The sequence below is a fragment of the Chenopodium album genome, chromosome 2 (assembly GCF_948465745.1).
Source record: "Chenopodium album chromosome 2, dcCheAlbu1.1, whole genome shotgun sequence".
Classification (NCBI taxonomy): domain Eukaryota; kingdom Viridiplantae; phylum Streptophyta; class Magnoliopsida; order Caryophyllales; family Amaranthaceae; genus Chenopodium; species Chenopodium album.
In genome coordinates, this window is record NC_137835.1 from 48,258,013 (window position 1) to 48,330,101 (window position 72,089).

The window sequence follows — 72,089 nt, forward strand, 5'->3', positions numbered from 1 at the left end:
GAGAAAATGTTGGGTTGTTGTTGTTTGGGGGTAAAAATACCCCCTATATATGTGGACCAATGCCACCTCGACACGTGTTCGCAAGCTCAGCGCTCAATGAGCCAATTAGAGCATGACACGTGTCACTCAATGATAGAAGGGTGAAAATGGGCTCTAAGCCCACAACCCTAGAAACCGTAAAACGGTGGGAAGCCAATCTACTTAGGTTAAATAACCTAAGAGGCACATATCCCAATGCTCTATAAATACTGATCATTACATCAGCTTTAGGGGATCCAATTCTCTCTCCAAGGGCAATGCCCCTGTAGGGAATAATTTCAAGCCTTTAAAATCCCACTAGCTCGAACCCCATTGTGATCATACACTAAAGTACGGTGGCGTCCAAAAGGGAAGAAGATAGAGCAAAAGAGTTGCCAACAAGTTTTTAAGGAACTTGTAAACCGTTCATAGGATGAAGGTTACACCCCTTAACGATCCAAGAGATCGTCAACTCCATAAGGTCATGAACCAAATAAGGGTCCGGGGATGAAGGTACAAATCCAACCTAAAAGAGATTGAACCTGCCCTAATAATAGGCCTCTACTTTATTCTGATCGTATTCATGTGCGCTTTTTGATTAACATGCAATCAATAGGATTAACCCTAAACCTGTTTATCTATGTTGGTTGAATATTAATGCACAAACAAATCTATTATTGGCGATCACTTGAATTATAATCACATTAACTCTAAACAAGATTATTAATTATCTTATTAAGCGTGATTACAAGTACCAATTCCCTTTAAACATGCATGAAAGGTGTGATCAAGCAATAAAGAATAAATAATATCAAACAACATAATCAATAATCAATATCATGAATAATAATTATAATATCATCAAAATAATAATTATCATCAAAATAATAATAAATCATAATCATGTTCATGTTAATATTAAAGCATAATAAAAATAACAAGATCCTAGGCATGATACTAACAAGATTAATAACAAACCCTAGCATGTCACTAAGCAATAAAAATCAAATCTTTAACCCTAACATGATACTAACAATCATAAATATTAGGAAGAACATAGGAAGCATCGTAACAATCATATTCAATATTAAAAATACCCTAGACATGATACTAGGAATATCATAATAACAATGTAAACATGATATCTACATCATAATATCAATAAATCAATTAAAGTACTTATTTTGATGCCTCGTACCTCTTTCTAATAACAAAATACACACGTTAGTAACTTCAAGGAAAATAATAATCAAAACAATTAAATTAAATAATTGAAAGAGAGATTTGGGACCAAACCCTCAGAAATTAAACCTTTCACGTCTAGGGCGAAGGCAACTTCGAATATGGCTAGGTGTTTCTAGATCTTGCGAATGCGGAATTTTGTATTTGAAAACAAGTTTAGAAAAAGAGAGAGAATAATCAAGAAAATATTGATGAGAGTTCGTGATTGAAAAAGGGGAGATATGACCTCTATTTATAGGAAAAAAGAGGGTCGAAGATTTAAGAAAAGAATCCAAATTCGAATCGAAATAAAACTCGTAGACAGCAGTTTTTGCGGATTTTGTTTTTATCATATCTTTTGAACCAGGAATCGGAATAAGATCAATAAGATGTCGTTGGAAAGATCTTGAAGTCTACTTTCTAATTCAATTAGAATCAGATTAAAATATGTTGTAGAATAAAAGATATGAACGAAATTGTGAGACGGTGTCAGTTTTGGATAGAGTTTGATATCTTATTCATATATTTTCCGTTATAGCTCGGAATTATTATTATAATATATCATTGGAAAGATAATTTCAAGATCTATCCAACCATATAAAATTTGGATAAATATTATGAGGCACGAAAATAAAATCTGAATATATTCCACTTCGTACAAAACAAGGATTCTTAAAAGGAGTAGTTTTATTCAATTTCAAACTCTTTAAAACATAATTATCAATCCTAACTCCATTAGGATTTAAAAGAACCTTCTAGAGTATTCTACAAGACTATAATCAATCCTAATAGCTTTAGGAATGATAATTAATAATAGGCCCTCCTCTAGATCATTGGGCCGTACATAAAGCTCAAACCAGGCCCAGTTTAGTAAATTGGCCATAATTTCCTCAATATTCATCGGAATTGGGCTTATAATATATCGTTGGAAAGGTCTTTGCAATCCCCATCCAACTACATTACTATTGGACCCATATCATGGACCAACCAAACTGGATTGGCTGTTTTCTTAAAATAGGTTTTCAAAAATAGAGAGAAGAGAAAAGAAAATAAAAACTTTCCGCAACACTAGACCTTTCCACACTTTCGTTTTATTCGATTATGATTCGACGTGAAAGGTACCCATCACTGGGTTTGGTTTTGGGGAGACACAAATGGGTGTCTACAGCCCCCCACATTTACTCTCCCTTCTCTCTACTTTCTCTCTCTAAAATACATTATTTTGGTCACTGACTTGATCGTCGGAGGCGGACCTCCGGCCCCCCCAGGGTCCATTGTTTTGCAGGTGATCGGGCCGCTCGAGTGTTGCATTACAGATCTGTCTCCCGAGGGACGTACACACCCTCCATTCGGGTACGTACAAAAAACCCCAAAACATTTGGCGCCGTCTGTGGGGAGACACATTTGTAATGGCACAACGGTTGATCACCGACTCAAGAGAGAGAGCCTCCTTTAGGAGGCAGCAGGCGTCATGAGGCCGGATGTCAAGTACAGCAGGCGTCGTGAGGCTGAATGTCGAGAGTCAGGCGGCCAAGAAGGTCAGTCAGACTACGTCATGCATCTTTTATTTTCTCAATGGAAGGTCAACAGGCAATGCCGTTTAATCTAAGTTTTATTAGGGGTGAGACGGCTAAATTGGCCAATTCCATTATTTCAATCCGACTTATTTAATGAGTCGACCGCATGCTCAGGCCACCTAGTCGGATGCATACAGCCGGCAGCCGCATGCTATTCATATTTGATAATTTGATACTATCAACATCATATATATTAACAAATATATATATGTATATGAATGCTACTAATTGTATTATACATAATATAATACAATAAATTTTTAAGAGTAAGCTTACTCTTGTAATTAGTGGGTTACATGCGGCAAGTGAAATTCATTTCCACACTCCAAAGCTTTTGACAGCTAGCAAGTTTAATTTATTAAACTCCATATTCTATTCTTGAGTTATTACTCATGAGAATAATATAGGCAGCAAGCGGTTTATTAAAGTTATTTAATAATTTAACTGCTTGTTGCTAATGAAATGACGTGAGCCAACAATTATATTGTGAGGTCATCTAAATTATTAATTAAATACTTTGCATAATTGATAGTATCAAGCGACATCATCTTGATGTCAGATCATCATCATCTCAAAATCATTCATATATATATTGTTATATGAAAAGCCACATGCATGTAGTATTTGTGGGTGAGGTCGAGAGCCACTCATTCATGCAAAGTGGAGCTTCATCTCCATAGCCTGCCTGCTAGGAAATATTGTCAAGATGCTAACGAGAAAGCAAGCGGCATGGCAAAATTTTTGGCAAACAAGTCAGCCGGATACCATAATCAATGGTGGCAGCCGGTCACCATCATCAATGATGTCAGCCGGCAACGATTCCCGGATGACCATGTATTTAACAATATAGCTCACCTTGGGAGAGCAGCCGCACCTGCCAGTCGTAGGGGCTGTCGTCTGCCTCTGTTAAGCTCGGTTTTGGGGCTGCTTTGTGCTTCAACTAACTCCGGCTGAAGAGGCTGCTATATTCATCAATTAAGCCGGTTGTAGGGGCTGTTTCCAGCCTCAATTAACCCCTGCTGTAGGAGTTGTTTTCAGCTTTAACAAAGCCGGCTGCCATTGTTGTGTTGTTCCACCTCAAAACCAGCTGTAATAGCTGTTGTATTCATCATTTTTATGATTGTATACGGATCTTGTGCTGGCTGCCATCATGTTTTACATAAGTGCACTCAAGCGGCACACATCCATGGTCAGCATCATACAACTCTAATGCAGGCGGCAAGGGGCAGCTTTGCTCCAATGGTGTCAGCCGGTGATAGCTAGCTACGGTGGCTCCCGGTCAGAGCCATGAACGGTGCATCAATTAAGCGGCTGCCATGGCTGCATTGTGCTTCAATTTATACCAGCTGTAAGGAAAGATTTGCTCACTAATTAAGTCCGGATGTGGGGCTATTCCCTGCCTCAATTAAGTGGCTTCTATGGGTGCATTGTTCTTTAATCAAAGTCGACTGCCGTGGTTGCTTTGTCCAACCTCAAAGCCGGCTGCAATGGATACTATTATTGCTCATTATTATGATAAAAAAAATAAATAAATAAAAAAAAGTCGTCTAACTGATGTTCTACCATTTTGTATGAACATACAACTTTGGTGAAAAAAAAGGAGAGTTGCTCCATTATTTATTCTTGCCTTAACAAGTCAGACTCGACAATTATGGTTATCAAGCATGGCAGCCGGTCGCTGTTATTAATAGTGTCAGTCGGTCAGCATCATCAAACATATCAGCCGGTCAGCATTATCAATGGTGTTAGCTCGCCTGCGTTCGATTGTAATCTTGAACAAGCGGCAAGAAGTGTTTGGTGTATGCTTGGCCTAAGTAGTAATATCAAGGCAAACGGCTGTGAGTATCAATAGGGTAAGCCGGTTAAAATCATCAATGTTATTAACCCGGTTGAAGCATTGGCTCATTGAGCTTGAACTGACTCCAAACCGGCTGGGTCGTAACCAATCAATTTATAATTTTTGCACTCCAAACCGCCTGGGTTGTAGACAACAAAATCCGGCTGCAGGAGTTGCTTTATTCAAACTCAAAAACGGCTGTGATGTGAGCTAGCAAGAGAGCTCGATTGTCAAGGGTTGCTAATCACCCATAACCGTATGTAGGGGCTGTCTGTGGTCGCATTTTCATTCAAAATCGGTCTTCTTTACCGGCTGTACCACTCATGAAGCAACTTTATTGCGTGAAGTTAGTTGGGTTTCATGCAAAAATATAATCATTATTATGATTACAAATAAATAAATAAATAAATAAATAAAAAAGAAAAGAGAATGACACTCATTGCCGTTAGTAAGGGCTTTCTTGATTGATGCTATCAAGTTTGGCACGCATATCTGATTAATTTCAAAGAAGTAATGCATCCGTCCACTAGCGCCTTGCATCAACTCAAGCCTGTTTTTAACACTGAAACATGAAGCGGTTGTGGTAGTTGGTTACCCTCGGCACTTCAAGGTCGACCAAGTAACCGATCAGGTTAGCATTCAAGTTAAACGAGGGTCAGACGACATTAACGCCGAGTGTCCTCAAACGGCTTTAATGTCCGGCTGCTAAGCACCCATAGCCTAGCCGTCTTGGCTGCGTTGCTCTTCAATCAAGCCCGGCTCTAGGGGTTTCTTTGTTTATTATTAAAGTCGGCTGCGTGGTTGCCTTGTTCACCAATTCAATCCGGCTGCTTTGTTCATCATTATTATGCAAAACAACCGCCTGTGTAATCAGTGATCAAAATCATTCTTCAAGCTTAGTTGCTTGACATCCCAAAGCCGACCAACCTTCGAGAGCTTGTGTTCAAGCGTGATTAAGCTAGCACAGGCGGCAAATTAAGTTCAAGGCAAGCGGCATGAAATGACATGCCGCATGGCACTACAACAAGGAGCTTGTGATATCTCCGGCTCCGATTCTTAAGCTTTTAAAGCAAATCAAAGCCGCACCAAGCATTGAATGTTTGAGGTAACAGTTTAATAATTACTGATTTATTCTCTTATAATAATAATTATAATGAGTTTTCATTATTATTATTATTATTATTATTATTATTACTATTATTATTATTATTATTATTATTATTATTATTTTTGAATATTGATTTATTAATTCAATAAACTAAGTTTAAAAAAAAAAACTTAGTAGCTAAACTAACGTCCAAGTGACGTGAGGCCAATGGCCGGATAATAAACTAAGTTTGAAACTTAGTAGCAAATCTAACGTCCAAGTGACGTGAGGCCAATGGCCGGATAATAAACTAAGTTTGAAACTTAGTAGCAAATCCAACGTCCAAGTGACATGCGGCCAATGGCCAGATAACTAAACTAGGCACCAAACCGCTTAGTGGCTATACTGCCGGTCTTAACCAAGACCAGAGGCCAATGGCCGGATGGTTGCTTTTTTCATAAAATCGCCTGTCCCAACATGGACAATGGCTTCCGGCGACACCCCTCCGGGTGCAATCGTCGCAGAGAGCAGCCTACCTGCTTGCTCTACGTACCTATGCAGACGGTAAAGATTGAACGACCAAATTGGTCAACTCATAGCCGTCTGACCAGAATAGTCTAAAGAACGACTAAGTTTTCGGAACACCGGATGTCCTAAGACATCAGTCAGTGACCCACCGAAGTTCTTACTTAGGCTTTTCATTCCAAAATTGCACAGATTCTCCCATTGGGGCAAAAAGAGTTGTGCAATGGCTATACAACTGTCTTGAAAAAGACATGAGGCCAATGGCCGGGTGGTTATACATTTTTGTAAATTCGTCTGCTCCAATGTGAAATATGACGTCCGGCGACACCCTTCCGGGTGCAATCGTCGCAGAAAGCACTCTATCGTTTGCTTTACGTACGCATGCAGGCGGCAAAAATTGAACGACCTCATTGGTCAACTCATAGCCGCCTGACGTGGGTAATCTAAAGAACGACCAAGTCTTCGGGGATCGGATGTCCAAAAGACATCAGCCGGTGACCGACCGAAGTTCTAACCTAGATTACCTTCCAAAATTATACAAGTCCTCCCAATGGGGTAGAGGGACATTGAATGTATAATTGGATTACAAACACCCCAGGCGGCCATTTGCCTCCTGCCCTGTGAATAGTCCGGCGGCCATTTGCCTCCTGTCCTGTGAAGAGTCAGGCGGCCATTTGCCTCCTGCCCTGTGAATAGTCAGGCGGCCATTTGCCTCCTGCCCTGTGAATAGTCAGGCGGCCATTTGCCTCCTGCCTTGTGAATAGTCAGGCGGCCATTTGCCTCCCCTCCAGGCGGCCATTTGCCTCCTGCCCTGTGAAGAGTCAGGCGGCCATTAGCCTCCTGCCCTGTGAAGAGTCAGGCGGCCATTTGCCTCCTGCCCTCAGGCGGCATTTGCCTCCTTCCCTATGAAGAGTCAGGCGACCATTTGCCTCCTTCCCCCCAGGCAGCTATTCGCCTCCTGCCTTATGGGATGTCAAACGTCTCAAAAATATTCTAAGTCTCCCAAAGGTCATATGACCACCATAGTGGGGCTAAAAGAAATAAAAGTCGTCATCTGTCTAGTTTAGGCGGCAATCATTATTATGATTGATTAACTTAGAAAATATCATACCATTTAAGGTATCAGATTTTCCAAGTTAATCAAATCCCACTTTTATTGAACTAGACATATGCCGCCCATAGAGCTTTTGAACAAACGGAAAATAAAGCCTTGATTTCGAAAGGAGTAATTCCTCTTGAAAGAGAAATTACCCCTTCCGAGGGGCTAATGTTTGGGGGTAAAAATACCCCCTATATATGTGGACCAATGCCACCTCGACACGTGTCCGCAAGCTCAGCGCTCAATGAGCCAATTAGAGCATGACACGTGTCACTCAATGATAGAAGGGTGAAAATGGGCTCTAAGCCCACAACCCTAGAAACCGTAAAACGGTGGGAAGCCAATCTACTTAGGTTAAATAACCTAAGAGGCACATATCCCAATGCTCTATAAATACTGATCATTACATCAGCTTTAGGGGATCCAATTCTCTCTCCAAGGGCAATGCCCCCCACATTTACTCTCCCTTCTCTCTACTTTCTCTCTCTAAAATACATTATTTCGGTCACTGACTTGATCGTCGAAGGCGGACCTCCGCCCCCCCAGGGTCCGTTGTTTTGCAGGTGATCGGGCCGCTCGAGTGTTGCATTGCAGATCTGTCTCCCGAGGGACGTACACACCCTCCATTCGGGTACGTACAAAAAACCCCAAAACAGTTGTAATAATCGTATGTGTCACCAAAATGGGTGAAATCTCCTTATTTATAGGGTCGTTAGAAAATGTGCCCTCCACTAATAGGCTGCGCCATTTTGCGGCGTTTTTGGGAATTGGGCCCTGAAGGCCGTCATTCCATTTGTCATCTGAGGCTGACACATGTCGGCTGAGGAATGGTCCACGTTGGACCCATCCTAGAGTGACACGTGTCTCTCAGCCACATGTCTAGGGTATTTTTACCCTAAACATTTTAGATAATTTTTCTTATAATGAAAGTGATGCATTTAAAAGAAACACATGAGGGAGTAGTTTGGAATTGTACCGGATCTGAAAATACAGAGATTCAGTTAGGGGTGTTCATAAATTAGTCCGGATCGATAAAATGGACCAGACCACCTCGGACCGGTCTTCGGGTCCAAAAATTTATTTTTCCGATCCGGTCCATCACCCTATAAATACCGGTCTTGGACCGAACTGATTTTTTTATTAAAAATATGCGTGAAACCTTAAATAATGGTTAAGATAATAAGCTTAGAAACCTTTAAAATTATGAGTTTTTTTGTACTAAAGAAACAAAAAAAAAAAAAGGTTAAAGGGTAGCTTTTCCTTTACTTTTTTGAGTTATCCATTAAATTAGTATTAACAAATTAGAATTCTTTTTTTGAAAATTTTTTAAATCGGTCCAAAGCGGTCTGATTCGGTCCGGGTTTTGGACCGATTCTTTCTTCAATCTGGGTTTGATTCTAGTTTAATCGGTCCGATTTTCGATTTTTGAAATTCTAATTTTCGGTTTTCAATCCGGTCCAGTCCAGTTTTGGACCGATAGGCGATGAACCGCTATTCAATGTTAACGTAATAGGTTAGTTCGTTCAAGACTTCAACCTGTAATCCCCTCCAAAAAAAAAAATAAAAAAATAAAATAAAAGACTTCAATCGCACTGTAGTTTGCTGTTATAGTCTATTCCATCCGTCTTGATTCTTGAAGAATGCCGGTGAGAGTTTCCGAGAATTCTGTACCTTCGCAAATTCCAGGTATTCCCACATTTTCTATAATGCAATCTGCCTCAATTTCATTGTTCTTCAAATTGTTTTGAACTTGTAATTTGGGCTCAATTATATTAATATTTATGTAATTTTGGGTTAATTATATTAATTTATGTAATTTCGGCTCAATTATATTAATATTTATGTAATTTTGGGTCAATTTCTGTAGGTTCATGTTCTGGGCACACCTCTCCTCCACCTTGTACCTTACTTGGCGTTGGGCAGGTAATTTGATTGAACACTACTTTCATAATTTGCAATTAATTTTACGATTAATTATCTTGTTTTGATTGAAGTATTGAACACTACTTTCATAATTTGTTAAATTGAATTTTGTGTTCAATTATGAATTCTGGGGGTTTGGTTACATGGGCGTTGAATTTCTACAAGATATATTCTGCAATGTTATTCATATTAAGACCCTACTAGCATTACTGGACATATGGAGAACCTAAAGCTAGTGTGTATGCTTGTGTTTGAACAGAATCATGACATATTTCGTAGCGCTTATCATTGCTTTTGTCTGTTATGATATCTTTGTTGCTGTCTGACTAGGGATTTATGTTTTCGTACAATCAATATATATTCTAAATCAAGGATTTGCTTCCCTTCAACTACCCATTTTTGTACCTTGATCATATTTGCATCTTCTCTTGGTCGCCTTCTATTCACTGAAATATGACTATTTGATTTAACAAAGTGATTTCTTCCTTCAGCACGTTGAAGACTTAAGGCCTGTTCTGATGTATTGAAAGTAACTGAGCTGAATTGGTTGGGGCTGAAGTGAACTGAATTGATTGAGACTGAATTAAATATTTTATGAGAGAAAAAAATTAGGAACTGAACTGAATAGAGCTGAGAGCCTGTTCTCTTCAACTCAGTTCAATTCAGCTCCAATCAGTTCAGTTTAGTTCGGCTCAGTAAATCAAAACAGGTCGTGAGTGGAGCAAAGCTGAATTAAACTGAAATTAAGCTGAACAAAACAGGCCCTTAGTGCTCAAAAAGTTGTTCTAGCTTCTTAAAAAATGCTTTTTAGTAGCTTTGTTTCCGAAATCTTCTATAAATTGTTTGTTTCTTCAATGTTTTCCTATATGAGTAGTTAGTAACTGTAGCTATGTGATATTGGGCAAATGACAATAAGAAGAAGGAAAAGTAGAATATAAGTAGTTAATGGGCTTTAGATAAGCAATTCAACAAGATTTAACAATTAAGTAAGCTTAATATATGTGTATATGTAATCTACGATGTCATGCGAAACATCTTGTTTCATTTATGTTGTGTCCCCGCACCCGTGTCCAAATTTAGAGTTAAGGACGTGTTAGATAGTGATTATGTACTTGCAATTGACACTCCCATGTTTCAATAATGTACGTTGGTTTTATTTGCCTTGGAATACTCCTTAAGGCATTTAGCGTCTTGGTTAGGGATTAAGCGAAGTAAGTAGAAACTTGCCCCCACAACCTACATTCCTAATCCATATATTTTCTTAGCTGGCCTTCTTATAAACTTGTACTATATAATTGCTTAGTTTTAGAAACCGTGCCTAAGGCGCATCCAGGCGCAAGGCACAATGAGGCTTAAGAGTTGGCACCTTAGCTTTATAGAAAGCACACCTTTGTGCTTTTTTTTTTTCTAGGCTGCTTCTTGCGCCTTATGTTGTAAAACATCAATAACTATTGTACAAGTTAGTTTTTTTTATAAAACACTATGGAGTTTATGATGAGCAGGTTAATTCATTTTTTGAGGAGAGAGAAATCCCATTCCCCCCCCCCCCCCCCCCCAATTCAGTTTGAAGAATCCCTAGCTATTGGTCACATGTCCCTTTCACCTTTTCACATAATTCCAATTTTACAATTGTTTTGGGTAATTTAACCCATGCCATGTGGCCCAATAAGACCTTGACACGTGTCATACCCTGGTTGGTCCGAATTGGGCCAATCTCTTTCTGACACGTGTCTCTCCTAGAAATTGGGAGAAAAAGGCGACCTTTAATGGCCCAAATCCCAAGAAAGTCGTAATTCGGCGCAGCCAGAATTATTAGGTCAGCGTGACCTAATCAAGGGCATATTTCCCAATGACCCTATAAAATATGGAGATTTCCCCCATTTTTGGGACATCTACAATTATTACAGCATACCCTACATTCTCTTACATCATAGAATCACCTGATCTCGGATCCCGAGAAGATCTCACCTCTTTTTCCGCACCTTCTTCTGAATCTTCAAGTACTAACTTGATCATCGAAGGCGGAGCTCCAACCACCCGGAGTCTCCGTTGTTTTGCAGGTATAGGCAGTGTGCAACAAGATTCTGAGCTGTAACACTCTCGAGGGACAAAAACACCCAAATTATTTGGCGTCGTCTGTGCAAAGAGTACCTCAAGGATGGTTCAAGAGTCTGTACCACCTCCTGGCCGCCCGGTTAATTAGCCGGAGGTCTTTACTGACGAAGAGGATGATGATCTTCAGGTCGAAACCTACATAGCCAAAGATGGCTCTCTGATTACTAAGCGCATCCATCCTAGAGACACTCTGGAACGGGATGCAAGCCAGACGGGTACAAGTCGATCCCTGGATCCGCCCCAGTCACCCGGGACGAACTCATGAAATTCATGACTAGTTTCAAGGGTGAAATCAAGGATCTGATCACCAAGAGCAAGGCTGGCCCAAGTAAGGGTCAGTCGGCAAGAAAGACTCCTCCATGGCGACAGGCAGCCAACTCCTCATCCAAAGGACAAGGCAGCCGGGACCCTTGACTGGTCCAAGATTCTTCTACCCCAGAAGAATACAACAACCGCTCGCCGGGATGAACAACCACTGGGTAACAAAAAATCAATTTCTGACGCTCGGGAAATCAACGAAAGTCAGCCTCAACCTCGAGCTTTCCGGACAGCTTTAAGAATACATCCGCAGGGAATGCTCAATCCTTGCATGAGAGCCATACAGGCGGTAAATACCGTTCACTCTGGCCCTCAGATGACCGGGAATGCACCGTATGTACCCGCCATGGTCTACGGCCAGTATTCCTGATATGAATTTTGATGGATATAACCTTCAATCGCAGTTGAAAGGTTTGGAATCTTGAGTCTCGGTCAAGAAACGCTAAGCAACACGAGCTTAAAACCTAAACTAGGCCAAGAATACACAAGCACAAGCTTACGTAAAACTTTATAAATTTCAAATCAATCAATCATACTTTTCGTTAAACACCATCACGTATTTATAAGCTAAATAATTAGCCTAAAAATCGGTAAAACAAATTCTAATCTAACTAGGAAACTAACTCTAACTTGTAAAGATAATATTTTGCAAATATGATCTTTAAAGTTAAGCTTATCTTATACTAACCGAATTAAACTAACAAAAATATCCTAATAAATTCGGTCATCTAATAATAAACTAAAAATAACAATAAAAATAATTATAATAACAATATTGATGCCTTGGAACCGCATCAATTCCCCTCATTTCATGCAGCCGACCCTCTTTGGGGTCAGGCGGCATACAATGTCCAACCTTTGGACTCGCAGCTCCGTGTGCTCAAACTTGGTGAACAAACTTCTGCGTTCACCAAGGAGATAACCGAAGCTGCATAGCCGACCAAGGTTAAGAATGTGGTTGTGGGTGCTTATGATGGCACCACCAACTCGGAGGACCACCTCATGGCCTACTCCAATCTCATGCACATGCAGGGGTTGGAGGACGCTATGTGGTGCCGGTGCTTCCCGGCTACATTGAAGGGCATTGCCCAACAATGGTTCGGCAACCTGCCAGCCGGGTGCATCGATAGTTTCATGAACCTTGCTCTCCTGTTTGCCTCCAACTTCTCGATGAACATCCCTGCCAAAAAGGCAAGTCTCGACTTGAGCACCATCCGCACGGAGATAGAGAAGAGCTCCGCTCCTATGTCACGCGGTTCAACCTGGTGAGAATTCAACGAGGTAGGGTCTGAAGGATGAGTCGACCTTTAAGTTTGACCTTGTCCGTAAGAGGGTTTTTACCCTTCAAGAGGCGTTGATAGAGGCAAAGTGATTTATTCAAGCTACCGACCTCTGCTCCTCCAGACAAACAAAAGGAGAGTCGATCTGCTCAGCCGACTCAAAAAGCTGAAGAGAGAAAAAAGAGAAAAGATGTTTGGGCGGTTGAGGAACCTGATGAACCGTCCTAAAAGAAAAAGAAAGAATTCAAACTGTATGTTTTGCGGTATGAATTCAATAAAGACTGCTACACCATGGTATAAAAACAAGGCCGCGACGTCTTGGTTGGGCCGTTTTGTAAAGGAAATTCAATTGACCGAGCCGAGATTGTCTGCATCAACAAGGGGTATTAATAAACCTCGCGATTTTGTCCGAATCAAACATTTCAACCCGAAATCACCCCGCATTGAAAGTTACATCTATTATTTCACACAAAAGTTACTTTCTATCATTAACCTATACTAAAAGCGAACCTAAAATGACACTTGTCATAATCTCATTAATAAATTTCCCGCCCATTTTACTTTCTATTTTTACGCAGATACTTTAAGGAAATAATTTTATAATAATTTAAAATATCTTTCTTCTATTTAAAATTCTTAACAATAATTAATCTCCATATAAACCCAACTAATATATTTTTACATATAAGTAATCTTTTATTTGGTATTATTTTTGTAAAAAAAATGAGGTAAATATTATTAAACAATACTGCTATATATTATTTTAGTCTTTGATAATACTATAAACTTTTTTTTTTCTTCCAATTTTGTTACTTTTGCAATAATGTTTATTTCAATTAAAAATAAAATAATTTTGTTAAGATTTATATACACTTTATTTTCTACTCTTAAAAGTCGTACCAATACTAACGTAGCATGTACGGGTACTATCCTTAGAATTTTTTTACAAAAAATAAAAACTTCAAAAACCTAATTTTTTTTTCTTAAATCAAGTCTAAGTGTCACTAATCTTGACATTGATAGAGTTACATGTAAAATTAAAGTTATATTTATTTTTGAATTAGTATTATGAGTTAAAGTTTTTTATAAAATTTAATGCAATAACTCTTTATAAAATTTAATATTAACCGTGCATTGCACTGGACTTAAACTAGTTCAAAGATATAGTGAAATATTCCCCCATATCTACCCACTAATGGCTCAAATCTTTTATTATGACCCCATATCACCTCACTAATGGCTCTAATCCTCTACTATTTTGAAATCAAATTTGCATCGAGACAACCGTGACATGGTCCGCGATCAACGCATCATAAGCGTTCCCGCGACACCGCAACCGTTCCCGTGATCGTAACCGAAACCGAAACCGCATATTTGAACCATGTGCTACACCATCTTTACAGAGGTGAAGGACCGAGTGACCATTGAGAAACCGAATCCTATGAAGAGTTTCGTTCAGTCGCGGAACAAGAATAAATTCCTCCACTTCCATCAGGAGGTGGGCCATGACACCAACGACTGCTATAGTCTCAAGCGGACGTTGGACCGTGTGGCTGACAAGGGCTTGCTGAAGTCCTATGTCTTGAAGTCCAAAGCGGCTTCTAAGACGAATCCGGGGCAGTCGTCAAAAACTGTCCAGCCTACTAGTAGTTCGGGTACTGACAAGGATCCGGTCTACACCATAGCAGGCGGATTCGCAAGCGGTGGCCCGACAATCTGGGGCACCATGGGTCATGTGAAGAGGATGATTCATTCAGTTGATGATGGACAGTCGTCCTCAAGCAGAACATTCCCAGACGTCCTCATCACTGAGAAAGATCGGGGCACAGTTCGCCGACCGCATGACGACCCAGTCGTCATTTAATGCAAGGTCGCCAACTAGTTGGTTGGCCGGATCCTCATAGACACGGGTAGCTCTTCTGATCTCATCAGCTACAAGTGTCTGTCCTGGCTTAATTACAAGCGGGACGGTCTGCGCTACGTCTCCCACCCATTAGTTGACTTTGGTGGAGGAGTCGTGCACCCAGTGAGACAAATTGACATTCCCATCCGGCTGGGTGAGAAGGGAGAAGGACGACACATGGTCGTTTGATTCCTGGTGGTTAAGGAGTTGACCGCCTACAACATCATTTTTGGCCGACCCACTCTGAACGAGTGCAAGGCCGTTATCATCCCAGCTCTCATGCTTCTCAAGTATGAAAGGGATGATGGCTCTGTTAGCTCCCTCAACGGGGATCAGAAGACGGCAAGAGAGTGCTATCTCTCAGACGTCAAGCCGACTACTTCTGCAGCCAGTTAGCTGAAGGAGCCAATAGACCTTGACGATGTCAAGGATCCTGATTCACCCCCTCCAGCAGCCGCCAAGAAAAGAAAAACTGAAAAGCTGGTGGAGGTGAAGAAGGAAAAGAAATAGCAATCGCTCACCAGGGAACGGTAAGATGATCTCCGTCCCCTGAGCACATTGATATCCCTCTAGACAACAATCGTCCAAAGCGGACGGTTAAGGTGGGGACGGCTGCCTTTGAAAGGCTCGGTGCAGACTTGCACAAAAAAGAATTCAAAAACATCTTTGCCTTTGAAGTGGAGGAGATTCCAGGCATCAGCCCGGATCTCGCAGGCCACAAACTCGCCGTGGACCCAAAAAAGAAGCCCAAAAGAAAAGAAACCACGGTGAGGAGAGAAGTCGGGTAGCTGGACGCTGGGTTCATTCGGCTATGTAACTTCCCCGACTGGATTGCGAATGTTGTGCTTGTAAAGAAGCCGAATGGTACCTAACGTATGTGTGTTGATTACACAGACCTCAACAAGGCATGTCCAAAGGACAGTTATCCGCTTCCAAAGATCGACAGCCTGGTCGACTCTACAGCCGGTCATGCCTTAATGAGTTTTATGGATGCCTACTCCGGCTTCCATCAGATACCCCTATGGAAAAGTGATGTCGTTTGGCTTGAAGAATGCGCCGGCTACTTTCCAACGGATGATTAATACAGTCTTCATTAATCAAATTGGGAGGAATGTAGAGGCGTATATTGATGACATGATAGTCAAATCCAAGCTACAGACGGATCACTAGGTTGATCTCCGAGAAACCTTCACCACATTCAAGCGGCAAAAAGTGTGTTTTTGGTGTTAGAGTCTGGGAAGTTTCTCGGATTCCTGATTGATCAAAGGGGGATAGAGGCTAACCTCGAGAAGATACAGGCGGTGATTGACATGAAGTCACCCCGCACTGTAAGGAAGCTCAGGTGACAAGTGCCTTTACTTCTTCCAAGCAATTAGGAAGAAGACTAGATTTGAATGGGGAGATGATGAAATTGAAAGAACAATTACACTCCTTGCCCAGGCTTGTTAGCCCTCTGCCAAAGGAGACGCTCTTCATGTACCAGGCCGTCTCAGATCATGCCCTAAGTGCTGTTCTCCTTGCTGAGAGAGACGACAATCAACTCCCGGTCTATTTCATTAGCCATGTGCTCAGAAATGCTGAACTCCGGTACCCCATGGTTGAAAAATTTGGCCTTGCTATATACATGGCTGTTAAGAAGTTGAAACCATATTTCTTGGCACATCCGGTGGTGATGCTGATTAGCCCCTCAAGCGACCAATGACAACCCTGGACTAATTCGGAAGAATACTCAAATGGGCTATTGAAATGCAAAGTCTTGAAATCTCCTACGAACCAAGAAAGGCAGTGAAGGGTCAGGCGTTTGCCGACTTCATTGTCGAAAAGACAAGACTGGTTGCTCCGGACAACCTTGATCAGGTTTGGAAGGTGCATGTAGACGGGAGCTCTACTATGAACGGCTGTGGTGCAAGCATAATCTGTGAATCCCCGGAAGGGGACAAATTTGAGTATGCACTACGGTTCAAGTTCCAGGCCTCAAACAATGAGGCAGAATATGAAGCCCTACTAGCCGATATCCGCATGTGTAAGGCGGCAGAGGCAACAAAAATTGACGCCTGTTCAGACTTGGTCGTTAGCCAATACCATGGTGAGTTTGAAGCCACCCATTCGGCTATGATCAAGTATCTACAGGCGATTAAGGCTGAAGCGGGGACACTTAGAATTTCATCTGACTCAAGTGCCCCAGTCTAAGAACAATCAGGCAGACGCTCTGTCTCGCAGACGGCACGCTCCCTGATTCACCCCAGGACGCAGCCATGCTGAAAAATGTGCAACAAACTTCGAGATCGGAGAAGGAGAGCTCTTCAAGGCGGGTTTTTTGAAGCCCTTATTGAAATGTGTTACCCCGGAGAAGGGGAAAGAAGTTCTCGAGGAGCTGCATGCGGGATACTGCGCCTCCCACTCAGGCGGCAGATCCCTAGAGCCAGGCGACATTATTTCTGGCCCACTTTGGAGTCGGATGCTATGGAATTTGTTAAAAAATGTGACAAGTGCCAAAGGTTTTGCAAGCTCATCAATTGCCCGGCTATTGATCAGACGGCAATCCACACCTAGTCCCGTTTGCTAAATGGGGCATGGACATTCTAGGTCCGTATACGCCTGCACCACGCGGAAAACGCTATATTCTTGTGGTTGTCCAAGTGGGTAGAAGCGGAGGCGGTAAAAGACATCAAGACAAAAGATGTCATCTCCTTCATATGGAAGAACATTATCACCCGGTTTGGGATACCTATGTCTATGGTATTTGATAATGGACCGTAATTTGAGACGCCTCAGCTCAAAACTTGGTTGGGAGATTAAGGGATCTCACACTGTTTTGCATCAGTCGGCCGACCCTAAGCAAACGGCCAGGTTGAAGCCTTCAACAAACTCATCTAAGACGGTATTAAGAAGAAAGTTGAAAGAGCCGGTGGTTTATGGGCTGAAGAGTTAATTCACGTCCTGGGGGCCATCTGAACAACAGAAAAAGGTGCAACCGGCAAAACTCCATTCCTCATGGTTTACGGTGTTGAAGCCGTCTTCCTATTGAGCATTATGAGCCGACTCTACGAGTCATGTCATATGAAAACTGGGAGGCCATGCGGCTAGCATTGGACTCACTCCCGGAGCACAGGGGCAATGCCGCCTTGCGTCATGAGATTTACCGTCTGAGAATGACTCGTGCTTACAACAAGAGAGTGCACAAACGACCCTTGAAAGTTGGGGACTTTGTGACTTTGTCTTACGCAAAATGGGGACAACCGATAGGGCCAATGAGCAAGGAAAGCTAACTCTTAATTGGGAAGGTCCCTACCGAATTTATGAAGAAGTTAGAAACGGTACCTACCGCTTGGAAACTCCAGACGGCAGGCAGCTGCGTAGAACCTGGAATGTAGATAACTTGAAAAAGTACTAATTCTGAGGCCTGTAAATTTTTGTAAATAAAAAGCCTATCAATGAAAAGTTGCCTTTTGTTTTCATTATTGATTTAATTGCTTTGTATATATGCATGCGCAATCCAAGTTACCATCTAACATAATATGAAATTAAACTAGGCTAAAACTTAGCGGCTAACATAATGTTTATATTCGGACCTCCGTCTGGGCAATGCACAAGTGGACTTTTAAATATGAAATTAAACTAAGTCAAAAGACTTAGTGGCTAAAATTAGAATTAAAACCGAGGCCAATGGTCATATGCAACATTGTTTTTATAAATTCGTCTGCTCCTATTTGAGTATGGTGTCCGGCGAAGCCCCTCCAAGTGTTATCGTCGCAAAGGGCATTCTATCGTTTGCTCAGACGGCAAAGATTGAACGACCAAATTGGTCAACTCATAGCTGTCTGACCAAAATAGTCTAAAAGAATGATTAAGTTTAAAACCGGATGTCAAGAGACATCAACAATTCTTTGTTAGACTATTCAATGAAGTTGTACCAGTTCCAATGGGGCAGGCGATTAAGGTACAATGGATTGAAGATGTCCCTGAGATCAATCGCTTGGCTAGCAACGAAATACCAGTTGCCCCAATGGGACAGGCGATTAAAAAACAATGGATAAAAGGTACTTTAGACGGCCTTTAAGCTATGTGAAGCCCATCACATAGGCGGACAATGTCCCCTGTTCCATTGACCGCCAAACGGTAATTGCCCGTCTGGCTAGCAAAGAATCCTATGTGAATTCTCGATTTGGGTACAACGGCTGCTGATTGACGGTTGTGCACTTGGTTTGGGGCAATCACTACTGTGATTGATTGATTTTGGAACATTCCATACTCTTTAAAGTATCAAACATTCCAAAATCAATGAATCTTACAAGTACCGAAACCAATCACACAGCCGCCAGGGGCAAGAATAGCCGGTATACTGTTTGAATTTGCCGCATGCTTTAAAAGTTTGCTGCATGCTTTAAAAAAGATAGGCAAAAATTTCAAATTGCATAATACATATGCATAAAATTGAAACAAAATAAAATTTCATGAAGCCAACTTAGTCGGCATATTTTCCTTCAAAACCGACAAGAAAGCCGGATAAATATTGTTAACCGGATAACATCTTTGATAGGAGAAAGTAAATTGTTATCCGACTCCACAGTCGGTAGAAACACATTCTCGGCACGTAGGCCGGAAAGATATAAAAATCCTAAAATACATGACATACTGCGACTGAAAACATCAAGGCTGTTCTCTAGATGTTGGATCCCCTCATAGGCCTCATTAGTAGCCGCCTGGTCCTCCTTGGGGTTCTCCTCATCAGATTGGACATCGATGGCTTCCCTTTCCAGGGAGTTCCTTGGCATTCTTTGTTCATCCAGGCGGCGAAGGACTCGGGCTCCGGCTCACCCTTCTCCCTTAAATAGACTACGGTCTCGGCATATTGGAAAGCCAGAGAGACCAGGCGGTAGTCTTTATCGGCAATCTTCATCCGGGTGTCAGCATCCTCCTCATTTTACCCGCTCCTCAGCCGCCTCAAGGTTCTTCTAGACCAGCTTCGAGTTCTGCTTCAGCTTCTCATCCTCCGCCTTGAGGTTAGCATTCTCTTGGGAGACACCCTGCAAGGTCTGGAGGTCTTCCTCCGCCTTCTTGAGTTTGTGGCTTTCTCCTTTGCCTTCTCCATTGCTTGAGACCCTTAACCTCCTCCGCTTGTTTCATCAAGATGGCTTTAGATTCAAGTTCACTAATTGTACACTCATATTCAGCAACATCTTGTGAATCCCTAGCTGATTTAATGGCTCTTTTTACCTCCCTCTTCCGGGTATATGGTCGCTAGAGTCCCTCAAAAGCATGGTCTGTAAACACAAACGGTGTCAACCATGTAGGGTATCTTATGCTAAATTGCAGAAAAAGGGAATTAAGTGTACCTCAGAGAGACAGAATCCGTTCAACATTGAACACCTCTATGCCAGGGATCGCATCCTGCTCCTTAATCCGGCCGGCCATTGTGGGATTGATCTGCACCATACGTTAAAGGTGAGTGAGCTATATAGGCGGCACTAGTTTGATAACGGCTGTCTGACGAGGAAGTTTGTTGCGAGTGAGATTTCACTCGCAATGGCCAGCTCGAGGATTCGAAGGGATTGAATTTACCTTCAGGAGCTCGTGGGATTGCTCCACCCACAGGCGCAGAAAGGCCGGATGGGACCAAGTCAAAGCCCACTTCGAAGCCTCCTACAGTGGTGTTCTTCCCCTCGATCCGGAGGCGGTGCTTCCCAGGTACCCATCAGGGCCTATCTTACCCGAAGTCGACTTTGCAGACTTAGCAGGTTTGACTGGAGTGGAGACGTCCTCCGGGCCCCGTTTGAAGAGGTCTTTGGTGAAGGACTTAGGAAGTTCTCCACCTTGCAACATAAATAACAAGTTAAGCATCCGGTTGCGTCTGATAAAAATAGGGCTAAGGAAAGGGTATTTACCTCTGCCTTTAGTTTGGGGGTCTTTTCCTCGGCCACCATATTTAGAGCGTCTTCTGCAAAAAAATAGCAAAAACATTAAATAAAATTATGACTACGTAGCAGAAGTACAAGCCCGGATGCCGGTCAAACGTACGTTTTGGAATCATAGTGCTGAGACCGCAGGCGGACAAGAACGCCTTGTACTTGAACCATGCGCACATGGGAATCAAATTATTAGGGACTTAGATTACGTCCCCGGTTGAGAGAGTCTCCGGACGGAGCTCAAAAAACTTGGTTTCCATGATCGCATCATAGTCATCTCCCGGCATTTTGGGGAAGGCAGACAACAAATAAAACCGTGTCTTCCAACCGTCATACTTGGACACCTTGTCCAATGTCATCTGATACTTTGGAAGGGTGGTCAGAGTGTATCAGGCCCTCCGCCGCCTGGGTTGCGACTCAAATAATGCATGTGTAAAAGCTTGCCAGCTTGGGTTCAAGTTTTGCATCTCACAGGCGGCAACATACCCCAAAATGTTGGCCCATGAGTTTGGTGAGAGGTGCCAGACTCCTAGGCCATAAGCCCTAAGAATGACCCTCACCGCATGGTGAAGCGGGAAGCGGAGGCCCGCCAAAAACGCCGCCTCGTAGCATCCAAAGTAGGCATCGGCGTTTGGCTGGTCATTCTCCCACGCGATGGTGCCTAGCACAGGCGGCACCTAGATGGTATAACCTTTACCCAAGGGCCGCTTCTTTACAAAGCCCTCAATACCGCTTGACATGATCTCTCTGTCCTTAGCGGAAACATGAATGTTGAAAGGATCGTCTTTATCCTCCCACTTTTTTCTCTCCTCAACCTCACTATCCTCAAGCGGGGGGAGGGGAGTGTCACTATCATTCTCAGAGCTAGACCCCGAGGCGGAGTCCTCTTCGTCTCCTTGGTCACCGGCTGACCTTGAAGTGGACTCTTCCCCGTTTCGGTGTGCAGGGTCAGCTTGATCGACTTCAATTTGGGAGACGGTCCCCTCACCGCCTCTGCCCGCATACAAGATCGTATCGCTAGGGGTTCTTGGGATTCCAGATGGGGAATACTCCCCAAAACTTTCATTATCCTCAGACCCCTCAACCGGGGTTACCTTATTAGACGACACTTCCAAAGTACTATCTTTTCGACGCCGTGTGGTGGTTGTCTTTCGGTTGACGAGTATAATATTGCTCTATGCACCTAGAGCCGGCACTCCCAGTCCTAGACTCAGTCGTCCTAGGTTACCGGCCGACTACTAACCTAGGCCATTTTTTGAATGAATTAAAATAAATGAAATGAGTTGAAAGGGGTAGAGGCGGTACCTTACGTTTGTCTCCAAAAGGGGGGCAAACGGCGAGGTCCGACTGAGTCCCTGCAGAAGATGATCTTGCTTGTTTGAGGCAGAGAACTGCCTGACGCAGGCGGGAAAAATACCAAGTTTGTGTTCACACACAGAAGGCAGACTCTCTCTCTCTAGAATGTTTTAAAACGTCCAAAACTAGGGGGGTAAAGTTAGTATTTATAGAGGGGTAAATTTGAGGGTAATTTTGTAATTTCCCCGGAATGTGAAAAGTAGAGTGACATGTGTCACAGATGCCACGTGGCGCGCCACGTCACATCTGTGAGGGGCAAATGTTTTTGGTAATTTTACCCATGCCACGTGGCCCAATCAGACCTTGGCACGTGTCATACCCTTGTTGGTCTGAATTGGGCCAATCTCCTTCTGACACGTGTCTCTCCTAGAACTTGGGAGAAAAAGGCGACCTTCAATAGCCCAAATCCCAAGAAAGCCGTAACTCGGCGCAACATAGAATGATTAGGTCAGAGTGACCTAATCAAGGGCATATTTCCCAATGAGCCTATAAAATAGGGAGATTTCCCCCATTTTGGGACATATACAATTATTAAAGCATACCTTACATTCTCTGGATCTTGAGAAGATCTCACCTCTTTTTCCGCACCTTCTTCCGTTTGTCTTCAAGTACTAACTCGATCGTCGAAGGCAGAGCTCCAACCACCCGGAGTCTCCGTTGTTTTGTAGGTACAGGCTGTGCGCAACCAGCCTCTGAGCTATAACTCTCCCGAGGGACAAAAACACCCAAAACAACAATTATTTAATAGAAATTATTATTTCTTTTCTCTATGATAAAGTGTGCGCCACCTACAAAAGGTGAGCGCCTTTGCCTTGCGCTTAGGCTCCAAGGACTTTTGCGCCTTGGTACGCTTTGCGCCTTTTGAAACTAAGTAGAATCGCTAAAATTGTCGGCCTAGTAGGCTTAGAGGTAATTAGGCTTTTGAAAGCTTTTCAAGAATGTGTTTGAATCACACTCCTTTTGATTGTGTTTTAGGGGTCATTTGGTTTATTGTATTTGGAATAGATTGATATGGAATCTCATATTTTCCGGCATTAGTTTAAAGTCGTTTGGTTTATTGTTGGAATGATTTACGTATCTCATTAAACAAATGGATTGTTATTCTTAGGGGGTGAGGTGAGCATGAATTTCTAGGGGGATGGGGTAGAGTTAGAATCCTCTTGCCCTCTTGGTATGAGGTTTTATAGTTAAAAGTCTAACGAAACAAGGTAACATTCTTCTTAAAGCTCGCTTGTTTTAAAGCTTCATTTTTTACAAGATAACATCTTGTCGTTATCTCGCGTGTTCCCCTTGCCGAACTTTGCATTCACAAGCTCGATGAACCCTTACCCCTCTTGTTGCCAATCGGCAACAGCGCCTATTTCTGAAATGTGGGCTTTGCACCTGGTTTGCTCCCTTGCCACTAAGTAAGCAGGAGTGTGTCCCACAGTGTGACCATGACTATATGGCTAGGCACCGAATTATCCATTTGCATGTTTTCTAGTTGCATACATCTTTTCTCTGCTGGTTTCTTGTGTTATGTTCGTTATCTCCTTGATATAATAAGTTATCCCTTAACTCACCTAATGAATGAATCCCCTCCCACTAGCAAGTCAGATCTTCTCCACTCCTCTTCATATCATCCTTCCATTCACTCCTTTGTCTTAATGACTTCATATCTCCCCTTCATTCTCTCTCTCTCTCTCTCTCTCTCTCTCTCTCTCTCTCTCTCTCTCTCTCTCTCTCTCTCTCTCTCTCCCCACTTTTCAATCAAGCATGGTATAAATCTAATAGATTTTTGTTATGAAATATGAAGTTCAATGAGGATGACACAGTCACATTTGGTTGGCAGCAATAGCTGTTAAATAAAATTCCACTTTGGTGATCTCTATTTTGCATCCAGTTTCATAAAGTAGTAGTAGTAGTTGACTGATTGACTACCTCCCTAAATAGGGTAACATTCTTCTTAGATTACAAATTTGGATGGCTAAGATAAGTTATCTATTTGAAGATGTCTCATCATGAATTATTTCATTCAATTGTCTTTCAAAATTCCTCTTTATAAAGTATAACTAACTGTTACAAGAAAAGTTTAGTTTATGCCTTTTCCAAATTGTTGCAAATTTCCCCATCTTTAATTGTTTTGGTTATTGTGAGCAAAAAGGAGTTAAAAGAATGGAGGTCTTAAATTGAAACATCTTTTTGAATCTTAGTTACTTAAAGTATGTCCAAAATTGAGTTTGTCCAAATGTAATTTTGTTTAACTTCATGTACCAAAAATAGACTTATGTTTATATCTGAGGTCTAGTTTTTCTAGTTAATAATAACATTAACAGATTTTATAATTAAACTTTGTTCTAGTATAACAAATAAAAAAGTGCAAATTAAGAACATTGTTTTTGTTTTCTTCAAAATGCAAGTACTTTGTTTGTTGGGTCCTGAACATTTGATTGTAGAAAGAATCAAAAAGAGTAGAGAACATGGAACAAAGAAAGAGAAGGAGAGAGAGAGAGAGAAGGAAAAATTAGCTAAACTAGACAAATAAGGTAACAATATTAATGCATGACAATGAGAAATTTATGGGATGCTAAAATACTACATCCGTCCCACAATATTGTTCCTATTTTCCTATTTTGGAGACTCAAAATATTGTTCCTATATCTATTATTGGATAGTATATAAAGACTATTATACCCTATTTTTTTTTAACATTATTCATTGAACTTTCTGAATTACCCTTGATTTTTACACATGCATGTACTTTTTCCCACTTTCTCTCTCTAACTTTTGCCTCTAATTGTATTTTCATCTTTTTAATGTACTTTATCCAGTTTCTCTTCCCATTTTTTAAATACCGTGAAAAAATACAAACAGGAACTATGGTAGGAGTAGATAATAAGAGAATATGTAGGATATAATTCATTATTTAGTTTACAGCAACATTATATAAATGCATTTTGTATTTGATTTTTGTAGTATTCACATTGAGGGAATTCTAAAGAATTATGAGAATTATTTTAAGTGCATATATTGTCTTATTGTGTGATATTATTGTGAGTGTCCATCCTGCTTCTAATAAATTATGGGGACAAAAAATAATGTCGTAGTTTTTCAATATCCTAGACTCACTAAAGAAACTTATGATAAATGGCCTCTTTGCATGAAAACTATTCTAGGTGCACAAGGAGTTTGGGATATAATTGAGAATGGCTATGCACATTAGTCTAAAACTCTAAAATTGAACCAAACGGAGAAATAAGCTTTGAAATGGGCGAGAAAAAAAAGACCAAAATGCACTTAGGAATTTACGATCATCCATTATGGTTTGGATGATGATATGTTTGAGAAAGTTGCTAATGTAACTAGGTTTGAACAAGCATGGGGCACTCTTTAAAATTCAATTGAAGGAGTAATTAGATTAAAGAAGGTTTTCCTTCAAACTCTAAGAGGTGAGTTTGAAATACTTGAGATGATGTATAAACAATCCATCTTAGATTATGGGATGCTAAAATACTAAAAAACAAGATGATGTAATAATATTTATGCATGACAATAAATAAATTATGGGATGCTAAAATACTAAACAATAAGAGGAAATGTAGGATAAGAATTCATTATTTAGTCTACAATAGTACTGGGTTGAACCCCATGCAATAGATGCACGGTTGTTCAATAATATTAAGGAAAATTGAAAATAATAGTCCCACCTTTGCTCAACCTACTCAAAATGAGCCAACCTTTGCGTATTTTGGAAACGGGCCAACCTTTGCCCCCTATCTTTTCAAAACAAGTCTTGTTACCTACAACCTGCAATTTTTTTTAATTGTTTTTTCTTTAATCCCTCCCTTGTCACCTTTCCACTCTCTTCCACCAAAACCACCACAACACAACCCCTTTCCCCGGCAACCCCCACCCCTTCCAGGAAGCAATAACCAAAATCAGCAGCAAATACGTTCTTTTTTTTTTTTTTTTTTTTTTTTTTTTCCCCTTTAATCTCGCTCCACCAATGTATGAACATATGCCAATTGCGGCTGTTGTTTCCCTCATTTCGGATCCTTCGCCGGCTACTGGACCGAATGGGTGTTTCTATGATGGGTGTTACTATGATTGTTGAGGTTATTAGAAACATTTCGAAGCTCGCTGGTTTGTGGCTTCGAAAGCCCTGTGACGTAAGGAGCGAGTGACGCATCATTTGACTTCCAATGATGATTAAACGACGTCGTATCCTCATTTACAAGAGGATTCAAAAATCCATCCCCAATATGATGGTTTAATCGCTTCCTGGCCTCCTGGGAAAATGTTTGTTATTTTGATGGTTTTTGTTTTGGCTGCTAACTTGCTAGGTGCGGTAGTTGGATGTCGGTGTGGGGCTGCTGGTTGTGGTTGAGGAGTGATGGTTGTGGTCATTGTGTGGCTTATTTGATTGCTGGTGGTGGGATGGTGGCATGCTGTTGTGCCAGGAAGGAGGGTGTGTGGTGTTGGGCAGCTGCGTCCCTGCAAGGTGCAGTGGTCGATGTGGGGCTGTGTTATAGATTGGCTTTAGGAGGGGTAATTTGGGAATTCTAGTATTATTATTAGGTTTTGGTCAGTAGGTTTAGTATAAATAGAGGGAGGGTAGAAAGAAGAAGGGAGGCAGAATATTGGAGTGATTCCTTAGGAGAGTTGTGACCTCAAGTCACTATTGGAGCTTTGTCGGCTTAACTTACTACTACCATTTGTAAGAAACCATTAATTTGTTTAATCAAATTTCTGGGTTTTCTCCTTTGTTGTACGATTATTATATCGAGTAATATCAGTCCATTACAGGCTGCTGGTAGTGGTCAAAGATCAGTGGTTGTGCGGCTTTGTTGATTGCTGATGGTGGAAGTGCAGTGCTGAGAGAGGAAGGGAAGGTGCATGGTGATTGGTTGGGTGCTGGAGAAAGAGGTAGCTAATGGGGAAGGCCCGGGGTGGGGGGGTGAGTCAGGTGAGGGATCATAGAGGGAGGAAAGAGCTGGTTCCTTTTTTTTTTTAAAAAAATTATTTTTAAAAAAGACCAATTAAGGTGACACGTGGAAAGTTACCTTCTAGAATCGGTTACCAAAAACTGGTTAAAGGCTTGTTTAGAGAAATCAGGGTGCAAAGGTTGGCTCATTCCCAGAATACGCAAAGGTTGGCTCGTTTTGAGAGCGAAGGTGGGATTGTTCTTTTCAACTTTTTCTAATTCTTAGTGACAACAAATTTATAAAAACGGTTTTAAAAAATGACTCGACACACTAATTATTAAAGAGTATTAGTTGTTATTTCTATAAGTGGGTCTCACTACCTGGTTGTATTAGTTGTCTATGTAAAAGTGTTTGGTAAGTAGCCAATAGCTACTATATTATGTAAAATGACCAATAATCATACATGCCTAGTTTATCATTATGTGTATTCTTAAGCTAACTTTGTAATAGGTGATAAATTTGACCAACTTTTAATAAAAGAGTCATTTTAACTTTCATAAACCTCTCTCATCAAAAAGCTGCTAATAGTAGCTTTTTGGGCACAAAGCTCTTTCAGTTCTCTCTCATTTAAACACTTTTATAAGAGGTTTGAGTTGGTTAAACTTCTCTTTTGCCTCAAACCTCTCCCAACATAATGATGTATTAGCCATGAGTAATGATCTTTTTATTGGCAGTTATTGATTGCATTTTAATATTGTACATAATGAGAAGACTCTTATTCCTTATATACTGTAAATTTCACTTTATTCTTTTATGATTTCTTTTCTTATCTTATAAAATCATTAACTGCCATTAATACTTTGCTATTTACTTGCAAGATTGAAGTATGAGTACCGCAATATTCTAGTGTTATGTGTGATGTAATGGTGCAGTTTTAGGTATGATGTATGATTGTGATTCTTTTCTGTTTTAGGCATTTTCTGGAACTCAAAATGTTTCCAGTGTACAAAAGGACGAAGCTTGGAGAGTCAATGTACGTATACAAGGTTGTGACCTAGAGCATGGATATCTGTGTGGCACAATGGAAGCTCTTAATGTTCCAATGGCAGATACACCGGTAAGCCATTCTTCTGAATGATGATGATAATATGAATTCTTATACAAGCTCTCTATCAGAATTATTATTGCTTACTTTTGTTGATACTAGATAGGAATTGATGAAGAATTTCGGTGAATAACAATCTCATGTAATTGGAGATTTCTGCCAATTTTGAACATCGTAGAAATTTCATGTCCACCTGTTCAAAGATAAACAAGTTGTGTTTCGTTGGCTTCAGGTTAACACCACACCAGATAATGTTTATTTATGAGACTGATTCTCCCTCTGTTTTTAAATACTAGCTCCGTTTCTCCATGCGTGGAGTTTTAGGAGAAATTGGAAAAAATAATAAAATAAGGAGGTAGTGGGGTTGGTGAAATGTAAATTGGAGGAGAGAGAATCAAAAGGTAATAAAATACAATTATACTGAGTCCCACTAGTTGAGAGAAATTAATTAAATAATATAAAACTTTTTCAAATAAGGAAATAGAGCAAGTATTTAAAAACGGCGGGAAAAGGAAAATGGAGCAAGTATTTAAAAACGGAGGGAATACATGATAAAAGGTATTTTTCTAAGGAGAAATAGAGAAATGTTTGTAGAAAATTCGATGATTCCAGATTCCATCTCTAAAATTCTATTATACTTTTAACACCACCTTTCCTCTCATCTAGGCATCATTCATTAACAGACAACATCTTAATTGAATTCGTTTATTTGTCTATGACTATGGCTATGTGTAAAACCTTATGTACTATAATTGTGATAGCTACAGAGCTCTTATATCTTCCCAGATTTGCACTCTCGTGCTAACTCCTTCATATATGCCCTGAATGATGTTAATATATTTTTTTCAAAAATACCTCTAATTATTAAAAACCCACCAAAGTATCTCTGGACCTTGTCATAGGACTTTTCCAAATCGATGAAAACCATATGTTAGTCCTTATCCCAATACTTCTCCATTGGCTATCTCATGAAATAAATTACCTCCATGATTGTTCGTCCTAGCATAAAGCCAAAAGCTAAATTAGCTCTCTATATTTCATTCTTCTCATTAAACTTTGTTCAATCACTTGCTTTCAAAGTTTTATAGTATAACTGTATAATTCATTAGTTTTATCTCTCAATAATGCACAATCCTTGACATTTTTTTTTTTGGTACAAAGGGAATAGAGTACTTTTCCTCCACTTCAATGGCATCTTATTACATTTGTATATCTTGTTGAAAAATGTTGTCCACCTTCAGTTCCTTTCTCCCTTAAACATCTTTAAACCTTAATAGTTTCTTTCATTCTTTTTTATTGAATGCTATATTGACTTCTCTCCCTTTATGTTAAATCCTAATAACTGATCTCCATTGAATAAATTATTAAGTAAGACCTTTATCTCCTTCACACATTTGCCCTTCCTATAATCATCATCTATGAGCAAGTCAATGCCGTTTTCCCTTCTTTCATATCCAACCTTGCATCAGCTCTAAATTCACCTTCGATTTTGCTTCTCGTACAACTTTCTTTAATTCCCTTCTAGCTTCTTTATACTTATAAATCTTATCTTTCCCATACATTGTATATTATTCTTGTTTGCGATTTAATCACTCGTCACTTTTTAATTACACCAAGATGTGTTCTTATTTGGCAACATGCTTCCTTTTAGATTCTTGTAGGACCTTTTCCACCACTTTCTTTTTGTTATGCTTCATTTAATTTACACTAAATCCATATCCAAATCCATGTTATAAGAAAGAAAATTTTCCTTGCTAGTTTGCAACAAATTTTGATGCTTCTTCCTCTTTAAAATTCCACCACTTATGCTTAGGATCTAGGTGTGGTCTTATATATCTCTTACAACAAAAATCAACCACAACCAATCTATGTTAGGTTGTACTCTCACCAGGATTCAACTTACAATCAATATGACCCTTTCTCCTACCATTCCTTGATAAAAAGAATATACTTTGTTTTATGTTGGCATATGTGTTAATATCCTCGCATTTAATGTCCATAAGATGTGACTAAGGTTTGATGCCGGCCGCCATAGAGTTACCACAAGAGACGCGGCAGTGAATGCCATGCAGAGTTATTGATTGGAACTTGGGGAAAGAGAAGGGTAAAAGTCAATTAGTAGAAGAGAAACAAGAATGTAAAGAGAATATATATGATGGAGAATCAGCTCAAAGGATGATAGGAAGTAATTATTTAGGGAGGGGGAGACAGGCCTAATACTGACTTTAATAATTTTTAAATGTTTGCATAAATTGTTTTTTCTGCTTCCATAGTCTATGATGCATTGCTGACAAGCTTCTCTGGTAACAACATACAGGTGGTGACTTTTTGGGAAGGGGAAATTGTTGATACCAAGAATTATACCTTCTTCACTGGAAAATGGGAGGCAACGTGAGGTTTCTATCCCTTTACTTGAAAGAATATGGGAGGTTTTTACAATTAGGCTCCTTAGCTTTCATTGTGAGGATTATCTAAGCTATAAATATGAGGTCGGTTTAACATTTCCTAAATTAAATTTATCTCTTGGCTTGAAATACTGTTGTAGGCCTGAGGATGATATTAGGCACTGGACAAAATTTCAGTCCTTTGCACCCCTTTTGGTAAGTAATTCCAAAATATATTTTGTGCCTGAGCAGAATATATTATCTTTGTAGTCTGATATGATGTCTTATTAGAGTCAAGTGGAGGTTGATGGTGGGAAGTCACTGGACTTGAGTAACTATCCATTCATTTTCATGGTAAGTTGGTGTGTTTTCCTGCTATATCAGAAATGGAAGGATAACTTAGGATATTAATTATAATTTAAACCATTTTTTTGTGGATCTAATGCAGAGATGGAAGGAACAGTATTTTGTAAATGTTGGTACTGACTGCGGCTTAACAATAGCGGGCTTTTATTACGTATGCTTCTCCTGTAATGATGGCTCCATTAATGGCTTCTACTATGATCCTAATAGCAGGTATTAACATAATGCTTTTAACAGTAATACAGGTCCTCATTTTATTTTCTTGAAGATGAAAACTAGGGCAAGGTTGGGGAGAGGGGTTTTGAACGTAAACTTCGTGGTATTTGTGGATCTTGTAGTGTTGATTTTATCATGAATATGGTTTTGCAGTCCTTTTCAGAAGCTGGAGTTAAAATCTAGTAATGAAGGGAGGTCTGGCTTCAGTTTTTCAACGTATGAGTTACAATGAAGATTGTATAATCATAATAGTGAATGCTGTTGAAACTGCCCTGACTGAAGATATCCCAAATGCAAATTCAGATTTATTAGAAATCGACTTGTAAAATTAGGGGCTGCTTGGTTGTAAGATTCTCGTTTTCAGTTGTATACGTTAACATTCAATTATTCATAGAATGAGTGCCAAAATTAAGAAATGTTAATTCAACAATTTGAGTGTCCTTTGATGCTTTGTTTTGGTAGTGTGCCATGAGTAATTGACAGAAATTATTTCCATGTCTTGGTCCATCACTCAAAAACTAACCATTTTAGCTAGTTGACACACAGTATTCAAGTCTATTATATTTTTGTCATTATTCTCTTGGTTATTACCACCTATTATAGTTGACGTTTTAGTTATTACCACTAACATTTTTTTTTAATTGTTATTAGAAAAATTGTCAGGAATATTATGACCTTTTAGTGGTCCGCTTAAAATATAACGACCTATGTATTATTCCGGAATATTACAACCTTTGACCCTGATTTGCCATAAATAGGATAAAAAAAATTGTTTACTTGTTAAACAGATTAACCTAGACACGTGGCACGTTCTGATTGGTTAAGATTTTAAAAAAATTTAAGTTTAATTAAAAAACAGAAAAAACCCAGTTCTCCTTCTCGTACTTGCGGACCCCACCCCTTCCCGGTCGGCGCCAATACACTGCCCACCCCCCTAACTGCCGGTCGGCGCCGATGTAGCCCTCACCCCCCCCCTCACCGCCGGCTGTCGCCGATAATCCCCCCTCATTCATCACCATCACAACCGCTTGTGAGGCTCGAGTCCTATTAACCTACTCCCTTCGCTCACCCACCGCACCTTCCCATGACATCAAGCAACCACTCTTCCACCGCTTCCTCCTCCTCCTCCTCCTCCGTCCCTCAATGACCCCAAGGTCATGTCCTTAATTTGATCGGTGATGGGTTTTTCAGGTGTAGAACGAAGATTAGGAGGTTGCAGATGACGACGAAAGGAAAGGAGGAGGCGGCGGTTCAAGGGTAGGGATCGAGTGGCGCCGGCGTGGGGTTTTAGGGTGGTCGGGCTAACGGGAGTAGGGGTAGGGAGGGTGGCACCGGCAAAAGGGGATGGTTGTGGGTTTAGTTTTTTGTAAAAAAAAAAAAAAAAAAAAAAGGTCACCAACTAGTTACGCCCCATTTTTGGAAGATAAGGGTCAATGGTTGTAATATTCCGGGATAATCCAAAGGTCGCTATATTTTGAGCGGATCGTTGAAAGGTCATAATATTCTTGACAATTTTTCCATTTTTATTTTACCACCAACATTTTTCCAAAATCTTAAATTTTACCACCACTTTACCGAACTCCTCAATTGTGATTTGTGTCGTCATATTGGGTTTCACTAACTACCTCCTATTTCCCTCCTCTCTCTACTCTCACTCTTTGTTCTTATTCCTTTTTCAAAATCTGTCTAAGTTGGGTAAATTTTCAATAAGTTAGGAGTTAGTCAAATTAGGGTTTTCAATCGTCATTATTCTTCCATCCAAACGATAATGCAACACAGGAAAAAGGTATGAATATAACCATGTCATGACAACAGGAGAAAGGTATGTAGTTGCTCGTCGTAGGGATTTGCTTTGTTTTCCTTTTTAGGTTATTTGTTGTGTGTTTCCTTTGTCAAAAAAAAAAAAAAAGGTCGTGACAACGTGAATGTAACACCTTAATAATTTCTTAGTTTTAAATACTCTATTTGTGTTTTAATTTGTTAAACTCTGAATTATGGCTTGTATTTAGTAGTCTCATGCATAAATATGTTGTTTAAGGGAAAATAAGATTGTTTTTTTTTTGTATAAGCCAAAACACTTTTACTGCTTGCAAAATATGTAGGGCTTATAAAAAAAAAAGTGTTCAAACCTGCACAAAGGTATTTCAATGACAACAAGTTCAACGCATGTCCCGAGCTGAAAAGTAATTATTTTTGTTTGTCAAATGAAAAATAGGCAGTAGTTTTTTAGGAGTGCATATAGACGCATAATACCTATTTATTAAACATAAATATAGGAGGGTATTATGGGGTTTTTATATAATTTTTTTTTATTTGATGTTTTTCTACAGTGGTACATTTTATAAGACCCTCTACAATGGTAAGACTTAAGTGAGTATTTTTAGGGGAGAGAGAGTATTTTTTTTCAATGTATACCAATAAGTTAATATCTAAACTTAACAACTCCAAAAAAAAGTTGCTAAGTTTAATACTCAACTTTGAGTCTCATTTGATAAAAAGTGTGGACCCCTTATCAATATTCTAATATATTTTGTAATTTATTTAAGTTTTACTTTTTTTTTTTTATAATCTTACAATATTTGATAATAAAATAGAAATGGATTTGGTGAGTCATAAATTGAAAGTGACATTTGTATATTTTAGAGAGTCTCACCATTGAAAAATTAAGCTTCACATGAGTTGCTAAATTGAGAAGTGAGTATGGTATCAACATTGAAGATAAAACAACAACTCATTTTAGATTTCAATCCTCAAATTTGAGTCTCACCATTGGAAATGGTCTAATATATCATTAAAGCATAAGTTGTATTAATAATACTTTTTGTGTACTATTATGCATGAAGTGTTACTTTTTTTGTCATCCTAAGTCACCTAGTTGTACATTTTACCATCCTATATGTTTCTAAAACGGCGCTATACCGTTTTTAGCAGGTTTCGATTCATGACAAACTTTCTGACTAGCTGCAAATGCAGATACATGTCTCTTCAGGTATCATGTAATAATGAGCACCCCTAAATGTAATGTACAAGCAATCCAACCATAATCCAAATTTATGCTGCATTAGCTTATCCCCTAAATGGTTGAATTTAACAGTGTTTACAGAATTCTTGCTAGGTCCTTTGTATCTACATTCAAACAAACTTGAAACAACAAAACACTTATCACAAATGAAAACCAAAGTTGCATTATCAAACCATAATCCAAATTTATACTGCATTAGCTTCACCATTAACATTGCAAACTATATTTCATCAAGTGAACTACAACAAGAAATCCAAAATAAGACCTTGTAATAATTTTGAACCAAGAAAAGCTTCAAAGAAACGCAGCCTAGGAAGAAGCATTTGTAGGGCCCTCACTATTGTCAGCACTTCCATTGGAGCTACTTTGAATGCAAGCAGAATCCGAAAAAAAACTAGGACCTAAGAGCAAAGGAGTCTCTTTCTTTGCAGGCTCAGAAGGCTTCTCAGGTTTGTGTTTTGGTGCCCAAGCCCGAAGAGGAGGTTCAAAGTGTTTGCTGGCAACATCTGGTGGAGGTGAATCTTGGTCTTCACCAGGAAGAACAAGAAGACCCTTCTCCCGAAGGGCAGATGGCTCATTGTAGAAAGCATTCCACAGTGAGTCAATCAGCTGCCTCTCTTCCTTCACAGCCCCAAGCTCTTCCTGTGACATAGTGCTGATACTTTGAATTCGTTCTTCAAGCAGCTGCTTCAATTTATCAGCTTCAATTGATTGACCAGTGGTCTCATCAAGTTTTCCACGTGCAAGCTCCAGCAAACCCTGTAGGGCAGCTTCTCTAACAGATGTATCCTCACTAGAAGCAAGGTGAATCATGATACGGGGGAACCCTAGTTCAGTTACTACACAGCCATCAGATCGGTTTTCCCGTAGAAGATAATGAAGCAAATGCAATGCTTTCCTGCAAAAAACATACTTCCATAAGGGATCGGCAGATAGCAGAAAAGCTAGCAAAGAGCAAAATATACTCAGATATTCCCTTCCTAAATCATCATAATAACATGAAAACCTTTGAAATCTAACGTTCTCAGAGCTTAAAGCATCTTTCAATGCCGCATAACCATTTGCAAGGCGAAATGCTGCAACTCCAGGCTTGTTGTGACGGATTAAAGCTGCAACCAACACCAGGAATACACATCAATATTTCAAGGCAGCACGACAAGGGAAAGAACAATCACTCTCGTGGATGAAAGGTAAATAGGGTTAAAAAAAAAAAAAAAGGAGGGGCTGGAGACTCACATAATAAAGCACCCAGTGCCTGTGTACGCACTTTCATATCAGGATCTGAAGTGAAGTTTGTAAGAAGTGGTTCAAAGCCATTTGCTTCCATTACTAGTTGTTGACTCTTGGGATTATTCTGAACAACAGTTGTCACAACATCCGCAGCCTTTGCACGTATATTCGCATGCCGATTTTTAAGATACCCAAGCAGAGGAGACAACCCCCCAATCGAATGAAGATCTGTCAGAAGTAATCAAGCAAGAAAAATAAATAAGCCACCTCGATAATGGGAATGTCAAGAAGATATTACACATTGGGTTTAAAGGCAGTGTGGAAATCGTATGATTTCTTTATTCTCACCTTTTTGTAATGTTGCACACAGATTAGATGTAATTCCTTAAAAATTATCATTGCTCATTCTAACCATGATTTGCAGATCCATCAATTTCAAGTTTTCAGTTTAGGAACTTTTATAATATCATCTTCAACTACGCATCATACAAAATTATAAAAGGTTGAAAATAAGAAACTTCACACTGAGCTGAATCTAACAAGATACCACAAGACAAGTCATAGTAAAAACATAGACTGGTTTTGCTGCTACAAATAAGGATTCTAGCACAAAGTCACCATGCATGTTGAGGAGAAAACTTAAGGATGCTGAACATCATTCATTAAAAATATAAAAAATTGAAAAATTAATTAAAATAAAAACTTCATCCATTTTAAATAGGAGTAGAACACAATGAACTACACGCAGTAAAGCAGCGAATCTCATCTTAATATCGAGCTTTTTATCATGGAATGGCTTCTATGGATTCTTTTCTCTATATAATAGTTAAGAATCTTAAGATACAGGGTATGGGTCTTTCCCAAATTTCTTAGACAGTGACCTAGCTCCTTTAATGATCTAAGTGTATAGCTACAATATTTTCAACTCTACTTAATTAGCAATGTGTCCAAGTCTTGACACTTGACAGGCAGGTCAAAAATCAAAGACAGATTCTGTCAAAATGATAGAATAGTCAGGCCTAATGTACTGTGCACTACACTAGTAATGCCTCGTGGGGTCATAGAGCCGATAACCTTGAGTCACCTAGGTTCTTAAGTCATGTTCTATTTGTGATTGAGATTTAAACCTGGCTTATGTGTTTGAAATACACAACTCGGAACAGAGAAATCATATTATTGGATTTTGTTGTGGGCTTTCCCTTGGCTTAAGTGCCAGCAAGGACTAGTAGAATGGTCGTCTCTTAGAGTTTGTTTTTTAAGCGGAACGGGAGCTGCACATTAGCACAAGATCCTGGGCCCTATCAAAATCAGTACCGGTGTTTTGTCCCCTTGCTTGTCGGCAAACTCCACTCCATACCAACAATTGATGAGGCAATCTTAAAAGTATATAGTCTCACTAGCTATGCCAAAAGTATTGCCTGGCTTGAGGCAAGCAAGAAGCACCTACTTGAGAGGGTTCCCTCACAAACCTGGCTTATTACAGAAATGAGGCCTTTTGGCAAGGGCAGCATTTACAGCAATCATCACTATTTCTTTTTAGGACTGCCAAAAGCCCAAAAACTGTTAATTTGAGAACAAGACAGAATTTCATAAGATGTAGATTTTGGATCCCAAGAGGGACTGCAGATTGACTTTCTAAGCCAAAGCAAGCAAATATCACAGAAGAATTCTGAAGCTTTGACTCAAATCCTATTGTTAAATCCTAGGCTTATATTAATCTACTTGCTTTTTCTCCACTTAAAGGGAGCTGTGTCAAATTAAAAGTACTTTCTAGTATGCACTTTTGTTTTCAATAAGGACTTAATGGGCATCCCCCATGCTGGCAGGGAGTTTGGAAGCTGATCTGGCTCATTCTTAGATAAAGAGCCCTGAGCCCCTTATACATTTTTTCCTTGTCCTTAATCAAACAGACAAAGTTAGGTTCTTTGACTTTCCATTACGAAAGAAACGCTTCACGTGCGCTAAGCCCCTTTTAGTCGTCTTTCCTTGTCCTAAATTAAACTGACAAAGTTTTGTTCTTTGTCCATTACAAATGAAACGCTTACCCTGCTCCCTCCTCATGTCCACCAGCAGGCAAACCCAAAACCTCATCTTTTTTATTAACACCAGTTGCTAGAGGCTATGACAAGAGGTCTCAAATCAAACAACAGAATCTAACTCTAACCTTGCTCATTATCCAGCTTTCAATGCAGAAATGATAAACATAGCATGCTAATAAAGGAGCAATTCTACCAGACCAACACTTGCCAAATAAGGCATCAAAACTTTGCACGCAGCTATACAGCAATTACATCCAAGCTCAGTAACTGAAGTAAACAGAAGGTTTGACTAGTCCATTTCTACCTAACCAGCATCAAATATGCCTTGATATGGAGTCATTAACAAAATTGTCTACACTGATGCAGAAGGCACAAAAGACCAAAAAGGGTGTTAAATGTTAGTGCGGATCCCTCCAGCTATATATTTTTTTATATATAATTTTTAATAGAATCCTATACATATCACATGTAAAGAAGGATACTTTTGATCCCAAATTAACAGACCAATTCGTTAATATCCGTTCCAATGTTTCACTCCAAAGACAAGATTTCCAAGTACTACTTGCCTTAGTAACAACATCACATCTATATTTTTACCATAAAGAGTACCATCCATTGCTTAAGGAAAGAATTTTATCATTAACATCCATACATTGATGCTCTTTACATAGTTAGGAGCACAATTAACTAATTTGGTGAACATCTCTCTTTATGGGACAATTTTCATCATTATTATAGGAAAATAGGGAGCTAAGCTCATCTTTTCTCAGCATCAATGACATACAAAATCACCACCATCATACATCTAACAAGATTTGTTCAGCTCAGCAAACCAACAGAAGACTTGCCAAACATAGGCTTAAATACAGGATAAAAACTCTCCAAAACAATTCAAACAAAAAACTAGAAGCAATCCAACTTCAGTCAAGTACAACAACATAGCAACTCATGCAACTGAAGGAATGCAACACCCTAAGCTAAAAACTAAATAACAGAATATAACTAAACAATAATGATCGTATTTACTAAACTCGTGTCAGCAAAACCACAATACAACAAGTTTTTATCTAATTTAATACTGGTTACAAGAAAATCATACTTCCTCCGTTATGTTAATATTGCAACAAGGAGGAAATTACGCATCCCGAAACATATTTTATATGCTAAATATCTATAATTGTATAAGAGTAAAAATTATAAAAAGTTGATATTGTGAAAGTATAATATGAGACGAATCCAACAAGATCCCACTTGCCTATATTTTGCTTAACGTATAACTCATATTATATGGTCAAACAAGAGTGATGAATAGTGCAAAAAGTCCATTGTTGCAATATTAATAGAACGGAGGAAGTATCAATTTGTCACAAGAAAAATACACCAATGCCATAGGGGTCATTTCAACACTGCCCATTTTGGAACTCATTCCAAGCAATATAAGATTGTTATAAGCATGACATTGACAAACAAATAAACAGAAAAGAAAACAAATCTTTAAACTCACCATTTGCCATATCAATTGACTCTACATGCTCTTGCAGCTCATCCAACATATCTGTAGATTAACAGAACCAAAAATTATTAAAGTTTGCAGGCTATGAAAAGAAGATATGTATAATATCGCATATCATATTGCTAAGGCAGGGCAAACATTCGCCATTACCTTCAATATCACCAGGACTTACTCCTTGAGAATCTAAAACTTCCTCTGGAGTTTGCATAACTTGAGTTATCTCTTTCATTCGCTTGACTACATCAATGGTTTGTGACTGCATGGCTTCCATAAACCATTTTCGGTCTTCCTCGCTGGTCATCCCAGAATCAAATACATGAGGCCAGAATAAAGCATGAACATTTGTGCTGGCAAATACTGTGAGGGTTTGGTTTACCCATTGATTCAACACATGCCAGATTGGCTAAATAAATATAGAAGTAAAACTCCACAAACAGTCTTTGACCCCCACCCCCCTAACAAAAAAAATGATCACAATCAATTCAAGACAAAAAAAAAAACGTGGCAAATGATGGAATAAACTATGAATCACCCGTCATCAGAACGCAATTCAATAATCGCTTTTCCTACTGTTTCAGCATCTCTTTGTGATGGGCTTGATTAAAATACTTAATTGCACCATGTTTCAATTTTGGAAAATTTATAATAATTGCACCATTTCCTCTAATGGTATGGATTTAACTACAGTTGCCCTCTAAAATTTTTACTTCCACCCTCTTCTTTCCCTCTACAACCATCATAAACCTTGCAATTTTGCAATTGCCATGGCTGCCAAAATTCGTGATCAGCATTTGCTCCTACTCCTTTAACCTCACAACCAGACTCCATCAACACCACCACCAGGAACCAGCCTCAGCCTGACAAATACGGAAATACCTTAACCACTCCTAACCACCACCGTCCTTCATTAAGACTTCCAACACCACCAAAACCACCATCCTCTGATAATCGACCTTCACCACCAATATCTTTAAAACCAGTGCCCCACAGCCTTAATTACCGACGCAAAAAATTCCAAGAAAAAATTATGAAGCAACCATGGAGTACCTTGAGCAAAAATCAATTTAGACCTAAGCTTTTGGTGGTACACTCGTTGTCTTGTCAATCCGACCACACATCTTTTATCTTTTATTTGGCAGTGGTATGATGGCGGCAGTGATTTGCAAGTTGCGACTATGAGTGTGGTGGGTTGGTGGAATAGCAAAGGTCAGTGGCGGTGGTCGTAGCGGTGGTTGGGTTGCAAAGGAGTGAAGAATGGTAGAGTATACATTTCGACATCTGCTTTCCTTTTTCTTAAATAATGTGATATTTGGAAATTGTGCAAATATTTTGTAATGGAGGAAGTACTATTGTCCTACTCCGTATCATACTTAAAATGTGTACAAGGATACTCAGCACATCTGTTTTTCAATTCTCGAACAGTTACAAAAAGAGCACATCTAAACTGATAACCTTTCGAATACAAAGATTTCCTCAGCAATAGTTTAAAAAAGGAAAATCTTGCAACCGATTCTTCATCGGCCACATAGTTTATGCTTAATTTTAATTTTACTTTCAGCTTTTTTTTTTTTTTTTTTCTCTGTTTTTGGTTGATGGGTCAAAATGTCAAATCCTTGAAATCCTGCAACTTTAAGAAACCATCCTTTCTTAACACTTATCATTTACGAGTACTTAGTACGAAGTAATGTTGTATAAATAGTCTATCAGATAATCAGATTACTTTCGTATAAAGCAAACCTGCAATCACTTCATCATCTGCCGCATAGTAACCGCATAATATTAAATTAAGTATACGTAAGTTGATAGTTCTAATTAGTTGTAATCTTTCGTTTTCAAAATAGCTAAACAAATTCTTTATCACCATTTAATACAGAAAATCGTAAAAACACTCTATAACAAAAACAACCGATTTCAATTCAAAACCCGGAACTCAATAAACACGAAAACGCTTGCAAAACTAGCAATCAATACATAAATATAGGACACCCAAATTCCCATTCGGAACAACGATTGAATACATTAATATCAAATTCAAAGACTGGTGAAAATAAATTGAAGAAAACAAAGAGGAAAAATGAGATACCTTAATTGGCGTGGAGGTTGAGTACCGTCGGAATGAGATAGACTCCATTTTAGGAGTCCTTCCCAATTGGGGTTGTCTTTACTCATGATTTCAGAAGAGAACTTTGTGAGGTTTTGCAGAGATGGGGATTCCAGAAACCCTGAGAAGAGTGAGAAATAAGAATGTTCGAGCCAATTGTAGAAGACTGAATTTCTTATTAATTTATTTTTTTCAATAAAGTTGAGTACAAAGGAGTGCTTTCCCTTAATATTGTTGGGAAAATTTACAATTCCACAAATGTAGCTACTTTTTATAATATTCCCAATGTACTGTCCACATCAGCAACTTAATTAAATTATTTTTTTTAAAATTTTTTGTATGAAACGCTATAGTAGCGATTTTTCACCTATTAAGGGCCTGTTTGGTGGTAGCGTTTTGAGTAGCGGGTAGCGTTTTGACTAGGTCAAAACACTAGTAGGTATAATTAGTAGTGTTTGGCAACGTAGCGGTGTAAGTAGCGGGTAGAGGTAGTGGTTGGATAGATTTTCACAAAGGTTAGGATAACAAGCGTTTTATCCCACAAAAGTAGTGGTGTAGGCAAATTTCTGACTTTTTCTTATTTATCACGTCAAACAACTTTTTGAATTTATCATCCAAATTCCTCCATCATCAAAGTTCCATCTCCTATCAAATTCCTGCATCATCAAAGTTCTCTTGATCGCCAATTATCAATTTATCATTGTTCAAGTAAGAATTCTCTCCTTAAATATATCCCTTGTTTTTTTTTTGGATTTTTTTTTTTTTATTCTGTTTTTTTTTTTTTTTTTAAATTGATGATATGATTTTGTATTCTTTAATTCATCTTTTGGGTATCTAATTGTTATTCTGTGATCACTAAGTGAAATTGGTTAAGTGTTCGTTGATGGTTTTCATGCTATGCTTATGAATCAAACTGAAACCATGGTGTAAACTGATGTTTACGTTCTTTTTGAGCTTATGTGTATGTGTGTGTTTTACACAAGATGATAAATTAGAGTCTTTGGTGAAATTTTGATAGAATTTATTCCCAGTTTCGAGTGTTATAATTATTACTTCGTATTAGATTTGTGACAGGGTAAAGTCGTATCCCCTAATAAAAAATAATACCTAAATCCTCTAACTAAAGTAGATAGGGAAGTAGGGTCGATCTCCACAGGGAAACAAGTCTTTTTACTCCTAATTAATTAATATAATCTAAATTATCTAAGTAACCAATATTTATATTCGAAAAAGTAACTAAACTACCAAGATTGAGAATAGAGAGAAAATAATATATGAAAGGATCTAGGGTATAGGTTCACCAATAAATAATACTCCAGGGTAAAACATAGTAATTGTAGACACCCATTTGTGTCTCCCCAGAACCAAACCCTGTGATGAGTACCTTTCACGTCGAATCTTAATCGAATGAAACGAAAGTGTGGAAAGGTCTAGTGTTGCGGAAAGTTTTATTTCTTTTCTCTTTCTCCCTGATTTTGAAAACTTTATTTTAAGAAAACAGCCAATCCAGTATGGTTTGTCCATGATATGGGTCCAATAGTGGTGTAGTTGGATGGGGCTTGCAAAGACCTTTCCAACGATATATTATAAGCCCAATTCCGATGAATATTGAGAGGTTATGGCCAATTTACTAAACTGGGCCCGGTTTGAGCTTTATGTACGGCCCAATTATCTAGGGGAGGGCCTAATATGATTTATCATTCCTAATGCAATTAGGAATGGTTTTAGTCTTCTAGAACATTCTAGAAGGTTCTCATCATTTCTAATTCAATTAGGACTCTTCAGAGTTTTAATCAAGATCAAATAGCATTTTCGAAGGAATTATATTATTTTATCTTCCAGTACGGTAAATTAATCAGATTTTCGAAAACGCGTTGAAAATCAGTTTGGCGTCCAACCCCAGGCCTTGGCGCCTGGAACGGCTTGGCGCCAGACGCTAGCCATTGGCGCCTGGAACCAGGCTTGGCGCCAGACGCTAGCCATTGGCGCCTGGCGCTAGCCACTGGTGCTGGCGCCAACTAGCCAGGGCTGGCGCCAATGCTGTTTTGTGATCTTCAGACTCTGTTTTGTTAAATTATCTTTTTTGGCTGATTTTCTCTATAAATATCGTATCAAAAACTCCGTTTTCGATCATCAACTCTCTTTATTCTCCAATTTTAATCTACAATTCATTCATCAATTCTCTTTATTTTTACAAATCATTCACCAATTACCATTCATCTAATTCTTCGCAATTCATTCATTCATCATCTTTCTTTCATCAATTCTCAATAATATTAATTCTTTAGTATTCTTTTCTAAACTTTGCTTTTTAATACAAAATTCCGCATTCGCAAGATCTAGAAACACCTAGCCATATTCGAAGTTGCCTTCGCCCTAGACGTGAAAGGTTTTAATTTCTGAGGGTTTGGTCCCAAATCTCTTTTTCAATTATTTAATTTAATTGCTTTGATTATTATTTTCCTTGAAGTTACTAACGCGTGTATTTTGTTATTAGAAAGAGGTACGAGGCATCCAAGTAAGTACTTTAGTTGATTTATTGATATTATGATGTAGATATCATGTTTATATTGTTGTTATGATATTCCTAGCATCATGTCTAGGGTAATTTTAATATTAAATATGATTGCTATGATGCCTTTTATTCTCTTCCTAATATTTATTCATGTTAGTATCATGTTAGGGTTAAAGATTTGATTTTTATCTCTTAGTGACATGCTAGGGTTTGTTATTAATCTTGTTAGTATCATGCCTAGGATCTTGCTATTTTTATTATGCTTTAATATTAACATGAACATGATTATGATTATAATTGTTATAATTTATGAGATTGTGAATATTATCGTTATTATTATTTTGATGATGATTATTTTATTTATAATTATTATTCATGATATTGATTGTTATTTATTATGTTGCATTATATTTTATATTGTTATTGCTTGATCCCACCTTTTATTGCATATTTAAAGGGAATTGGTATTTGCAACCACGCTTAATAAAATAATTAATAATCTTGTTAGGGTTAATTGTGATTATATTTCAAGTGATCGCCAATAATAGTTTATTTGTGCATTTATATTCAACCAACATAGATTAAACAGGTTTAGGTTAATCCTATTGATTGCATGTTAGTCAGAAAGTGCACATGAATACGATCAGAATAAAGTAGAGGCCTATTATTAGGGCAGGTTCAATCTCTTTTAGGTTGGATTTGTACCTTCATCCCCGAACCCTTATTTGGTTCATGACCTGATGGAGTTGACGATCTCTTGGATCGTTAAGGGGTGTAACCTTCACCTCGTGATGGTTTACAAGTTCCTTAAAAACTTGTTGGCGACTCTTTTGCTCTATCTTCTTCCCTTTTGGACGCCACCGTACTTTAGTGTATGATCACAATGGGGTTCAAGCTAGTGGGATTTTAAGGCTTGAAACTATTCCCTACAGTAATCAATCATTAACATTGCATAAATAACACGATTAACAGGCTCTCGCAATTTATTAATCACCATAGATCTAACAGGCTTTCGCAATTTACTAGATCTAAGTTCTTATTGAAAATAGCCTTTAATATCAAATTAACATCTACTCGATTCATCAATTTAATATTGCTATACTTTTACAAGCCGCAATTGTAAAACGTTAAAACAATTCAATAAGAAATTATCATGCAATACCAATAATCAATAATAGTCAATCATCAATGCATCAATTAACCAGATTGTAAAGGGCTTTCGCTACGTATTACAATCACACAATTAATTTACCGGTATTAAATCTCATCTCTTGAATCTCGACTTAACCATTTGTTAATTAATCTGCCTATTGAAACTAGACCTAAACATTAATTCTCATCTGTCGAATCTCGAATCAATGTTGTCAAACTCATTCATAAAAGATCAGGTCTAATCTAGTCACAGAGCATTAATTCAATCAATAGGAAATTAATCTAGCATTGATAATTAACAACAATAAATTACCCCTTCATATTATTTATGGATCCCCACAAACCCTAGAAAGAAAACTACTCACACATAATTAAAACTAAACTAATCAAGACAATTAGAGGAGACATGATAAAAAAAAGAGAATAAATTACTGAAATTAAACCAAGAGTTATATAGAGAGAAAATAATACTATAAGAGTTTAAGAGGAGAGAGAAAAGAGTTAGAGAGAGAAAGTCTCCCCCAAAAATTGAGAAAGAGTAAAAAGAAGGTAAAGAAGTACTAAATTCGTTTTACGGAGAAGTATTTATACTCCTTAAGAATCCTAAACTAAAACAAACTTAAACGATGTTAATCGTCTCCTAACAATAACACGCGCCCGATCGGGCGAGGCACCGCCCGATCGGGCGCGCCTTCGGGCGCCAGCCTCTTTGGCCGGGCGCCGACCTTTGCTTCTCCCGCCCGGCGGGGCGCGCCTCCGGGCGCCATCCTTTTTGGCCGGGCGGCTCTCTTGGGCCACTATTTGGACTACGATTGGGCTCCAATTCTTCGGGCCAATCTGGGTTTCCTCTTTGGGTCTTGAATACTCGGTCCAAATGCCCCGGTATCACACATACCAAGCCCTTAATCACCGGTTCGATGGCTCTAACCGGCCATGGGCTATAAAATCTGGTCGTGCTTCTCCAATGTTCGTGATTGCTCCAAAATATCTCGGGAAAATACTCCAAAAGTATAAATCCCTGCAAAAGTCAACCAAATCTATGAAAACACTAGAAAACACCAATTAGTAATAAAAGTGGCTCTAAAGAGCCAATAACACTACTAATTATGACCAAGGGACGGGGGTAAAATACTATATAAAATAGACACATCAATTTGTTTTTGCCACTACCAATTATTCAAGATTATGCTAATTTTTTTTTTCAATATATGGTCTTTGTAATTATTGATTTTTCAGTCATAGCTCTTTAAGGTTTTAGAAGTGATTATACTAATGGTTGATTTACTCCTATGTTCTGACCTTAGCTTGTATCTTATAATTTATGGTCAAACAAAGCAAGCTTGTAATGTCTATTATTCTTATATGCTAGGCCTTACCTATAAATTGAAATCAGAGTTGAAAAAATCAGAAAGTATTAAATATTTGTTATTGAACTTAAAATATGTGGTGTATGTGCTATTTTGTTAATACTTGGTTGAATTGATGATTTTATGTGCTTGGTGGTTAGATGGCCTCATCATCGAGTAAAAAAAAAATAACAAAGGAAACACGGGGCGGTGAAACACGAGGCAGTGGCGGTAGTTTTAAGTGGATTAAGTAATTCAAATACTTGCAAGAACAAATATGACACAATGAGAAAAGATTGGCGTCTTTGGAAAAACTTATAACAATCAGAGACAGGTATAGGATGGGATCCAAAGTCGGAAAAAATTGACGCTACAAATGAATGGTGGCAAAGAAAAATCAAGGTGTGTAAAATTCACAATTTAATCTATTATATAATCTTCATTTTAACAATTATAGTATGAAATTATTTTTAATAACATTTTAATTTTTATAATAATTTAATGTAGGAAAATTCAGATTTCCAAAGGTTTCGACTAAGGGGTGTAAACTTGGAGCTTGAACAAAAGTGGGAACAATTGTTTGGAGATTCTTATGCAACAGGAGAGAATGTTTATGTGCCCTCAATAGACCCCATTGAAGATCTTACTATACAAAATGAAAATTTAGAGGAAGGGAATATTGATAATGATGGTGGTGATAACTATTTTCCAAGTGACCAATATGCTCAAGATTTACTTAATGATGAGGAGAATTTTTTTCAACATTTTATAGAGCAAGCACATAATGATGCTAACTTAGGTAGTTCGGGAATAGAGGTGATCGTTTGCGGGCTTGGACGGGAAACGGGCCGGGCCTATACTTCATTTTTTGTCCAACGGGCTAATTGTAGCTAACCCAAGCCCTTTTATGCGGGCTTGATAAATTGTCCAAGCCCGCTCTATTAATGGGCCGGGCTTGCCCGCGGGCCTAAAATATTTGTTTTACATATATCTAACACTTATTTTTTTTTTTTTTTTATATATCTTAAAAATTTCTTGATCACTAATGATACTAGAAAAAAAACATATTTAACTTGTGACATATGTTAGTGAAAAAAAGAAAAGAATGAACTTATTTAATACAAGTATAATGATTAAATATAAAATTGAAATAAATAGTTGTAGCTAATAATAGGTTAGAGTCCAATATAGTCTCTTTGTATTTATTTTCTAAAATATACTACATATTCAACTAACTAAAAAATCATTAAACTATTACTTTTTGAAATAAACGGGTCGGGCGGGCTAGCCCACAGTACATATTGTCTTGTCCGTGTCCGCCCATTTATATTAACGGGCCGGGCCTAGCCCGCCCAAATTTTCAATTTTTTTCAAAATGGTTGTCCAAGCCCGCTTATATTGCGGGCCGGGTTGGGCGGGTTTAGCGGGTTGACCCGTCCATAAACAACTCTATTCGGGAAGTAGGTCATCACAAGTGACTAGTGAAGCTGTAAACAATGACACTCGTCCTTCTAATAAGATTCAAAAGCAGCTTCCATTAAAGTCTAATAGTGGTCAAGTGAAACGTATAAGAAGATAATCAGCGGGATCTGCAATGATATCTAAGGGAATTATTGAAATGACAGAATGTGTTAAGCGAATTAGTCAAAGTAGTACATCAAATGTGTCCACAATTTCCACAGCAATGAATACCATAAGTCGTATGGTGGAAAATGAGTATTTGGAGAAACATAGTGAGTTTTGGTGCTTTGCTACTACTGTCATTGGAGATGCAACTAAAAGAGAGATTTTTTTGAGTATGGAGGATGATGATAGCAGAGCTAAGTGGTTAGCATATCTATATATTAAGGGTAATAACTAGTATTAGTTTAGAAAAAAAAAATGTTTTTTTGTTTTCTCTAGTGGTAAAATAAAAATTTAGATTTGTTCTATGTGAAATACTTGGATTATTTGTGTTATGTATGTTTTTCCTAGTGAAATTTTTCAGTACTTTTTATGATAGTTTTATTCATGACTTATTTTTATAATTGGCAGGTTTGTTATTAATATGGGTATTGATGAGGAAAGAATGCGCAAACTTTGGATTACAATTGCATTTACAATATATTTGATGTCTACATATTTTTATAAATACATATATAAAGAACCATGCATGACTTCAATTCTAACAGGAGAGATGTGGGTAAAAGAAATGTTGATTGGCAATCCTATTCGATGTGTCAATGCATTTAGAATGGAGCCACAATTATTTTTAAGATTGTGTAATGATCTATCATCGAAATATGGACTGAAATCTAGTTGTAATATGTCTATTCACGAGAAAGTTGGCATATTTTTATATGCAATTGCTCAAGGTGCGTCAAATAGAGTTCTTGGTGAGCGTTTTCAACGTTTCGGTGAAACTATAAGTAGGGCATTTCATGATGTCCTCAATTCAATTTCTTGACGAAAATTCAAGGGGCTTGCATATGATATTATAAGACCATATGATCCAACTTTTACACAAGTGCCGGCAAAAATAACAACAGATGCAAGATATATGCCTTATTTTAAGGTAATCTTTTTCCTTTTTTTTTTTGGTAGTGTTGTCATTAGATTATGTCATTAGATTATGTACAGTTTTGATATGAAAGACTAATATTGATTGTATTTCAGGATTGTATTGGATGTATTGATGGTACACATATAGAGGCATGTATACCGGAGGCTCTACAAATGCCTTATAGAGGAAGAAAAGGAATTCCTACATTTAATGTATTAGCTGCATGTGATTTTGATATGTGTTTCACGTTTGTATCAGCGGGTTGGGAAGGTTCCGTGCATGATACTCGTGTATTTCTTCATGCAATTGAATCTCCAGCTTTTAAGTTTCCTAAACCGCCTGAAGGTGTGCATAATTCTTTGAAATTATAGTATATATTATCTTCAGGTAATTATTAGGTAGTTTATGTTAATATCATTTATATTGTGAATTTGTGATAGGTAAGTACTATTTGGCCGACAAAGGGTATCCAGATCGAAAAGGTTATCTTGTACCATATCCGAAGACAAGATACCATAAGTCACAATTTGAAAACGAGCCTCCAAAAAATGAGCGTGAAACTTTTAATCGTTGGCACTCATCTCTTCGAAGTTGCATTGAGAGATGTTTCGGAGTTTTGAAGCAAAGGTGGAAGATACTAAGAAGTATGCCACAATTTAGCATTGAGACACAAATACGGATTGTGGTTGCAACATTTGCACTACATAACTACATTCGAATAAATTCTCCAGAAGATCCCCTTTTTCGAGTGTTAGAGGATTATCCTAATTTTATACCATCATGTGAGCTTCCTGATGTCCGTGTTACTCCCCAAGGTCAAAATTGCACAGAAAGTTGCACTGAAATGAAAATCATCCGTGACAAAATAGCAGCTGCTTTATGGAAGGCGAGAAATGAGAGACGTCGATTATTATAAGAAACACCAGTAGTCTCTTTTATCGAATTGCTTTGTTTATTATTATTGTTGTTGTTGTTGTTGTTGTTGTTGTTGTTGTTGTTGTTGTTGTTGTTATTATTAGTATTGTTTTTTATGATGAGGATAAATGTATTTTTTTTTATACTAGTACCTATGTAATTATTATTATTATTATTATTATTATTATTATTATTATTATTATTATTATTATTATTAGGGCCTTTATTATTTATGACTTTTATTTACCGATTTTATAATAAAGTAACTATTTAATTTGTAAATTTTATTATTTTTACATAATCCAACCGCTAAATTTACCAAACACTCATACTATCAACAACTACTTTGACAGCTAACCTTCACCCGCTACTTGTTGACAGCTACCCGCTACTCAACAGCTACCCGCTACCCTCTACCGCTACTTTTGCCAAACATGACCTAAGTAGCGGTTTTCCACCTATTATTTTTTTTTAAAAAAAATTAAAGCTTTTCATTCTGACTTCTTTTTCTTTCTCTAATTATGTCGTTATAACCAAGGAGAACCATTGCCATTATCCCCTCTCAAACAGGGGAGGATCTATTAAGGTGCACAGTGAGTCACTCACCAGCACACAAAAAAAAAAAAAAAAAAATCTAAGAGACCGCCTATTACAGATAGGCGGTCTCTTTGTTGCTTCTATTTGAGATTACCCCACTGTCAATTTTTTAAATATCAAAGAGACCGCCTATTAAAATATCAGATAGGTGGTCTCTTTGTTGCTGCTATTGCCTCCACATCATTAGAGACCTGTTATGGTCTCTTTTTGTCAGCCATTGAATTAGAATTATTTTTTTTGCTGCTTTCATATTTCATTAAAGAAACCTGTTATATTCAATAACCGGTCTCTTAAGTTATCTAACTTTTTTTTTTTTTAATAATAATTCTTGTTTTTAAGTAAAAAAATCATAAAGTTAGTTTAATGTAATAGTTTTATAGTATGTATTTTTATATCCTATTTTTGGATTGAAATCATTTGGTGAAATATAATTTTTTTTATATAATTTTTGGATTGAAACAAGTGATCAATTATTGATGGTGACTCATAAGTTCGAAAATCCTGGATCCGCCACTGCTCTCAAACTACTCTCATTCAATCTTCAAATTTTATTTTCAATTTCACATCATCTAAAATTAAATCAAGTTTGTGGGTGGAATTTTTGGGCATGGATAATTAAAGCTTCATGGGGTAAAAACATCTTATTGACAATGTGGAGGTACGAAACACTAAATTGGTGGTGGGACGAAGTTTCAGCGAGTTAGGCGGCGGGTGGAGGTGGTCTAACACCCTGGTGCGGCGAGGTTATCGGGTTTTAGCACAGAGAAGCTAAGATCTAACACCAATTGGTCGAACAACTTCTCTGCTCTCTCTCATGTTCATCCCCTTCTCTCTCTTGTTCTTCCCCTTCTCTCTCTAAAATCAGATTACTTTGTTTTTTTTTCACTAATTAAATTAAGATTTGATTTTGTTTTTCATTTTTTGTGTTTGATTTGGAGGAGTTTAAGTAATTTTGCCTCAATTTCATTTTCTTCATGTTGTTCGTTACCTTAGAATTTTTATAAAGGGAATGAATCATTGAAGATGGATTACAATATTATTCTTCTGTACTCATTTTCTAAAAACTACTCTGTAATTAATTTTTTTTTTCATATACATTGAAAACGCCACTTGAGTTGGTGGTTTTGGGTTAAACTTTTTTTTAAAAAATAATAAAATTATACTAAATAGTGACGTGGACAGTAAATTGGGAAATAGTAAAATTGTAGCTGTATTTATGGAATTGCTAATAGTTGGAACATTATTATGGGAAAACACTCAGTATAAAGTGGGGAGGATAGAATATGAAATTTTTAAAAAAAACTTCCTCCGTTTTTTATAATAGCAACACATCATTTATCACGCTTATCGATGAGGTGATTAAAATAGGTAAACGAATGAATTAAGCTATGAAATGTAAATCGTAGCAACATATCCCTTGCTTCTTATAGGTGTTAAAATTTTGTAAATTAATTCATCCGTTTACCCAGTATAATATCTTTCTTAACATACGTGCCAAAAGGTTGTGTTGCAACTAAATCAAAACGGAGGAAGTATGATATGGAGAACGCTAGTGTCATGCACGGTTTACAAAGTATTAACAAATAAAAGTAGCTTAAGGTCCGTGTCATGCACGATAAGTCTAATTTTTGTAAGAATATCCAACAAATAAAATTTGATAAGTAAACACATTAAATATAGAAATTATAATGTCATAATTTAAATTAATAGGCAAGCAAAAAAATTAAACCAAAATGGATTTTTTGGGTTGCCTAAATCCGAGAATTTTTTCAGGCGGGGCTTGTTTTGATCTAGTCTAGCTAGTGGCCAAATTAGTAAATACTTATTTATAAATAAACTTTTTAATTAATAAACATCAAAAATTAATCAAACAACATATGATATTTTACCTTTTCCTAATATTAGGCTAAAATTAATTGATATTTTACCTTTTCTTATAATTAGACATGATATAATTGTCAAGCACAACATTATTTTATTGTTGTACAATACTCTATAAGTCCTTAATTTGTAATAATATATACGTAGTAGTAAAATCTCGGAAACAAAATTATAATTAATTTGAATTTATAGTCATATTGAAATTGAAAAAAAATATTAGCTAAGGGAATTGGAAAAAAATTTAAGTTTTTTTTTTTTTTAAAAAAGTAATTTCTTAAACATCTTATATGAATCAATTTATTATTACTTTTTTGCAAAATTTAATAATACTCCATTTGAAAGACAATTAAAAATGATTGCGTATAAAGAAGTCATCAAGTTCTTCTCTCCTCCTCTTTTCTAGAGTTTATCCAAAATCTTGGTCGTTTAGGCTCTAATAGGTTTCAATAAATCTACACTAGTGTAAATATTTGCCCGTCTCCATATGGTAGAGTCGTTAGTTTTTGTTAGTTTAGTTATTTGATTGCGTTTAGGGTTTGTTTGTGTGTTAGGGTTTATCAAAAAAGTAATCATCTTTTGCCCTATTGTCAGTTCCTTGGTAAAGATTTTTTCAGGATCGCAACGTTGTCAAGTTTTCGAATGCGTTGTTTGACAATTAAAACTCTTTAAAATATAATTATTAATCCTTCTTTCATTTAGAATCAAAAATAACCTTCTATATTATTCTAGAAGATTAAAATATCCTAATAACTTTAGGAATAATAATTAATAGGCCCTTCTCTAGATCATTGAGCCACATATAAAATTCATTTTGGGATAAATTTAATTTAATCCATAACGTCCTCATTATTTATCGGAATTGGACTTATAATACATCGTTGGAAAACTCTTTTCGAGCCCAACCCAACTACACTATTATCGGACCCTTATCATGGACCAAAATAAATTGGACTGGCTATTTTCATAAATAGAGTGAAAAAAGAAATATTTTCAAAAACATAAAGAGAGATATTTGAATAAAAACAACCACATCATAGACTTTTCACACTTTCATTTTGTTCGATAATCAAATGACGTGAAGGTATTCATAACTAGGTTTGGTTTTGGGGAGACACATTTGGGTGTCTACAGAAGCCCCACTTTGACTGATTTTAGAGAAATGCAAGTTTCGAAAACAAAAGTCAAAGTAGCGATAGGGACGGAGAATGATTCAGAACGTTCTGCGATCCTAAATCATTCTTATAATGTCGATACCTGCAAACTAGCGTTAGTTAAACAAATAAAAGAGTTAAAAAACGCGTATCTTGCACCGTCGAGCACACGCCTCTAGGGAAACCAATTTTTGTTTGACGATCTTCCTCAAGCTAGGGGATATCGCCTGAAGACTGCTCCGCTTGTAGATGCCTTCAATTTCTGTTGTGATAGTCTTCCACATCTTAGGGAACACCATCGAATATAACTCCGCTTGTTGCCATCTTCTATTGTTTTTGACAACTCTCCACATTCTAGGGTGCGTTGTTGAAGGTGACTGCTTGTAGCCATCTTCAGCTTCACTGTTGTTGATGTTGTGGTCACGCTTCGCTGCTGTCGATGTTCACTCATCTCTGAACAAAAGAGCTTCTTCCTTTTTTTAGGAAGGTTCACTCGTCTCTAAACAAGAGAGCTTTGAAAGAAATGTCCACGCGTCTCTGAACAAAAGAGATTTGAGATAAATTTCCACGCGTCTCTGAACAAAGAGCTTTTTGTTTAGGAATGTTCACTCGTCACTGAACAATGGAGCTTCAATAGGATGCCCACGCGTCTCTGAGCAAAAGAGCTTGAAAGGAATGTCCACGCGTCTCTAAGTAAAAGAGCTTTATGATATGTCCACGCGTCTCTGAACAAAAGAGCTTTATAGGATGCCCACGCGTCTCTGAGCAAAAGAGCTTTATGATAAGTCCACGCATCTCTGAACAAAAGAGCTTTATAGGATGCCCACGCGTCTCTGAACAAAAGAGCATTGATATTTGAATGTTTATTGAGATCGTTCGATTGGCTACGAACAGGAGCTTTGTTGATTGTATCCTATAAAAATCAAAAGATTGCCAAAAGCCTTTGCTGGTGCTTTTCTTAGGGTTGACCTAAGGTGATTGATTGACTTCTTTGACTTGAGGTTGACTCAACTCGATGTGATGTGACATGACATGACTTAATGTGTTTTGACACATGTGTTAGACTCAATTCGAGGTGACATGACTCAACGTACATGACTCGTGTATACATTATAATGTGATTGTGCGACTCAAAAATTGCAATAAAAGCAAAAATCACTAGTAGAAAAAACAAAAAAGACACCGGTTCATACCCCATGTTACCCATCGGTTTGAACCGCTGAATATGTGGAGGGGGGGGGGTGCCAATTCCTCCCACATATGCCACCGGTTCAAAATTGGTGGGATAAATGAGTTTTGGCACCAGTTAACTGGTGCCATTAACTATTTTGGCCATCGGTTAATTGGTGCCAATAAATATTCCCGCGGCTTTTTTTTGGTGTAGGCACTTATTGGCACCGGTTAATCGGTGCCATTTTATGTAATTAATTTTTTTTCCTGTTTTCTTGCAATAATATAAATAAAACCCTGTGATTCCAGCAATAATATTAACAAAAATATTTATTATTATTATTATTATTATTATTATTATTATTATTATTATTATTATTATTATTATTACCAATAATAATATTATTATTAATAATTATAATAAGAATAATTTCAAAATTGTAATGAAAAGAACAATACATATATAGATATAAATATTCCCAAATGCAATACAATAAATAAAAAGTGTTACATATATATAGTTAAAAAGTTAACAAAACATAAATTCACAATAAAAGTGACATTTACATGTTAAAGGTGATAAAAGACGCCAACATGTCTCGAACTTCATTAAGTTCCTTGATTGTCAATAGACCATCCTTTTGTACCTTGCAAAACTTAAAATACAGAAAAATTATGTTAGAATTAATTAAATAGGCTAAACAATATATATTTTCTATTTGTTTCTCATAACATGTCTATATTACCTAGTCTTAGGTGTCTAAGGCTTGAAATTGCATCAAATTAGCATTTTACTAATTTTTAAGACGCATTTTTTTTTTTATCAAAAATGGCCTATATGACTTCTACTTTACCCATTTTCTACATTTCTTATCAAATGAACTATTTTTTTCCTTATAACATGTCAATGTTGTCTATTATTAGGTGTCTAAGGCTTGAAATCACATTAATAGAGCATTTTATTAAGTTTTAAGACGCATTTCTCAAAATGGCCCAAATATGACCTATATGACTTCTACTTTGCCAATTTCCTACATTTCTTATCAAATGGACTATTTCTTTCTCATAACATGTCAATGTTACCTAGTGTTAGGTGTCTAAGACTTAAAATTGAATCAAAAGAGCATTTTACCAAAAAATGCCCTAATATGGCCTACATGCATGACTTCTATTTCACCCATTTTCTACATCTCTTATCAAATGATCTATTTATTTCTCATAACATGTCAATATTATCTAGTTTTAAGTATATGAGGTTTGAAATCTCATTAAAAGAACATATTAACAAAAAATGGCCCAAATATGGCCTATATTGTTTTAGGTGTTTTTGTCCCTCGGGAGAGTTACAACACGAAGTCTGATCCGGCCGAGCTGTACCTGCAAAATAACGGAGACTCCGGGTGGTTGGAGCTCCGCCTCCGACGGTCAAGTTAGTAACTTGAAAAGGAATAAAGAGGACGGAAATTTAGGTTGGTATCTGCTCGGATTCCAAGCTCAGGTGTTTCTCTGATGTGAGAGAATGCAAGTGTAATAAATGGTAAAAACGTGCCCTCAAAAAGAGGGACATCTCCCTATTTATAGGGTCTTTGGGAATTGTGCCCCTGATTAGGTCACTGAACCCTAATCATTGGTGGGCTGCGCCGTTTTGCGGCTTTCTCGGGATTTGGGCCTGAAGGCCGCCTTTTTCCCCTTAATTTCTGGAGTGACACGTGTCAAGCAGGGATTGGTCCACTTTGGGCCATCCTGAGGCTGACACGTGTCATCCTCAGATTGGACCACGTGGCGGGGTAAAATTACCCTAAACATTTGCCCCTCACAGATGTGACGTGGCACGCCACGTGGCATCTGTGACACATGTCACGCTCCGGTTGGTGGTAATTTTACCATAAAGAAGTAACCGTTCACCTTCCGAGTAAATTACGAAAATGCCCCCGTATTTACCCTCTATATATAGCCGTTTTACCCTCATAATTTTGTACGTTTACAAAAATTTTCTAGAGAGAAAACTTTGAGAGAGCAGAAGTCATCCGTTTGAGTCAGGCGCAAGAAAGAAAGTTTGTTCTCCATCAACCCAGCCGGACCCGCCTATCTTCAGATATCACATCCAAAGGTACCGTCTCTGTCTCTCTCAGCTCTTTTTCTTTTTTCACCGCTTGTACATATTTCTTGCAATAAATGGATGCATCACCAACACACACGGCACAACCTAGGTTAGAGTCCAGCCGGTCACCAGGGACGGCTGAGTCTAGGACTGGGAGTGCCGTCTCGGGGTGTTGGGACCACCCTTTGCCTTGGATTCCGACCAGTTATGTGTCTGTGCAGGACACCATGGCTCGGAAAATGCAGACGGCAACTGATCCAAATTACAAAAGCGAAGGCTCAGGCGGCCAAACGCCTGAGGGAGAAACGTCTGGTCAGGGAGACCAGACGGCTCTTGAGAGATCCCCTCCGCGCGCCCCCTCAACTCCCACTGATTCCTTCTTGGAAGAATGTGACCAAGGCGGCGATGAGGCCGTCTCTGCCCCCTTGACTGAAAATGAGGAGGAGACGGAGAGCGACAGCTCCGCCTCTATCTCTGAGAGCAGTGACGATTTACCCCCGCTTCAGGATAGCGAGGAGGAGGAAAGGAAAAAATGGAACGAGAAGGACGATCCCTTCAACATCCACGTCTCTTCCAAGGACCGGATCCAAATGGAGGAAAACTTAAAGAATTTTACTCAAATGCACCCGCTAGGAGACGGGTATAGGATCCGGGTGCCGCCTGAGAATGGCACCGTCGCCTGGGAGGACGATCAAGAGAACGCCAACAACTATTTTGGCTGTTATGAGGCGGCGTTCAAGGCTGGTCTTCGCTTCCCCCTTCACCAGGCAGTGAAGGCAATTTTGAGAGGCTACGGCCTCGGAGTTTGGCAACTTACCCCCAACTCTTGGACAAACATTCTGGGGTATGTTGCCGCCTGCGAGTTCCAGGGGCTTAACCCCGGCTGGGAGGCTTTTGCTAGTATGCATTATCTTAGCAGAAGCCCAGGCGGCTGGAGGGCGTGGTATACTCTATCCACGCATCCCCAATACATGATGACCTTGGACAAGGTCTCAAAATTCTACGGCTGGAAACACAGTTTCTACCTGATGTCAGCTCCAACCAGACGGGAGAATTATGAATTCCGTCTGTACAATAAGAAGCCCGACTTGATGGGCCGGAAGTGTGCTCTTCCCCGGATACCAAAGGAAGATTTTGACAAGATCATTGAGGTAGACTTTTTCGGCCTCACAGACGCGACCTTGTTAACCGGGGAAACAATAAGAGTCCCCAAGAACTGGATCCCCAAGAGCGCCTGGTTTAGGGACGAGTGCTTCCTAGCCGCCTGCGGGCTAGGGAACATGTTTACCAAACGTATGCGTCTGAGTTTATATCCGTCTGTAGTATCTTTCTATCAGGATTGATTTATGATATTGATCAATTTCTCTTTTTGCAGAAGAAGCATTAAAAATGTTGCAGACGGAGAAGACTCCCAAACAATCCTCTGTAGTCATTCGCAAGGAGCTTGCGGAGAAAGCTGCGGCTGAGGTCAAAGCCAAGGTATTAAACGCCTAACCCTTTCGTAAATTGATATCAACAATCATTTTTCCCGAATGCTAACTTTAACTTGGTTATTTTTGCAGGGAGGAGAGGTTGGAAAGACGTTTGAGAAACAACTCAAACGGGCTAGGGAGGAGACCCCCCCCGTTCTCAACAAAATCAAAAAATCCACCTCCGCGTCAACTCCTGGCGCCTCAGCCGGGCATCAGCAGATGCGGATAGCGGGGCGAAACGAGAAGATAGGCGGCAGCGTGTGCCTTGATCTCGTCAACCCCTTCAGCAGACGCGGGGTTCACCACGCCTGCGATCGGTTCCTGCTTGGCTGGCTCTGAAGGTAAGAACCCTTTTGAATCCCCGCTTGAGCTGGGGTGGCCTTTGCGGGTGAAATCCCACTCTCAACAGACGTCATCTTCAGACGGTCGGCAACAAATAGGTGCTGCCTTAGTTTCGCACTCATCACGTATTGATTGTGGTGCAGATCAATCTCCCCGCTGGCCAGACGTCCAGAAGCATGCCAAGGCCATCCTGGAAGCCGTCCAGAAGAGGGATAAAGACAGTATCCCTAGGATAGAGACGTTCAATCTGGAACGCATTCTATCCCTTTTGGCTGAGGTAAGAAACTTGTCAAATTTATTTCTTTCCAAGTGTTTTATCCCGCTTGCAATACTTATACCGCCTGCTTTTTTGCAGGCCATGCTGCAGGTGGACGGGCTCAAACGTCCTTATTCCCGCAAACGGGAAGAGGTAAAAAGGGCCAAGAAGTCTGCCATAGACGCTGACAATATTGCTTTACACTCGACTATCGTAAATGAACTTGAAACTAAAGCAATCATTATGACACAGGCGTCTAGAATCCAGCAGCTGGAGGCGGATCTGGAGACGGCCAAACAGCGGGCGGGTGATGCTGAGACGGCCCAGAAGAAGGCAAAGGAGGGCCGGAAGAAGGCGGATGAGAGCGCCAAAAAGGCTGATGAGGCGCTCAAGAAGGCCCAGACTGACCTTGGCAAACTTCAGGGTGTTTCTGAAGAGAACACCAACCTGAAGACCAAGGTTGAGAAGCTAGAGAAGGAGGCTGCTCAGGCTCAGAAGAACTTTGCAGCAACCCTAGAGGCGGAGCAAAACCGTCTAGTTGCTGAAAGTGACGCTGACAATGATGCCCGAATGAAGATCGCCTAGACTGCCTTGTACCTAGACGCGGATTATGGCGTCTGGGCACTGGCTCACAGGTACGCCGAGGACGTGGTGTACTTGAGAGAGAAGGGTGAGCCAGAGCCCGAGTCCTTTGACGCCTGGGTTAACGCCAACAATGTGCCCCTCGTGCCTCAGCTACCTGGTCCGGGTGAAGCACAAGAGATTCCCTCAGACGGTGAGGAAGAGGACCAGGAGGAGCCGCCTACAGGCCAGAAGTGACTTTTCAGCGGCAGTATTCCAATCTCTGTTTTTTGTTTTTTCTTTTATTCAGCGGCAGTATGCCAAAACTTGTTTTTCCGGCCTGCGTGCCGAGTATCTTTGTATTTACTGGCTAAGGAGCCGGGTTAATTAACAATTTCTCCTTTCCCCCGAATGGGGTCCGGTTAACATTTAATCCACTACAACCGTTTGGTTGGGTGGAATTTTAATGAATGGACCGACTGAGTCGGTTTTGATCCTCTTGCGTTTGCGTTTGAATTTCAATTTTTGCGAATTTTAATTTTTCAATTTTTGCCTAACTTATCAAAAGCATGCGGCGATTTGTTGCCTAACTTATCAAAAGCATGCGGCGATTTGTTGCCTAACTTATCAAAAGCCTGGCTGTCCTTGCCCCTGGACGGCTGTGTGATTGGTTTCAAGTGGAGTTGGTTGATTGACTTGGTAACGTCTGATGCTGCAAAGAGCATGATGCGTTTGTAAGTCAATCAATCACAGTAGTGATTGCCCCAAACCAAGTGCACAACCGTACATCAACAGGCGTTCCAGTCACTACTCAGACGGTGTTTGTCCGTCTTGGTAGAGATTTCATAGCCATTGAACAACTCTTTTGCCCCGATTGGGATAGAGAGTGCAATTTTGGAATAAATAACCTAAGTGAGAACTTCAGCCGGTGACCGACTGATGCCCCAAGGCATCCGGTATTCGGTACTTGATCGTTCTTCACAAATCATTCTGGTCAGACGACTATGAGTTGACCGATTCAGTCATTCAATTTTTGCCGTCTGCATAGGTACGTAGAACCGACAAATAGTCTGTTCTCTGCGACGATTGCACCCAGAGGGGTGTTGCCGGACGCCTTTGTCCATGTTGGGACAGACGATTTTATAAAATGAGCAATCATCCGGCCATTTTAGCCTTTGGTCTTGTTTAGGACCGGTTGTATAGCCACTAAGCGTTTTTGTGCTTAGCTTTTAATCAGTTAATTTACACTAAGTGTCGAACTTAGTTGGTTAAACCAAAAAGCCCGTCTGGGTATTACCCAGACGGACGGGCAATCATTAAATCATACCAAGTATCAAACTTAAGTAAATAAACAAAGGATCCATGTGAGTATTACCCAGGCGGTCAAGCAAATGTAACCTTTTCTAAGTATCAAACTTAGTTAGGTAAGTGAAGAATCCGTCTGAGTATTACCCAGGCGGATAATCAAAACAATTTTGTAAACAAAATCTGAATCTTTATTAATTGACTGACTGTTTACAAAAAACTTACATTCTCAGAAGTAGTACTTTTTCAAATTGTCTACATTCCAAGTTCTAGGCAGGCGCCTGCCGTCTGGAGTTTCCAGGCGGTAGGTGCCGTCTCTCACTTCCTCATAGATCCGGTAGGGGCCTTCCCAATTTGGAGTTAGCTTTCCCAGCTCATTTGCCCTACCAGTTGCCTCCATTTTTCGTAACACTAAATCGTCAACTTTCAAAGAACGCTTGTGTACTTTCTTGTTGTAGGCTCTAGTCATTCTCAGACGGTAAATCTCATGACGCAAGGCGGCATTGCCCCTGCGTTCTGGGAGTGAATCCAATGCCAGGCGCATTGCTTCCCAGTTTGCCTCTTCATCATATAGCATGACTCTGAGAGTCGGCTCGTAATGTTCGATGGGCAAGACGGCTTCAGCACCGTAAACCATGAGAAATGGGGTTTCACCGGTTGCCCCTTTTGCTGTTGTCCGGATGGCCTATAGGACATGGATTAACTCTTCTGCCCATAAGCCACCGACTCTTTCTATTTTCTTCTTAATGCCGTCTAAGATGAGTTTGTTGAAGGCTTCAACTTGGCCGTTTTCTTGGGGCCGGCCAACAAATGCAAAATAGCTTGAGATCCCCTGATCTCCCAACCAGGTTTTTAGCTGAGGCGTCTCAAACTGAGGACCATTATCAAACACCATAGACATAGGTACCCCATACCGGGTGATAATGTTCTTCCAAATGAAGGAAATTACGTCTGAGGTCTTGATGTTTTTAACCGCCTCAGCCTCCACCCACTTGGTGAAATAATCCACAGCCACCAAGATGTAGCGCTTTCCGCCTGGAGCAGGCGTGTAAGGACCTAGAATGTCCATGCCCCATTTTGCAAACGGGATTGGGCTGTGGATGGCCGTCAGATCAGTAGCCGGACGGTGAATGAGTTTGCCAAATTTTTGGCACTTGTCACATTTCTTTACCAACTCCTTGGCGTCTGCCTCAAGAGTAGGCCAAAAATAATGTCGTCTGGCCCTGACGACTAGGGACATGCCGCCTATGTAGGAGGCGCAGAATCCCGAATGCAGGTCTTCGAGAACTTCCTTCCCCTTTTCAGGGGTGACACACTTCAACAGAGGTTTAAGAAACCCCGCCTTGAAGAGTTCTCCATTTTTCAACTCGAAGCTTGCAGCTCGCTTCTTCAGGACGGCTGCCTCCTGTGGCGAATCAGGAAGTGTGCCGTCTGAAAGATAGGCCCGGATGCCATCCATCCAGGTAGAGCTTCGGTCAAGAACTCCAATGGGATCTTCATAGATGCTTCTCTTTTCAAGAACTTCCCAAAAGATAGACCGAGGCGTATCATGGCAGGCGGAAGACGCCAATTTTGACAATGCATCCGCCTGGTTGTTTTCCGACCTAGGCACTTGATTCAGCCGGAATTCCTCAAGTGCCTCGGCCTCTTCTTTGACTGCCTGAAGATATTTGATCATAGCCGGATGAGTAGCCTCGTAGCTTCCCTCATACTGGCTAACAACCAATTGGGAATCAGAGTAGGCGTCAATTTTCATGGCCCCTGCCGCCTTACACATGCAAATGCCGGCTAGCAGGGCTTCATATTCCGCCTCATTGTTAGAGGCCTGAAACTTGAAGCGTAGTGCATACTCAAATCTGTCCCCTTCAGGAGACTCGTAGATTACGCCTGCACCACAGCCGTTCTTTGTAGAGCTCCCGTCTACATACACTTTCCAAACCTGATCAAGATTATCCGGAGCCACCGGACGGTTCATTTCAACAATGAAGTCGGCAAACGCCTGACCTTTCACTGCCTTTCTTAGTTCGTAAGTGATTTCAAGACTTTGCATTTCAATAGCCCATTTCAACATTCTCCCGGATGAGTCCAAGGTAGACATTAGCCGCTTGAGTGGCTGGTCAGTGTAAATCACCACCGGATGCGCCCAAAAGTAAGGCTTCAATTTTTTGAATGCCATATACAAAGCAAGGCCAAATTTTTCAACCATGGGGTACCGGAGTTCAACATTTTTAAGAACATGGCTAATGAAGTAAACTGGGAGCTGCACGCCGTCTTGCTCAGCAAGGAGAACGACACTGAGGGCATGATTTGAGACGGCTAAATACATGTACAACGTCTCCCTAGGCAAAGGACTGACCAACCTAGGTAGAGAATATAAATGGTCTTTCAACCTTTGGAATGCCGCCTCAGCATCACCCCCCCATTCAAACCTGGTCTTCTTCCTGATTGCTTGGAAGAAGTAGAGGCACTTGTCGCCTGACCGACTGAGGAACCTCCCCAAGGCGGCCAGACAGCCGGTGAGTCTCTGCACTTCCTTGACAGAACGGGGTGACTTCATGTCTATCACCGCCTGTATCTTCTCAGGGTTAGCCTCTATCCCCCTTTGATCAATCAGGAATCCGAGAAACTTCCCAGACTCAACACCAAAGACGCATTTCTTTGGATTTAACATGACCTTATGCCGCCTGAGGGTGGTGAAGGTTTCTCGGAGATCAGCAAGGTGATCCGTCTGTAGCTTGGATTTGACTATCATGTCATCAATGTACGCCTCCACATTCCTCCCAATCTGATTAATGAAGACCGTATTAATCATCCGTTGGAAAGTGGCAGGCGCATTTTTCAAGCCAAACGACATCACAGTATAACAGAATAACCCCTGATCAGTGATGAAGGTCGTCTTCTCTTGATCCTTTTTCCACAGGGGTATCTGATGGAAGCCGGAGTAGGCATCCATAAAGCTCATCAAGGCGTGACCGGCTGTAGAATCGACCAGACTGTCGATCTTTGGAAGCGGGTAACTGTCCTTTGGACACGCCTTATTGAGGTCTGTGTAATCAACACACATGCGCCAGGTCCCATTCGGTTTCTTAACAAGGACCACATTGGCCACCCAGTCGGGAAAGTTGCAGGGCCGAATGAACCTGGCGTCTAGCAGCTTTTTGACTTTGGCAGCTGCCGCCTGACTTCTTTCCTCACCGTGGTTTCTTTTCTTTTGCCGGATGGGCTTCTTTTTGGGGTCCACGGCGAGTTTGTGGACAGCGAGATCCGGGCTAACGCCTGGCATCTCTTCCACTTCAAAGGCAAAAATGTCTTTGAATTCCTTCAGCAAAAGGTGCAAGCTTGCACCCAAGGTAGCATGAGCAACCGTCCCCACCTTTACAGTACGTTCTGGACGGCTGTCATCCAGAACGAGATCAATGTTTTCACCAGCCGGTTGGGTGCGGAGCTCATCTGACCGTTCACCGGTCAGTGATTGCTATTTTTTCTCTTTTTTCACCTCCACCAGCAGAGGTGCCTTTCTTTTCTTCCCGGCTGCTGGTGGGACAGACGCTGGGTCGGCATCCTTACATTGTCAAGGTCTATTGGTTCCTGGCCGTCTGGGGCCACAATGTCTCTAACGGCTAAGAGATAACACTCTCGGGCCGTCTTCTGATCCCCATTCAGGGAACCAACAGTGCCGTCATCCCTCTCATACTTGATGAGCATGAGAGACGGGATGATTACTGCCTTGGCTACATTGAGGGTCGGCCGACCAAGGATAATGTTGTAGGCGGTCAACTCCTCAACGACCAAGAATCTGACGACAATATGTCGTCCTTGGCCCTTCTCTCCCAGCCAGATGGGTAAGTCAATTCTTCCGGCTGGGTAGACCATCCCACCCCCAAAACCAACCAAGGGGTGGGTGACGGGATGCATGCTGCTGACGTTGTATTTCAGCTTTTGCAAGCACCGGAGGCTGATGATGTCTGATGAGTTGCCGGTGTCAATAAGGATTCTTCCAACCAGTTGGTTGGCAACCTTACATTCAATGACAACCGGGTCATCATGCGGACGACGGACTCTGCCCCTATCCTTCTCAGTGATCAAGACGTCTGGGAAGGAGGTGCTTGCAGACGCCTGCTCATCATCATCCTTGCCCATCTTTCGAAGATGGCTCTTGGTGCCCCGGATGGTAGGGCCACCACAGGAGAACCCGCCTGCTATTGTGTAGACCGGCTCCTTGTCGGTATCCGAGCTACTAGCAGGCTGGGGGGTAGTCTTGGAGGACTGACCCTTGTTTTTCTTTTTTGCCCCGGCTGGGGACTTAGAAATGTAGGACTTCAACAGCCCTTTGTCAGCCAGACGGTCCGACGCCCGCTGAAGACTGAAGCAGTCGTTGGTATCATGGCCGACCTCCTCATGGAACTGACAGAATTTATTTTTGTTCCGTGACTGGACAGAACTCTTCATAGGATTCGGCTTCTCAATGGACAGCCGGTCCTTTACCTCCATGAGGATGGAGTTGCAGTCTTTATTAAACTCGTACTTGGGGACGTACGGTTTAAACTCTTTCTTTTTCTTCTGGGACGGCTGGTCAGAATCATTAACCGCCTAGATTTCTTTTCTTTTCTTGCTCTCTTCTTTATTTTTGGCCGGCTGAGCAGACCGGCTGTCTTTCTGTTTGTCGGACTTCTTGGAGTCCGACTGGTTACCAGGCGAGCAGAGGTCGGTAGCTTGAATGTAGCTTTCCGCCTCCCTCAGGGACGCTTGTAAGGTGAAAGCCCCTTTTCTGAATAGGTCGAACTTAAAGGTCGACCCGTCTCTCAGACCCTTGTAAAAGTCTGTAAAAGCTACCTCATCAGACAGTCCCTGAATCTGAATTATGATCAGATTGAACCGCCTGACATATGAGCGCAGCCCTTCTATCTCTCCCTGCTTAACAGTGCTCAAATCAAGGCTTGTTTTCTTAGCAGGGATGTTCATTGAGAAGTTGGAAGCAAACAGGAAGGCGAGCTTCCTGAAACTATCGATGGACCCGGCTGGCAGATTACCAAACCATTGTTGGGCAATGCCCTTGAATGTAGCCGGGAAGGAGAATTTTTGACCAATCAATGGTCCCGGCTGCCTTCTCCTTTGGATGAGAAGTGGGCTGCCGGTCTCTGACTGACTTCCCCTTCTCCAGAGGAGTCTTCTTCGCCGACTGACCTTTACTTGGGCTAGCTCGGCTTTGGGTGATCAGCTCTTTAATTTCACCCTTGAAACTTGTCATGAATCTCATGAGTTCGTCTCAGGTGACAGGGGCTGATCTTGCGGCCGTTTGGGTTTCCCCTTCCGGCTGCCCAGAGGGTCGGCTTGGACCCGCCTGGGAGGCACCCCGCTCCAGAGTGTCTCTGGGCCGGATGCGCTTGATTTTGAGTGAGCCGTCTTCGGCTGTAAAGGTTTCGACCTAAGGATCTTCATCCTCATGGTCTGTAAAGACTTCTGGGTCTTCGCCCAGACGGTTAGGGGGTGGTACAGACTCTTGAACCATCTTCGAGGTACTCTCCCCACAGACGGCGCAAATGTTTTGGGTGTTTTTGTCCCTCGGGAGAGTTACAACACGAAGTCTGATCCGGCCGAGCTGTACCTGCAAAATAACGGAGACTCCGGGTGGTTGGAGCTCCGCCTCCGACGGTCAAGTTAGTAACTTGAAAAGGAATGAAGAGGACGGAAATTTAGGTTGGTATCTGCTCGGATTCCAAGCTCAGGTGTTTCTCTGATGTGAGAGAATGCAAGTGTAATAAATGGTTAAATTGTGCCCTCAAAAAGAGGGACATCTCCCTATTTATAGGGTCTTTGGGAATTGTGCCCCTGATTAGGTCACTGAACCCTAATCTTTGGTGGGCTGCGCCGTTTTACGGCTTTCTCGGGATTTGGGCCTGAAGGCCGCCTTTTTCCCCTTAATTTCTGGAGTGACACGTGTCAAGCAGGGATTGGTCCACTTTGGGCCATCCTGAGGCTGACACGTGTCATCCTCTGATTGGACCACGTAGCGGGGTAAAATTACCCTAAACATTTGCCCCTCACAGATGTGACGTGGCACGCCACGTGGCATCTGTGACACATGTCACGCTCCGGTTGGTGGTAATTTTACCATAAAGAAGTAACCGTTCACCTTCCGAGTAAATTACGAAAATGCCCCCGTATTTACCCTCTATATATAGCCGTTTTACCCTCATAATTTTGTACGTTTACAAAAATTTTCTAAAGAGAAAACTTTGAGAGAGCAGAAGTCATCCGTTTGAGTCAGGCGCAAGAAAGAAAGTTTGTTCTCCATCAACCCAGCTGGACCCGCCTATCTTCAGATATCACATCCAAAGGTACCGTCTCTGTCTCTCTCAGCTCTTTTTCCTTTTTCACCGCTTGTACATATTTCTTGCAATAAATGGATGCATCACCAACACACACGGCACAACCTAGGTTAGAGTCCAGCCGGTCACCAGGGACGGCTGAGTCTAGGATTGGGAGTGCCATCTCGGGGTGTTGCAAGCAGGGATTGGTCCACTTTAGGCCATCCTGAGGCTGACACGTGTCATCCTCTGATTGGACCACGTGGCGGGGTAAAATTACCTAAACATATATGACTTGTAATTAGCCCATTTTCTACCTTTCTTATCAAATGAACTATTTCTTTCTTATAACATGTCAATGTTACCTAGTTTTATGTGTCTATGGCTTGAAATCATATCAATAGAGCATTTTATTAAGTTTTAAAACGCATAATACTCAAAATGGCCCAAATATGGCCTATATGACTTCTACTTTGCCCATTTTCTACATTTCTTATCAAATGAACTATTTATTTCTCATAACATGTCAATGTAACCTAGTAATAGGTGTTTAAGCCTTAAAATTGAATTAAAAGGGCATTTTACCAAAAATGGCCCCAATATGGCCTACATGCATGACTTCTATTTAGCCCATTTTCTATATTTCTTATCAAATGATCTATTTCTTTCTCATAATATATCAATATTATATAGTTTTAGGTGTATAAGGTTTGAAATCACATTAAAAGAGCATATTAACAAAAAATGGCCCAAATATGGCCTATATGACTTGTATTTAGCCCATTTTCTACCTTTCTTATCAAATGAACTATTTCTTTCTTATAACATGTCAATGTTGCCTATTATTAGGTGTCTAAGGCTTAAAATCACATCAATGGAGTAGTTTATTAAGTTTTAAGACGCATTTTACTTAAAATGGCCTAAATATGGCCTATATGACTTCTACTTTGCCCATTTCCTACATTTATTATCAAATGAACTATTTCTTTCTCATAACATGTCAATGTAACCTAGTTTTAGGTGTCTAAGGCTTAAAGTTGAATCAAAAGGGCATTTTTACCAAAAATGGCTCCAATATGGCCTACATGCATGACTTCTATTTAGCCCATTTTCTACATTTCTTATCAAATGATCTATTTATTTCTCATAACATGTCAATATTATCTAGTTTTAGGTGTATAAGGTTTGAAATCACATCAAAACAACATATTAACAAAAAATGGCCTAAATATAGCCTATATGACTTGTATTTAGCCCATTTTCTACCTTTCCTATCAAATGAACTATTTCTTTCTTATAACATGTCAATGTTGCCTATTATTAGGTGTCTAAGGCTTGAAATCACATAAATAGAGCATTTTATTAAGTTTTAAGATGCATTTTACTCAAAATGGCCTAAATATGGCCTCTATGACTTATACTTTGCCCATTTCCTACATTTATTATCAAATGAACTATTTATTTCTCATAACATGTCAATGTAACCTAGTTTTAGGTGTCTAAGGCTTAAAATTGAATCAAAAGGGCATTTATACCAAAAATGGCTCCAATGTGACCTACATGCATGACTTCTATTTAGCCCATTTTCTACATTTCTTATCAAATGATCTATTTCTTTCTCACAACATGTCAATATTATCTAGTTTTAGGTGTATAAGGTTTGAAATCACATCAAAACAACATATTAACAAAAAAAGGGCTCAAATATGGCCTATATGACTTGTATTTAGCCCATTTTCTACCTTTCCTATCAAATGAAATATTTCTTTCTCATAACATGTCAATGTTACCTAGTTTTATGTGTCTAAGGCTTAAAATTGAATTAAAAGAGCATTTTACCAAAAATGGCCCAAATATGGCCTATATGACTTTTATTTAGCCCATTTTCTACATTTCTTATCAAATGAACTACTTATTTCTCATAACATGTCAATATTATCTACTTTTAGATGTCTAAGGCTTGAAATCATATCAAAAGAGCATTTCATTAAGTTTTAGGACTTAACTCATCAAGTTGTTGATTATCCGTACAATGAGTCACTATGTCAAGCATGAATCTCATCACATACAAAGCACAATCAAGTCCATTTTCTTGTTGTGCGCACTAGCATATGACGAACAAATCTCATGAGTGAAACATGCATAGAAAATTAGCAAATATTTACTAACATAGATTTTTAATAATCACAATATCGTGTAAATTATCATCGGTGACTTCCATATTGGACCTTGAGGAGCACGACAATGTAGCTTCTTCATAACACTGAAGTAAAGTACATTCAAATTTGATTAGTCGTCCGACTACTAAATTTGTTAGCAACAATCATCACTAGGTAGCTACATATATTTACTTTTGTAATATAGCCTTCACAAGCCACTTCTCCGATGATCGAGCTGAATCAAGGTAATAGATTGTGTTATTGGAATTACAAATCACCATGAGGTCCAAATGCTCCCTACATAAGTTCACAATAGACAAACAAATTAATATTTAGGAGTCAACATAAAATGAGGCTAAACGATTGAATTTGACATGGTTAGACATACTCTTTATAACACGGGGCGTATATGAACTTGTGTCCCGCACGCACTGATTCCCTGATACTCTGTTCAACATAATACAACACGTCACGGGAGTTGCCTAAGATTCTAGGAGTTGATATCTTCTCGGGGCATAACCACCCAACTTTACAAGGAGAATTAGTTTCAGTTAAGTGCTCCTGTAGTGCTCTGCGTGCATGAACATTGAATAATTAATCAGATGAAGGATAATCACCAGTAATTTGAATAACATGAAAATAGTGTAGATTATGTGGCATTGAAGTACCTCATGAATGTTTGAATGAGGGAAATGTTAAGCTTTGCATCACGTAGAAATTCCTTCACATCTTCTTTGTTAATCCATGCAACTGGATCCTCATCATAGTGGAACATTGCCTTAAGAAGTGCAACTTCAATGGGATTGTCCAAATGACAAGCACGATTGTGAAGAAAGGTCAAATTAACATTGAGCGATTGAAGAACAATGTCTTCAACAAGTGGAGTAGGTTGCATGGGTGAACCTCTCGAAGAGTTCAACTTCGACGCTTGTTTACTCTTGGATCGTTGTTCACTCAACTTCTTGTTAGGTTGATCAATACTTTTAGGCTTCTCCACCCTCCTTCTCTTTGAAGTTTGGTTTCTATGCGAAATCTGAAACTTCAACGACCGAGTGAGTTAAGAAAAAAAAAAATAGTGCTCAAAATAATCCCAAAACAAAGTGCAGCTGCCGCCGTGGCCGGAATAGCCCAAGTAGCTGCCGCTAAGGCTGCAACAGCCCAGGCATCTTGCTACCGAGGCTACAGTAGCCCAGGCAGCTGCAGCCGACGCTGTAGCAACCCATGCAGCTGATGCCGACGCTGTTACTGCCCAGGCAGCTGCTGCCGACGATGTTGCTGCCCAGGCAGCTGCTGCCGACGTAGCTGTTGCCCAGGCAGTTGTTGTCGAGCCCGCCGTAGCCTCAACATCGAAGATGGGGGCCGGGGAGTCGTGCTATTTTGGCGGTTTTATTTTTATCATTGCTTCACCGTGTACTCTCCATCTTCACCGTGTAATCTCATTGCTTCTATCACGCACATCATTTCGATCAAGATCCCCACTGTACTCTCCATCTTCACCGTGCCAAATCTACACATGGTATTTAAGCTTAAACCCACGACATAATACATGATCTCTAATGATTTCAACACTGTTAGCCACTTTCACATTATTACAATCAACACAAGGACAATAAAGGCCTTTGTCACCCAGTTTGGGTTGATCAGATAAAGCCCTCTCGCAAAATTCTTGAACCCTATTCCAAAATTCCAATGTATCACGTCTACCATACATCCAAACCACTATCCTTCTCCTTTTAGTAAATTGTCTCTAAACATATATAGCAACATATAATGAATAATGTGTAATTGCTACATATTTTATGTAAATCAAATTCAAGTACACATCGTGAATATACCATTCATATAGTGAAAAAATGCATGTTTCCAAAGGGTCCTTATCACTCCAACCTAACCCATCCTTGAATGTCTACTCTCACTAGTGAATGTATGTCAACTTTCCAATTTTAAGGAAAATCCGGCAGCATTTCCCCCTAGTTCTCCAAGTAGACGATGTAGATAATTAATTACCCACATATGTACCTAGAGAACATAGTGAGGAAATGGTAAGCCAAGATGTTCCTTAAAATCGAAAAGAAGACATACATTCACCACCTAAGTCAGAGTACACATTCAAGAGCAGTCCCAACCAGGGACTATTCAAGACTTTCTCCTAATGAGAAAGCCTTGAACGGGTATCTAGGCATATGATGATCCATGAATTCTATATATTGTTGTATTTATTTGCAATTAAACAATACAAAAGTTGTAATATCATGAATAAACTTTTATCAAATGCATAAATGGAAAGAAATATAGCTTAGTAAAGCTTTTAATTCATACCAATATAGCAAGTACAATGGATGTACACTTATGAACTTCCCACTTAAGCTAAATATGTAGTCCTCAAGCTAAACTTGTGCTTCACATATAAATCTATAAAAAAACAAAATTAGGTTAAATATTATGTATGTACAATTTATTCACTAATTTATAACACATTTTCTAATCAATAATTCAACCACAATATATTAAAAGTACCAAAATTAGACTAACTGATAAGCTTACTAATGTTATCTAATTTTTTTTTACAATTCCATTTAAAACCAGCTAAATTCAACTAACTAACAAGCTTACTAATCTCTAATTTTATTTAAATTTCCCATTAAAACCACCAAAATTCAACTAACTAACAAGCTTGAAATCACATACATTGCTCAAGTATATTCATTCACTAATTTATAACATATTTGGTAATCACTAATTCAACCACAATATATTTTAAGTACCAACATTCAACTAACTAACAAGCTTACTAATCTATAATTTTTATAAAAATTTCCCATTAAAACCACCTAAACCCGGATTTCAAAGTCATATTCGAGTTCAAGGTCCGAGGTTTGAGGAAAATGCACAATGCTCTATGCTCTACTAATTGCCTCCTTGCTAGCAGCTTATCCTTCACTCCACAATCACCACACCATTCACTAAACCTTCACCACACCATTGCATCACCATTTCCCCTGCTCCTTACTGCGCCTCCTCACACCAGCCTCCCAAAGCAGCCCACAACTCCATCTCACGCAACTCCCAGCCACCAACAGCAGCGGGCAGCGGCATCAACAACACCATCTACCGCACCTCCCTGGCTCCCTCCACTCACAATGACATAAAACAACCATCAACTGCCTCCAATTTAGACAATGCCAGAAAACAACCATCAACTGCCTCCATTCACAATGCCACAAAAAAAAACATACTATTTCAACAATTTAACTACACCAATCACCACACCATT

General features: G+C 39.5%; 2 protein-coding genes and 1 long non-coding RNA gene across 3 annotated transcripts; 2 read left to right on the plus strand and 1 right to left on the minus strand.

Moving 5' to 3' along the window:
• Positions 1 to 8,899: 8,899 nt before the first annotated feature.
• On the plus strand, positions 8,900 to 31,682 carry LOC145585825 (uncharacterized). Its single transcript, XM_081642543.1, has 8 exons — positions 8,900 to 9,050; positions 9,232 to 9,287; positions 28,043 to 28,186; positions 30,492 to 30,565; positions 30,720 to 30,774; positions 30,850 to 30,912; positions 31,007 to 31,134; positions 31,291 to 31,682. The coding sequence occupies exons 1-8, from the start codon at positions 9,005 to 9,007 to the stop codon at positions 31,367 to 31,369; spliced, it is 645 nt and encodes a 214-aa protein (XP_081498669.1). The 5' UTR covers positions 8,900 to 9,004; the 3' UTR covers positions 31,370 to 31,682.
• Positions 31,683 to 34,296: 2,614 nt separating this feature from the next.
• On the minus strand, positions 34,297 to 41,227 carry LOC145598540 (hsp70 nucleotide exchange factor FES1-like). The gene is made up of 6 exons (XM_081654917.1): positions 41,025 to 41,227; positions 39,092 to 39,234; positions 38,933 to 38,983; positions 35,396 to 35,617; positions 35,166 to 35,268; positions 34,297 to 35,057 (listed from the first exon to the last, which is right to left on the minus strand). The coding sequence occupies exons 1-6, from the start codon at positions 41,108 to 41,110 to the stop codon at positions 34,469 to 34,471; spliced, it is 1,194 nt and encodes a 397-aa protein (XP_081511043.1). The 5' UTR covers positions 41,111 to 41,227; the 3' UTR covers positions 34,297 to 34,468.
• Positions 41,228 to 41,503: 276 nt separating this feature from the next.
• Positions 41,504 to 47,075, plus strand: LOC145585836 (uncharacterized). The gene is made up of 3 exons (XR_014100734.1): positions 41,504 to 43,560; positions 46,217 to 46,457; positions 46,563 to 47,075. It is a non-coding gene; the product is annotated as an uncharacterized LOC145585836 (long non-coding RNA).
• The last annotated feature ends 25,014 nt before the right edge of the window (positions 47,076 to 72,089 follow it).

What these genes read in the sequence shown, in the direction of transcription:
- LOC145585825 (XM_081642543.1), top strand. Translation starts at nt 9,005, where the DNA reads ATGCCGGTGAGAGTTTCCGAGAATTCTGTACCTTCGCAAATTCCAG. An exon ending in TTCCAATGGCAGATACACCG is followed by an intron (nt 28,187 to 30,491) that starts GTAAGCCATTCT and finishes AACAACATACAG; the next exon opens with GTGGTGACTTTTTGGGAAGG. An exon ending in AGTCCTTTGCACCCCTTTTG is followed by an intron (nt 30,775 to 30,849) that starts GTAAGTAATTCC and finishes ATGTCTTATTAG; the next exon opens with AGTCAAGTGGAGGTTGATGG.
- LOC145598540 (XM_081654917.1), bottom strand. Translation starts at nt 41,110, where the DNA reads ATGAGTAAAGACAACCCCAATTGGGAAGGACTCCTAAAATGGAGTCTA. An exon ending in GTCAATTGATATGGCAAATG is followed by an intron (nt 35,618 to 38,932) that starts GTGAGTTTAAAG and finishes TACTTCTGACAG; the next exon opens with ATCTTCATTCGATTGGGGGG. An exon ending in GAGAACGTTAGATTTCAAAG is followed by an intron (nt 35,058 to 35,165) that starts GTTTTCATGTTA and finishes TGTTTTTTGCAG; the next exon opens with GAAAGCATTGCATTTGCTTC.